At 39.9% G+C, this 72,089-nt stretch overlaps 4 protein-coding genes and 1 long non-coding RNA gene across 5 annotated transcripts; 3 read left to right on the forward strand and 2 right to left on the reverse strand.

Annotated features, from left to right (window-relative positions):
- Nucleotides 1–2,300: 2,300 nt before the first annotated feature.
- LOC118761061 (probable mannose-1-phosphate guanylyltransferase 2) lies at nt 2,301–2,804 on the reverse strand. The gene has a single exon (XM_036498710.1). It carries the CDS (start codon nt 2,802–2,804, stop codon nt 2,301–2,303), a length of 504 nt encoding a protein of 167 aa, XP_036354603.1.
- A 7,231-nt stretch (nt 2,805–10,035) lies between these two features.
- LOC115227708 (acetylcholine receptor subunit alpha-like 1) lies at nt 10,036–11,004 on the forward strand. Its single transcript, XM_029798457.1, has one exon. The coding sequence runs from the start codon at nt 10,036–10,038 to the stop codon at nt 11,002–11,004; it is 969 nt and encodes a 322-aa protein (XP_029654317.1).
- A 15,646-nt stretch (nt 11,005–26,650) lies between these two features.
- On the reverse strand, nt 26,651–29,071 carry LOC118761062. Its single transcript, XM_036498712.1, has 4 exons — nt 28,890–29,071; nt 27,852–27,935; nt 27,446–27,586; nt 26,651–27,196 (listed from the first exon to the last, which is right to left on the reverse strand). Exons 1-4 carry the CDS (start codon nt 29,069–29,071, stop codon nt 26,809–26,811), a joined length of 795 nt encoding a protein of 264 aa, XP_036354605.1. The 3' UTR covers nt 26,651–26,808.
- Nucleotides 29,072–29,345: 274 nt separating this feature from the next.
- Nucleotides 29,346–31,984, forward strand: LOC118761063. Its single transcript, XM_036498713.1, has 3 exons — nt 29,346–29,436; nt 30,952–31,193; nt 31,224–31,984. Exons 1-3 carry the CDS (start codon nt 29,346–29,348, stop codon nt 31,449–31,451), a joined length of 561 nt encoding a protein of 186 aa, XP_036354606.1. The 3' UTR covers nt 31,452–31,984.
- A 16,034-nt stretch (nt 31,985–48,018) lies between these two features.
- LOC115227709 lies at nt 48,019–49,035 on the forward strand. The gene is made up of 4 exons (XR_004997135.1): nt 48,019–48,364; nt 48,397–48,608; nt 48,653–48,909; nt 48,943–49,035. It is a non-coding gene; the product is annotated as an uncharacterized LOC115227709 (long non-coding RNA).
- The last annotated feature ends 23,054 nt before the right edge of the window (nt 49,036–72,089 follow it).

Raw genomic sequence — 72,089 nt, forward strand, 5'->3', positions numbered from 1 at the left:
CAGAAAAGCAGCCCCACGTTGAAATACGAATACAACCATGCCGACTGGGCTAACTTTACCCGCTACATTGATAAAGCACTGACAAATTTTGATTACGACTCAATTGACAATGCTGTTAAACACTTCAATGTGGATAATACTGTGGTTGCCCTAGCAATCAAGAGGTCACAATAGCAGCAGAAAAGCTGAAAAACTACCTCTACGGTTCTGAAGGTGGTTATTAATAAACCGACTATCAACAAGTCCAGGAAAGTCAATTAATACCTCCCTTACTTCAGCAAAGAGATTCGGAAAGCAAAAGTAAAGCTGTGTTTAAACGATGTGGAGATACCATTCCGAAAATTGCAAAATATTTCTGGAATAACATACGACGCCCATATGTCTGATGTGATCACAAGATGTATAAAGAAACTCAACATACTCAGAGTTTTCCTTCGAAAGTGCAGACAGTGGACTAACCTCGCCAAACCGTCTATAAGCAGTAAATGGAACCTACAATTAGCTACACCTGCCAGCGTGGGGAAATACGATCAGCTACACCAATCGGGAAAAAATTTCGAAAATTTAGTCAAAAATTTGCAAAACTCTAGAAGAACCAAACGAACACCTAAATGTTGCAACTTTTGAGAAGATCTTGCGAAGAAACGTGGGGACGACATTCGAAACGACACACCCGGCGCGCCCCTACGAAACATGTGCGGGAACAAGGGAAGAACTTCAGGGAAAAATGAGAACCCTCCTTAAAGAAGCTGGACCTGATTAGTTATTTTGGGTTTTTAGACGGTGGCCTTGGTTGAATAATAATCTAAGCGGACGGAAGTGTGAGGATACAACAGGGGGATGTTTCCAAATCCACCAGTCTGCAGTTTTTTGACCTTTCTTCCAACATGGTTGTACTTCCAATCTCTTGGCTTGCTGATACCAAAATAGGGGGAATACATATGCCTACAATCTCCGATAAGTGAGGAGTAATGTAAACAATCATAGACAATCTCTATTAATTTCAACAGCCTTGTTCCAAACACGAGCACTGACACAATACTTTTCATTTTCCATATTGTAGGACGTGTTGATGATAACCGCCTTCTTGGCTAAAACGGTGTGATCCAACTCATCGACAATCAGGTCGAGCACGTCCTCTCGCTTAATCTAATCAGTCAACTTGATAATCCCACTTTCTTTGACTTTTTGCTCACATACCCCCCGTTTAAAAACACTGAACCGGCAGTCAGTCGTTCCAGGAAATTACTAGCAGTGACCACAATAATGTACCTCCGTGATATTTTAAACAGAATGGAACCAACTAGGTCCAGGCGGGTGGAATTAGCCATCAACTCAACTCGTCTGGATGAACCAATGGGAAAGTGGGGATTATAATCCAAATCAAATTCATCCTGGAATATGTCATCTTCAGAATCGTCATCCTGCGTTGTCCCACCCACAACATTACTTTATTGTCCGTCCACAGTTTACTAGTTAGTTGGTGTGTGAAGTTGGGGATAGTTTTCAGTGAAATTGCCCGATTCATTGCATTTAATTTTCTAATTACCAAAAATTCCTGTAAAACAATTGAACAAGACCGGAGGCCTACGAAAAACATAATTTTAATTAAAATATAATTTACAAGTAATTCAAAATATTCTTAAATCACGGACAATAAATAAAAATTGAGTGATTCCAAACTAAGTCTATTCCTTTACTTTGAATACGTGCAATATTTATTAAAGTAATAAATTTTTCTTTTTCAATAATCGCCATTCAGTCTTAATAAATGAACAATATCACTCATCGCCTTGAAAGGAGCACTGACAAATGTTTTAGTTTCTTTGTTTGGTGCTGGATTTCTTAAAAATAAAGGGATGATGCCCTCTGTCATTGAGGGGACAATTCAAACACTCAACAATTTATGGAGAGAGGAAAATGAGTTATTTGAACACAGGATAGAACACTCCTTAAACCTCTGCCAGACACTGTGTGAGCACATTAAAGAACGGGTTATCGAACGGGTTATCTACATAATTATGCTGGGCGAATAGAATGAGGAAGATATTTCCTTGTTTGGGAGGATGGTGGAACCCTTAATGTATATTTCGTCGACAACTCTCACGTCCTGACCAATCACAGCATCGGGCTCAATCCGTACCTAAACATAACATCGAAAACAACCCATCGACCAATCTGCGAGCTCCACCCAACGATAGATCCGCTAATGAACGAATAGTCCCCAACAGACACGTTATTGAGAAGCACAGAGTTAAGGACGCGCACTCCAGCACCGAGAGTGACTCTCCTCCCAATGGTCACGTTTGGACCAATCTCTGACCCCGCCCCAATAACAGCCTCGTCGTCCTGGAATATGAGTGGACGATTACAATGAGGACGGGCTGATGGATGGTCACGTCGGGCCGTGTGCTGCTCACTTGGTTGTGCTCCAACCACAGCCGGGTTGCCTGGAGGAAGTCCAGTGGCTGTCCCACGTCCATCCAAAAACCTGGCAAACTGATGGTTCGACAACACCAGGAATGTGACACGCGTAGAGTTGGGATTCCTCGGCCATTTTGGGGAAGATTTCTTTCTCGATTGAGGTGGGTCTCGTCTTGAAGGACACGGACAATCACAACCTGAATTCGGTTGAGGACTCGGGGACTGAGGACGTATATTCCTGCATTGATCTTGTCGGACACAAACACGGACGGCTTCTCCACGAAACGCTCGATTTGGGTGCCGATGGGAGTCTCCACCAAATCGAGCACTCCGAACTTGGAGGGGTCCTTGACAGTCGTGACAGCCACAGTGCCCTCCATTCCGTGCTTAGCGTGAGCTTGGGCTATCAGGGCGAGCGGGTATTCGCACACAATGTCACTGTTCAACACGAAAAAGGGCTCGTCCTTTTCCCCCAAAACGTCCGCGCTGAATGCAATTGGACCGGCTTGCTTACAGACGAGGACATACCCGTGCCCAGAGGGGTTGTCTCCACACGAGTTTCTATTCGTATGCCCAGAGACTGTTGCCATGCTGTGACCTCACCATCCATCATTTCTGCCCGGTAGCCCACGGCCAGAATGACGTGGTCTACGCCTGCCTGCCATATTCGCCACGAGGGGAACTTGCCTTCACAAGAGCCTCGATCTGGTGGAGGACGAGGGGTTTATTGCAGAACTCGATCATTGGTTTAGGACATGACAAGGTTAAGGGACGGAGACGGGTGCCGTAACCTCCTACTAAAATAAGGGCCTTCATTTATGTGTCCTGTATTATTTTTTTAAATATACAACTTTAATTGAATGTTTTATTTATTATTAAATAATTAATCTAATTCTTTTTGGATGCATTCTTTATAAGAATTGTTGATCTTTTACTTAATTTTTAACGTATCTATGTTCAGGGTAATATTTTTGTAGTAATTTACTTAACGCGTGTTTATTTCCTGATAAAAATGATTGTATCCTGGGAGATAGTGAGTCCATCTCATAAGTAGTTTGTCAGGCTGTCGCTCAAGAATTAATTTTCCCAACTGAGGTGTAGACCAAAAAAATGAAAGAATTTCTTGATGATAGATCGAATATAACGTGGACATTCGATTATTTTTGATGACCTCATTTTAATCTTTAAATGTAACTCGATTTGCATTATTTTTGAACGCATGTAACTTACGTAAAATATGCCCGAACACTTTCGCTAGTTTTGAATGTTTTTTAAGATTGCCTTTCTTGGATATCATCTACCTTTACTGTTTTGTGGTTCGGATTCAAATAATAGATACCTGAGCGATCCCAAAGTTATCATCTGCTTATTTAAGAATTAATAATGAGTGACTTTCCCCGGCAGTCTTAAACTCAGTGATTCAAACTGCCTGGCAAATTGTGAAATACGATTGAATATATTTGCAAATATTCACTACGCGTAATATTCCGGAAGATAGTTTTCCATTGGAATGAATAATTAATAGAGCGTGGTTAGTATTCTCGAATAATTAGCTTTTTTGTGGAGACTTGGTTTTATGTGGGGATTTGTTTTTCTGCGGCGACTTTTTTGATACTCTTCTATTCGGAGGGATCGTTTCGGGCTTTTCCTCGGCCTCCCTGCTTTGTTCGAGTTTCATCTCTTTCAGCAAACAAATTTTCCGTCCAATCTCAGTACGTGCCTTGTCCAACTCCTTCTGCATGGCCCGAAATCCGTTTAACTGGAGAATTTTCTCGTTTTCTCGTGCCAAAATCTCTTCCTCTCTGCAGTCCTTCACAGTCTGGTGCCAGTCATTGAAAGCCCGCAAATTGTTTTCCTTTTCCTCGATTAAGCACTCAATGACCTCATCATTCAAAACAATTGGATCATCGTCCGTCTCTCTGCACGTGAACATTCAAAATAACTGTTTTAAATGGGAAAGGTCAACTTCCACGAGGACTTGTTTGGCTTGCTTTATACAGTTTTGCAAAACTTGGTCAACTCTGTCGTCAGTCTCTGAATTGGTGTCGATATTCTGCGACTTGTAATACTCGAGACGAGAATTCATCGACTAGTTTGTATAAAGTGGCAATACTTTGGCATACCGCCCAGGCTCGGCATCCTCCCACGCCTTTTTGACCGCCTTTAGTCTTTCGTTGTTGTTGATGCTTTTGACGACTTCAATGTCATCCTGGCAGGTTAAATGACCAGCCATACGTATCGACTCGAACAACTGACGATTTTCAGAATCCAATGGGGTTTCGAATTGTCAAAATACTCCACTGGGGATTCACTTTTTTGCTTTTCCTTCTTTTTGAGTAGTTTTTTGTCAACGTTGACAGGAATGGTTTCTCTTTGTGTGTGTACTGGACATAAATGTCAACTGAATGTCAACTGTTTAGTTCGTTGGCGTCAAGAACGCGGAGAGTTTCGACGAATTCTTGTTCGGTCGGCGACATTGGCCAGTCGTAGCTGAGGGAACTTACAGTGAGGGACATTTTCCCTCTGAATTCGACCACAGGAAATATAGCAGAGCCTATCCCACGTGCTGATTGAACCAAGTTATCCGAGTCGAATAATTCCATGAGAATGGGAATCTCCGGATGAGACGTCTCCACACGCACAGTGGCCGCGTGATTCTCAAAGGCGTGCACGTGGTAACTGCAATTTGTAGTTCAACAAACTTGGCAAAAATAGCAGTTTCCAGGGGGACGTAGTAGTCCATTATTTCTCGGACATAAAAGTTGTGGGTGACTTCGTTTTTCTCAGGAGTGGGGAGGGCGCTGTGTTCTCCCACTAGACGCAGTTTCCACTTCCCTCCGGGTAGCGGGGTGCCTTTTGTCACTCCCTCCGCAAAAAAAGTATACCCGTTCTAAGCCATATAAGAAGCGGAGACTTGATTTGGTTTGTAGACCGCGGGAGCTACTCGGTCAAATACACGGGAGAATTCTTGTCCTGAATCGTTGTCAATTACTCTGAGACGACAACTGGAGAAACTCGCAAACACTTTTGGAGCCAAGAGAATTTCCTTGGTCGCGTGGAAAACTCCCCGGAAGAGAAGAAACCACGTATTTGCTGGCTGGTCGGCGTATGCGCCAACGTAGTCGCAGAACACCACGTGATTCCACTCGCCGGCGTTGAACGGGAAAAATCGACTGAGAGACGGGAACTGGGACAAAAGTGACCTGGAATAATTAAAAGTGAAAACCGAAAAATATTGAGAGAAAAACGTTCAATGTTCGACTCCAACTGGGCCCCGAGGTCAGACAATTTTTTAGCATATTCTTCAAATTTAATATTATTTGTATTGACGCGCCCTTGCAGTACTTTCCTTATGAAGTGGCAGCGGAAGAATGATTGCAGTTTGACGATCGCTACTAATTCGTCCGGAGTCCAACTGAAGTAAATGACAACAAATACATTTGCTGGGACTGATGGGACATTCCTATCATTTCATAAACAAATATTAAATACTTTTTGAGTGCCTTTCGGTCCCCTTTTCAGTTTTGGTGCCTTTCAATGACTTAATAAGACCTACTTTTTTTAGGATGTTTGGTTTTTATTTCCGACGAATCTGAAAATGTTTTCTACTCAAATGTACTTGAATTAGCAGAGCCTTTGGAGGTCTTCCGATAGTGCAGTGTAGTAAAGTCCAAAATAAGTGAGCGAAGATGAGGCTTGAAGTTGTCCATGTTGTTTTCCCCTATTGTGGCCGCGATTTCATTGAGGAGAATCTTGTTGAACGCCTTAAATTAAAAAACATATTTATACTTCAAAATAACCTTCCAGGGACGCCTGTTTCAACGTGACATAAGGACAGTGCAATTTGTGAAAGGCTCGCCACTGTTCTTGCAGTCCAGCCTGGTCATTCCACATATTCAGACAATTGATGAACTGCCGTCCAAAATTAATGGCGTTCTCCACATAGCAGGCCGAGTCCTGTGGAATGTGCAAGACAGAGTACCTTGCCAAGACGTCCCATTAACCCATCTTCGTCAAGGACGTGGAAGGCCGTGTTCGACAATAATTGTGCGTGATATCCCCAGGTGGATGTTGCCATGCAGCGTAGTACATGTCGACTATTTTAGTTTAGTTGATTGGACCCTTTCGGCAAAATCAACATCTCCGATCGGGAGCCAGTTGTTTTAAGTGCGAGCAAAGGGCAGGAACCAAATTCTACTTGTCTCCAGGTGTGTTGTTCTACAATAAACTGAACGTGGGAGTCCAGGCGTTTTGATTCCATCGTCGTTTGATTCCAAATTTCCGAATCTTGCTCACTCACTGGCGTCGGTGTCTGAAGAAGTGATCCGTCATTAAACGAGAGGGCAGTAATGGAGATCAGCAACTCGATCTGGTCGGCCGAGTCCGTCAAAATGAACATTGGCAACTTCTCGTCTGGTTGGAGTGTCTTTTTTTCTGAACTGAGTAGAAAAACCTGTGTTTGACTTGATTTCTTATCTTTGTTAGTGATCTGTGCTAACCGAATATATGTATGCTTGTGATTGTAGAGGTAAGCCGGAGGTCGGTGGTATATGCACAAATATCTGTTAATGCTTCCATTGGACATTACCGAAAACACGTGAAAAAATCGGAGAAATCAACCCACAGTGTATTCAATAGAGTTTTAGACCAGTCTTTGTTGATGTCCTCGTCCTCCCTTTGCCTGGTTTTCTTTTCTATCAGTCTATTGTCGATTTTAAACCCGATTGTTTTAGTTCGTCGTTAGACGGTCTCTTTCCACGTTCTTTGCTTTCTTTTTGATATGAATCAGATGAATTTATCCTGGTTGTCTTTGACACTTTCAGAGACACCTATTTTGTAACAGACAAGGTGACAACTTTCGAACTTCGAGGATTCGGCGTGTCTGCTTGGAGTTTCGTCGTCTAAACTAAAACTGAATTACAAACACTGTCCAATCGTAGTTTATTATCTTCGTTAATGTCGTCTTCAGTACTCAACTCACTTTGTTGTTTCAAATCTTTTTTCCTATAAACAAAGCAGTTAGCAGGTCAGCCCAGACATTGCTGAATGTATTCGAAAGTTTGTGTAGGGAGTTGAAATCTGGAGGCATTTGTATTCCTCGGGTGGAATCACTACAAATATTGATTGCCCACACCAATATTTGTCTTCTTGCGTGGCCGGATCAGTTTCCAGGGCGGGTCTTCGGGTTCAACTGGCGGAGGAATTAAAGAAATGTCCCTGGTTTGCTGGAGGAGAACTGGGTGGGGATTCGACTGACTGAACCCAATTTCCCTCATTTTTATACTCACATCAGCCTGGAAATTTAGTATACTGGACACACCATTTGCTGCAAATCTGTCATGTTGAATGGGTAGTTGGGATGCTTATACTGAGCAGTGACTATGACTGCAGGGAGCTCTGCAAAAACATCTTCCTCGATGGGAGATTCCCTCTCTGGCTCAATTAATCACAATGACAATAACTTGTTGACACTTTTTCTCGTTTTTTGTCGTCCTTTTCTAAATTTTAGATAATCTATCTGTTTTTCGCAACTTTTATTTTTCACGGCCGATTCCTTCATGTCTGAATTGATTTCCTATAGTCTTTCAGCAATTGACAAACCGGTTGATTCGAGCATATTTCCAGAGCGTCCTCCCTGTGCTCGTCACTTTCCCACTTGTAGGTTTTTAGAAATCGTTTCAAAAGTTCCCAAACAGTGTTGTACTCCGTGTGCCACATTGGAATCGCCTCAGGCAACCACCCTGTGAGGCATTGAATTACGGAAAAGTCGCCAATCTTGCCGTCCTTCATACTGGATGTATAATATTGAGAACATACTCGAGCATCGCCACTTTCAGCAGTGCCTTGGTCAGGAGGAGAGACCACAGTTCGTTGGGAATGGAGGAAGACACAAAGAGGGGCAAATTATGTTCATTTAAAGGAATGAAATCGTCAATAGTGACCTTTCTCCAACACCCCATCCAGTATAGTTTGACACAGTATTTTCCATATTGGTTGTACGGGCTTATGTTGGGTCCTTTGCTGACTTTGTTCAATGCAAAAATGTGTTCCCACGGACGCCACGCGCGGAAGGATCCGTCGGGCATGACATAGCACTGCAAGGCGGGATCTATCACCCCGGGATTTCGGACGTGGTTCATTGTCCAGAGGAAAGTGATTTCACATATTATATACCGGATTAGCTGGGTAGGGAAAGGCCGGGTACCTCAAACTGGTAGATGTGGTCATTGCACGCAGTCAGATCGAAATCCCAGAAAGAAGAAGGGTCAACGACAACCGGAACTTTTTCAATAAATTCGGCTGGTTTGTTCCAGGAGATGATGGCCTGCTTCATTGGTTCCGGAACGATTGTTTTTTCGGGATCTTCAAAATATAGGCATGACTAAAAGCACATTAAAATCTATTTACAAACTGGACGGGATTTGTCCTTCTCCTTTGGTTTTCCTTGAGAGTCCTTGATAGTTAATCGCACTAAAAACCCATTTTTCGTTGTTTATATCATTGTCATTCCATTCTGGCCAAATGTTGACCCGCAGTTGTTTTGAACCGAGTGACATGCGCCTGTTTGAGACGTCTGTCCTTTGCTGATTATATTGTATTTAAATACTTTAAAGGGGGTTTACTGCTGGTAGTTGATTGAATTCTGTTCACTTTTTTGGTGGATTTCATCGTCTCGTTGCTATGAATACTTGAAATATTGAAATCTTAATTAATAATGTTAATTAAATATTTCTTATTTTATTTTCATTATTCAGAGTCTTTACAACCAGTCTACTTAGTAAATTCATTTTGCAAAGAATTCATTGCAGTTCAGATTTATCACAATGTCGTTCTTATCCCTGACATTTTCTTCATGTAACTCCACATTTTAAATGCATAAGCGTCAAGACTATTTGATGACCAGATCAAATAAAAACTCCTATATTTGTTTTAATCACATTATGTTCCATCCGAAGAATATTCTCTCCGAAATGTGTAATCGAAATGGTTTGATTGTGAAAATGGCTTATTTTATTTAGGCTCACATTTCCTTGACATCTTTTCTCGAGTTTATTATTTGTTAATTGCTCCTGAATAAAGGTTTCATCTAAGAAAATGCTTTGATAATATTAACCTCTAAAAGAAATTCATTTTATTTTTCCTTTGTTGCAATCCATCTCATTTTTTCTATTTTTAATGGTTATTTAATTAATGTCAATGTCAAGACATGTTATTGATGTATTTCCATTATATATATTTGAGAAACCAATTTTTACTTGATGGGGAAAAGCTTTAAGGCAGTTATATTAACAATTTTCATGCTCATCCAACTAAAATGTGACGAATATTCCGTAAAATTATACGAAAAACTTTTATCCGACGACAAATACAGTCGCTATAGTCGCCCACTGGGTATCAATTCGACGAAACTTACCGTGAGACTGAGTTTAGGTTTAGTTCAAATTCTAGAAATTGTAATGGTGATAATTATATTCGCTTAGAACGAGAAAAATCAAGTAATCACGACGAATGTTTGGCTGCTGCAGGCTTGAACTTATCTAACATTTAAGAAATGGGTAGACGAACGGCTAAAATGGAACGTCTCGGAGTTTGGGGGAATTGAGCACATTTATGTCCCGACCAACCTCATTTGGCTGCCCGACATTGTACTATACAACAAGTGGTGTCGTTAACCCGATTATTAGTGCTGAGGGGAATTACGAAATAACCACGGCCACCAAAGCGATTGTGTTTCATGACGGGTTGGTGGTATGGGAACCTCCGGCGATATATAAAAGCTCATGCCCGATAAATGTACAGCATTTCCCCCTGGACCATCAGGAATGCTTCTTGAAGTTTGGATCGTGGACTTATAATGGAGATGAGGTGGATCTGCAACACATTTCCGCCGAGAACAATGAGATGATCGTAAATGGGATAAATTTAAACAAATTTTATCAGAATATTCAATGGGAAGTGTTGTCAGTGCCCGCGAAACGATACGAAAATTATTTTTCTTGCTGCCCTGAGCCATACCCTTGGATTCTGTTCAAGCTAAACTTGCGAAGGAAAACAATGTTCTACACCATAAATATGATCATTCCCTGTGTTTCCATTTCCTTCCTCACTGCACTTGTATTCTATCTCCCGTCAGACAGCGGAGAGAAAATAACACTCAGTGTTTCCATACTGCTGAGTTTGACCGTGTTCATATTGCAATTCACCGAAATAATCCCGCCCACCTCAATTGTAGTCCCACTGATCGGGAAATACGTCCTTTTCACCATGTTTTTAGTGACCCTTTCCGTCGTTATGACAATTGCTGTCCTGAACCTTAATTTTCGATCACCGAGCACACACAACATTTCTTTATGGGCTCGGAAATTTTTTTTGGAGTTTTTGCCACCCTACTTGTTCATGAATAAACCCCACTTTGATAGTTGTCACAAGTCACCTGTACAAAATGACAGACTGTCTAAAATTATTTCCCAAGAGAGGAAGAACGACGGAAATGATTCAGGTCTCCATCGAGGTTCACGATACGTCAACTCGATAGCCAATTGGTTCCGTGACCGAGACGCGCATGCACAAGTTGGGTGATGATGAACAGTATTTTAGAATAACGAAGAATGGAAATTCATTGCAATGGTGATAGATAGAATTCTTCTCTGGATTTTCACAATTTCGTGCATTATTGGAACTATAACAATACTTACATCCAGCTCAAAAACGCACCAATGGGAATCATTCGATTAGGCCTATTAATACACAAATTAACTCTTATAATTATTTAGCTATTCCTCTAATACCATATCTTTATTAAATTCCTCGCCGAGGACGACAAGGTTGGAAAACAAAACATTTAATAGCAGAATCAAACAAAACAAATTATAGGAACTTTAATGGCAGACCGTACAAAACTGGTGCGGCCCCCACCAGAAAAGGCATTTTACAACGTTTTCGTCCCGCGGAAACGGCGTCGGAGAGGTACTCGACTCTGTGTTTAAAGCCGACCTGAAGAAATCCTTCAAGAAATCGGTCAATGTCCTTATCAGTGACATCCCACAAATTGGATATTACCACTGGACTAAAAATGAGATATAAATACGACCATCCGGAAATGAGATAGTCAAAGATAGGTCCATACGACTCGTAGACGCTGTCATTGTTGGCATTAATGTCCCTGACATTAGAATGCCCTCCTCGCTTCTCGGAACCATTTTGCAACAGTCCCGAGCTGCAGCCCAACAGAAGTACGGCAGATCGACAGTCTGTCTTGCGCACTTTCCATCCGGGGATATATCGACTGCCACTTCCATGCCCGCAATATATTAACAAGTCCATGCAGGACAGGTTTTCAGCTATTTGGTGAGGTGTGGGTGGCTTGTCACACTCCCCTTTCCAATTAGGATAACTACCATTCTAATACAACCACAACCTTTGAAATCTTTCCTTCCAAAATTTACTAGTATCCACCAGATCGCTGGACGGGTTGAGAATGTAATACACTTTGGACAAATCAAGTCCCGAATTATAGATCGAGTTGGTCGATGAACGGTGGAGGCGAAGAGTATACAAGAGTGATCGATACGAGGGCATTCTGTACACCGAACGACCTCGGAGGGAGGGCATAGATTCCCATGGCAGTTGATGCAAATCCTGTTCATACAAAACAATATCCAACCCCGTCCAAAATTAGGATCAAATGCCGCTTTTTAATCCAGTCGCCAACATGGACGCCAGCTAAAACTGTATTCTCGAGGTTATAGACAATTTTCTAGCACATGACTATCACAAATAAACCGCCACAGATTTATCCAATTGGTATCTCTTTGTCCACCACTTTGTTTGGTCAGTTACTGTGGTGGTTGCATCAGAGTCCTTCAATACAAGTTTCATGTAAGTTAGTGCGTCGTCCACCTATGGGTTGAGCATGTCGACAAACGTGAGTGCTCTTCAGGAGATTGAACTTTGGAGGAGAATCTGCCCGCAATACACTCACAAACAGATAGCCCGCTCTTGCATTCGAAGATACAACTGAGGGAAATGCAGGGAATCGTGCAATCTGGACAACAGTCCAATCTAGGACATAACTGAATGATCATCACTCGATGGAAGTTCTTTCAATGTCTCGTCGAATTTGTCGTAGTCGATGCGGTCTTGTAGAATTCCAATGCAGGTGTCGGAAGACTTTTTTCTTAGAAGAGAATGTATATGCAGATGAGTGAGAGTACAGCCAGTCCCCATTGCCAAATAATACGCGGCCAATTTTTCATTTCCGGACAAAATGTGCATTAGTGTCAAAAAACGGGTCATGTCTTTAAATACTGGCTGTGGCTTAATTGATTGACAATCCTGCAGCAATTGGCACAACTGAGAAATCTCTGTGCAATGAAAAAAAGAGTTTACCTTTGCTACAATCTTTCGCCTCATCAGAGTGCAGATGATCGTTCAAATTGAATTCATGTCGATTATCAATGAGGGGAACCAAGTTGTTATCAATCTCGACCAGCCCAGGCACTGTGAATTACAATAAGACTCATACGGGAGTATACACTTGGTTTAAGGACATTTTTCTTAAGGGGGGCCATGCATGTGCCTCGCTGGACGGGAGGAGAGGGGGGAGGTGACGGGGCAGTCTTTATAAGCATGAATGCATCTTGGCATGGAAAATGTTGAGAGAATTCGGCCAAATAGAGAGCGAATAGCAACTCGAGGTGATTCTCCAATGAAATACAACTGTGAGTTAGGAGGGACGTCCTCGTCTGAGACAGATATGACAGCACTCTCTTTGCATTGGCTGGAGAGTGCACTAAATAGAACTTGAGTCTCTCAAATCCAAGCTGAAGCTTATGTCGGCGAATAACATTTTTGGTATACGAATGATTGGATCTTTCAATATTTTCTGTGGTCTCCAACAGAGAATATTTCGAGTAGAATTTTGCTAGCTTGTCTTTGATCACTTTTACGGAGTGGAGATTTTTCAAAGCATTGAAGCGGTCATTCGCAGTAGCAAACAACAGACGGTTGCGCTGTCCTGGAGACAAACGGTAACTTTCTTGGTCCCTCAATTCCAGAAATTCGAGTACAAGGTGAAGCAACGGCAAATCGGCACAGACAGCACATTTACAGTTATTTTCGTGAGATATTCAAGGACTTTAATGTCGTCGTTGACTACGGCCATTTTGGCATCGAAAGGAGTTTGTGAGTGGACAATCGAACTGAATGTATCATCGCATAATGAAAAGTTCATGTCGAGTATGGAATCCTGCAATATTTCATCCTCATCTGTGGACACATTCATGGGCTGAGCTGCCAACTAAATGAACACAACCGACCAGAAAGGCACAATAGTCTCAAATAGTCGTTATTGGGTTTATCCTCACAAGTCAGCAGAATGAAATAATAAGAAATGTGTACACCCGACTGAATATAGTCTCCTGCTTTGATCTCGAGTGAGGAAAGGCGGCCGAGGAATGTAATAGTCCTAATATGAGTAAGATGGCCTACCGTCTCGTAATCTGCAATTGACTGGCCAGACGAAGTCCCTCGCGATAAAATAATCTCGAATTGGATGGCGACCCAACCAACAATAAAGCATCCCCCATCATCATAATTTCGTCCAACAACAGATCAATGACAGTGTACTTGTCCAGATGAGTGCATCCTTAACATGATTACACTTGTCAAACCGGTCACATTCTCTACCCCACTTATTTCCAGGATTTGTTCGACCATTTTCCTGATGAGAGAAAGGGATTTGCCTGAATGTAAGCAAACATAAGCCAAACTGGCTGCATCAAGGAAATAAGACCCGTCACACTCGCCATTCGTGCCTCTCTTCATGTCGACAAATGCAGATATATAGGACAGTCGAATAGAAATAGTGACATTCTCGATTAGGGAGGGAGATCGGTATTCCTTGTCCTTCAGTGAATTGCATAGAGCGTGGGCATCCTCAATCTGCGTCTCACTCACACATGCAACCATATTTCGAGAAAGGAAATACTCTGCACGGACTAGGCCACATCTGACCAAACAAAGGCTGTTTAGGGATTTCATGTTGTCTACAATACTTGCACATATCTACCGAGAGAACTAAGGACCATCCTTGCATCGTCGTACAACTCACATCGCAGCAATACTCGAACCAGTGAGCAGATTGCATCCACCGTATCTTCAATGTCAGTACTGATTCTAAGCAGGAGCAGCAACGATGAGATTTCCCGATCATACTAGAAATGGTACTATTAGACAACCATTTGATAATATCGGTAGATGGAGACTATGAGCAAGATGTTCGTGCGCGTGTCTTGATCACAATTCGTTTCGTTTTCCAAGACGGTGGAATATAATTCATAGGCCTTGTCCAGGTCTTCTAAATACTCTCGTTCGTATTTTATGTTGACGCGGCAGGAGTTGACCTGAATTCGGCCTTCCACCTCTTCCTCCCCTGCCTTTCCTTCTTTTTTGGGAGTCCCGTTGAGAAGTATGTTCGTCTCCTGTTTGTATGACAACCACAACTAACATGTTGAACGAGGACCGTATAACACTCTTTGTAGATGAACAGACGCAAATGTGCATTCGCCAACTCAGTAGTTAGGCACCTCACTGAAGACTTGATTTTCGTAGACTCTTTTAAAATACACAGCGCCTCATTTTGATAGGTGAATGCCAGTTTGAGCAGCCTAGGATTAAACATAGGTAGTCGAACGAATCTTGCTTGTTGCTACAACGCCAGTAGTAGTTGGCGAGTTGTGTCTTGAGGACATACATGTCATACTCACTGACACTCCCCATTCTAATTTTCTGCAAAACGAGGTCAGCCAGTGGATGGGTGGAAGGAATGCTGCAAATTAGTATAACCACAATTACATGTCCTCCCTGTTCAATGCAACAAGGCGGGAAACCACCCCATTCCAACAGTCAGTCAACAGAGGGAATAAATGGGGATTGTTGTTGTACAATTCAACGAGACACGCGAAGACTGCAGAAGGATTGTCATTAAACTCGGAATCGAGAACAATGTATTTCCGAAACAGATTGTGGTAGAGCGTCTATAATATAGAAATGGACGGACAGTGTTGGAGTGTGCAAGAATAGTATCCACTCCGAGTGCATTTACAATCACGGACAAATGGGCGTGGGATACTGCCTTGAGTGACTCGTTCTGATATCTCAACATAACGCACGACCACGTCGACTGCGATTATTACCCAGCGCATACCAATTTGTTCTACAAGATCAGTAGAGTCATCACGCAATAAACAAATGACATCCCCGAGAATGTTGTTTATACATAAACTCGGAGGTTCTGCAGAGTTGATGCACAGAATATACTCAGGTTGGAGTAGGGGGAACCATAAAGCACTGAAAACAACTTCTTAACGCCATCCACAATACACTTGGGGACATAACCCACGAGTGAACAAAGACTCTTCGGGAAAGAGCGATGAATGTGTGTCAGGGAATGGATGTAGACTGTAAAACACGCGTAAAGGAAATCGGAGACAGTTTCGAAAACAGCGGGTGATTGGTCGGTGAGTTGTTTAAGAATGGAGTCGGATGCATAGATTATGCAATATAACACATCTGACAGTGGCTTCAGATTTATGTAATTTTCTTCACACCCAAACAATTCGAATGCCCCATTTAAAATCTCCTTGTAGCGTGCAAAATTGTGGATAACAGGCGACCTATCGATTATTACCTCCACGTACAGCATATCCGAGGACTCTAATATGGCCAGTGCAAAGTCACCGACGGCCACCAATGTGTCGATCTTGAGTCGAGAGGCCTCTTTTATTTCCAGAGAATCAGTGAGAGAAATGAAATTTTGGACAAAGGCGGCGCAGGAAAATTTAAGAGAGATGAGTGTCCGCACACTCAACCCGTACACAAACAAAGCAGTGCAGACAGGAATGTCATCTGCCACTGCGACCTGAGTTGAGAAATTGCCACAAGAAAGTGCCTGGGCAATAAATTTGTTCAAGTTTTCCACAATGAGAGGAGCGAATTGCCCAGCCCCACGAAGCTTGTCTCCCATATTTTTGAACAGGTGACAAGCTTTTTCGGCGGTGAAGCCGTAGAACAGAAAGGACTTGTCGGGAGTTATGTCGGCAATCTCCAAATATTTGGTCCGTAGGTTGAATGATTCCAGGAGAATGTCGACGTGTTCATTCAGTGGCAAATTCTTGTCCGCCAGTTTGTCCAATGCTATTGCCTTGTTCCATATTTTATTGGCGCCGGCGTTCAAAATCTGCATGTCAACATTTTCCAAGTTTTTAACACAGCTTGCAAACATGGAGGATGCCAACAAGAAATCACACCTCTACAAATGGAGTGATTAACTGACCTCTTGGAGTAATACGTGCTTGAGGGATAGGTACATCAGCTTTGATGATTCGACGGATCTAAACAGGCTTCTGTTCTCTAAGCTCCATTTTAACAATTCCTCGAGAGTTTGATTTATTTCTTCCTTCTTAGTGGACTTGGTCAGTTGTTGGCAAAGATTTTTATAGATATCCATGCCACCACAAAAACAATAAATTAGTTCGCAGAAATTATGTAATATATTAAGTTAACTGGTAAACCAAAAATAATTAATAAAGTATATGAAAAATAAACAATATTAATATTTTATATTCCTTCTCATAAATTTTATACCTACATTTATTGGGAATTCAAAACTTCTTATAAACAAAGTTACAGTAATGGAAGTTTTCTCTGTGGAAAATGGCTCATCTACGCACAATCCTCAAACCGGGAAAACCAAACAATTCGAGCTCCTACAGACCAGTTTCCCTACTCTGCTCCATGTCGAAACTGCTGGAAAAACTTTTCCCTGGAATATCAAGGGCTATCTCCCTGACAAGCTCTTCCAACACGGATTTAAAGAAGGAAGTTCTACTCTGACACATTTATCCTTTTTGACCAGCTTTATTCACAAGGATTCTCACAAATGCCCGGTCACCAAAAGACCTTTTTTTGTACTATTGACCTAAAAAAGGCCTTCGATTCAGTGTCGATAAAAATCTTTATCCAGAAGATAATTATATCACAAATCCCAGCCAATCTCAAACTGTGGATATCAAACTTTTTCAATAGTCGTAGAAGCCGTGTTTGCATTGGACAATCGAGTTCAAGATCAAACTCCTCCCAAACGGAGTTCCGCAAGATTTCCTCACCAACTTGCCCAGAAAAGTCAGCGACCTCCCTCTTCACCTCAGACAAAAGACTCGGAAAGAAGTCAGTAGTTCTTACCCCGGACAACAACGAAATTCCGTTTTGCCTAACTCAGAAGATCCTAGGAGTTACGTCCGATGCGCAAATGTGCTTCTCTCCACACATGGACAACGTCTTGACAAAACGCGAAAGAAAGACCAACGTATTGAAGTGTCTCTCTGGAAGTTTGGAAAGCACCCTGTACTTGGATGCCTATACAACTAGTACATCGTGTCTTGTTTTTCGAATGCATGCAAGGTATGGGGAAACTCCATTTCCTGGTCCAGTAAACGGAACATTGAGGCGAGCCTGAAAAGAACTCTAGCACTCACGTTGGACAAAAGGTAGAATTGAACAAAAGGCAGTAATGGAAGTTAAAAATGCATTCATACACCTCAAAAGCAATTAGTCCGCTGGTATGAGGTATACTGGTGGGTTACTAAAACATGCTCCGCTTAATGTTGGAATATAATCACCGAGATATTGAACAAGTTATTGGAACTTCACTGTTCTCTCCTGTTGGGACATGGAATTTCAATCCCAATACACAAACCTGAAAAAAAAGAAGGATCACTGGGTGGACTAAGGCAGATTATCCTACTGTTAACTATCAGAAAAACCTTAGCGATTATAAAGCTTAACCGTATACGAAGGTTAGTGGAAAATACCTCTCCCGAAGCCAAAGTATGTTTAGAAGCGGAAGGTTTACCTCAGATTTTGTACGGAGTCATAGATGGCGTATTTCAATATGTTTAAAATGGTCAAAAGTATTCCACATTCTAAGAATCGATCTTTACAAAGATATTTGACAGTTTTAACAGAGAAAAAATCACGAATATACTAAAGGAACTGCTTGATGAGGACTGCCTGAAACTATGCCATGGCTAAGGAAAATTAAAAAAACTATGCAATCTATGTAGTTTTAGATTAATCAGGTTAAAAGTGACATTTTCAAGATGGAGGCTATTTGGACATATTCTTAGACGACATCCAAATACACCGTGAAACCGAATGATGGAAAATTATTTTTACACTGGAGGTAATAGATTCTGAGAAAGAAAGAACCCTACTCCCAACTTGTTAAAAAGTAGACTACGCAAAAATCTGACGAAAATTGCTGACGGCAGAGGATCTAAACGATGTTCAAATGAGAGGCAAAAACAGGGCAGTGTAGGCAAAAATAGCAGAGAGAATGGCCAAAACGCATGGCTCAAGCAAAACTCGCTTAACTAACTAAACTCTCATAAATTTTCAAAGTGTTTTCCTATCATCAGAGATTTCCTAATATAAAGTTGTTATAGTCTATTTAGAATTCAATCAGTTTGTTTCGTGTTATCATCGAGATTGATCATCACAAAAGGCCTTCAAAATGATATCAAATAACAATTATAATACCTTATCCGCTAATCCACTCTGAGTTAGAATCTGACAGCTCATTTGCTCTCACAAATGAAATAACAAAACAATTATTTACCACTTATTTTCTGCCATCCTTTAACAGAAAGCATAAAATATCACAAAATAACATGGAAACCACCCTAACTCATCAGAACTATTATTTTTAACAGCAAGAAATAATAAATGTATGAAAACCAACATTAAACAGTCAGGCGTCTATATCATAGACAGCAAGGACAGATCTATCAGGGAAGCCCAGTTCCCCCACAGTGAGATAGTCAGGCCCGTCCGATAATTCGCAGGGAATTCTCCTGAGAGGGTGAACGAGTGAAATAGTCATTCTGTAAGGAGCGTCCTCATGCAAATACGCGAATCGGTAAATGTCCTACTCTCTCACACAGCCGACATACACGACAAGAGTCAGTTCCCATAAACTTCCTATCGATGGTCCGACCAGTGGGGAAGCGGATTCTTAGTTTGAACACACCACTCCCCGACTCGGAGGTCTCGGATGCCAACTCTTGTCTATACTCTTCCTTCAGATTATTCCAATCCTGACAATTACGCCACAAAGAGACCTGTTCGTTCACCTCCAAAGGCTCTTCCTGCATTTCGAGAGGTTCGTCGATGATCTGCTGCTGAAAATTAAAGAAAGCAGTCAAACGTCGTTAATAAGGGCTGTTTGATATTCCTGCTGTTGTTGGGCCATGATATGTCTCGACTCCATCCTTAAACATGTCACCCACTCGAATACAGGAGAGCTTCGACTAGTGCCTTGTTCGCTAATTTGCCATCCACACTTGTCAGGTTTTGGATCAAACCCCGCGCGTCTAATATAGAAAGACCAGCAGTACTCCTTATGTTGCCGATTTGGTAGACCACCGTGTTATTATTTGAGAAAGTGATGACAAAAACAGCAGGGAATGAATTTGTGGCAATCCGGGACTGCACTGCAAATACATTTACGACACAAACAGTCGAGTGGGAGATTGTCTGACTCGGAGACTGCCCAGAGAATCATGGGAAATGAATTGACGGCGTTGATTACCCTCCAATCAAACAACACGTCACTGCACTCAAATACAAGTCGAACCGCTGGAAATGTAAGCACTGGGCGTTCTGACGGTAGAGATAGAGCAGTGCAGGTCTTTTCATCTCAAAACTGAATCTGCGGGCCTGCGCTCTCAAATGCTGCATGACTTACCGTCTGATAATCGCGGGTAAAGTATTCAAAGAGCTCGTAGTCCGGGGCCTCGGAAATGTCGCTGATGACTGGAGTCACAAAAAATGACTCTGCAACTAAGATGGAGCAAATACTCAGAAATTCAAAGACTGTCTGAAGGATGCTGATAAATGGGCGGAACAGCCAATTATTCCAAATGAGAGAGAACAGACTATCCACAAATAAACACAAAATATCAACGAATTGGCGGGGACGGGGTCGTCTTGCTCGTTTAACTCGTCTGCTTCGTCTTGTTCCTGGTTAGCGACTATTTCTTCCACAGAAAGAGGCCTGACTACAGGATCCCCCTGGATGTAGGAACTAGCAGCCTATAAAGAATCACGGTGTGGGGTAACTTGGGGATTCCATTCAGACACTTCTAGGAGATTGATGCACATTTCGATGTCTGTGAGCTTTGACTGATTCTATAAATGTTGGAATATGTATAGACCATGAAGTGTGAGAGAATACTCCGTTCTTCCTCCGTGAGGGCGTCCATTGCTGTTAAACATTAATATAATAACACCCAACATCAAAATATTTTTAAAACGAATTCCGATTGTAATAATTCACGGTATAAAGTTTATATACAGAATTAAATAATTTAGTGTAAACGTATTACATACAACTTACATATATTGTCCAATAATGAGTCGTGTATTTAATCCCGATCAAAAAGCCGTTAAATCAGTGCTGTGTCCTTTAAAGCAAAAACTCTGATGTTTTTGTGCCGCAATCACGCTTGTTTTGAACTCAGTGACTGAATTTTCCAAGTTGATAATAAATTGTGTGTCTATTTGTTGTACTGAATATATTTTGCTCAAATCGAATTAGCAGAAAGACTGAGTAATCATGGATGAAGATGATGGCGGAGTCAATTTTTAGTGGATGATTGGGTCTCAATTGACAGAATTCCAATAAGAATTCTCCCTTTATGTAAAACTACTTATTTTTAATAAATACTGCCCCTTTTTTGTTTAATACGAATTATTTATTATCTCATATCAAGTTTTTTTAGTTTCAACCGCGTAATATTTTTTAAATATTTCATACAACTTTAATTTGTTCAGACTATAAAACTTGAAAAGAGTTTTACAGTCTATATAAAATGCTGATTTGTTGTTTTTATGTGTGTTCCATAAATGCAATCTTACTTGTATATTGTTGTTACTTCAATGAATACACAATAACCGAAAAATAGAATAAGAACTATAACTGTCAAATAAGTAAATAAAAAAGGTAGAAGTTCAGGAATTTTAATTTGCAATTCTGATAACAATTATGATAAGACTCAATGAATGATTTCCCATAGCATTCTTAACAATATTTCACTTAAACCGGCAAAGTAAAAAAGCATCTGAATTTTTATTAAAGATTTGATTTAATTCCTGATTAAGATAAAATCGATACTAGGAGGTCCCTGAAATTTTTTAAAGCACTTTGGGGGTTCCCGTTAAAAAAAGATGGAGAAACGGTGTTGTAGGCCGACAGACATATCTCGATATTTATTTCATTCTCAAATAAATCAAAGAGCTCATAAATTATAAAAACATTTTAAATGTAAACTGAAATAAATAATTAATCCTACAAATTCCTGACAATCAACATTTGACTTGATTAAAAATCGAATATCATGTCATCTTTACATTTATGATTAATCAATACTAAAAATAATGCCACATGTGTTGATTTAAAATTTAAAACGAAGAATATTAATTAGTGCGGTCTCGGAGTTAAACCAAATAGTTAATGAGTCGTGCGGTTTGGTCGATTAACAAAACCTATAATGCACTTTAGTATCGTGCTATCAAAACAATTCGATAAAAGATAAATCAACGTTAATTCGATCATTCTCACTCAGCTTAACAGCATGCTGCTAATTATGTGGATAGTTGCCTCTTCAGTTTCAACCGCGAGACTGGTCTCCTTGGCAAATTACGTCATTAAAAAAGGGCCCGAAAAAAGTGATTTTGGTCATAGCATAGTCGTTCCAAGAGACAGTATTAATAAAAAGTTAGGCTACAATCTCAAATCACAGAGTGTATGTGGGATCCCCCAACCAGGCTGGAGTGTTCTACACGTGCAACTTATCGAAGTCTGAAACTTGCGAGAGAATCGAATTGGCAATTAAAAGTAATTTATAATCATCCATGAACTCAGCCTCTTACCCTGAGTATGAAATTATCATGTCAAGCAGTCACTTTGGAGCCACACTCGACTATTTCAATAAAACACTGCTGGTATGGCCCAGTTCATTCTATTCAGGTCTGTGCTCCGAATTTGAAGGTAAAAATTTGGCAATCTTACGGAATGCCCGGAGGCTGCATTTTATACCCAAATATACTAAACATGTCCGATGTCAAATACTCTATTCCTTGCTTCGACGATAAATACCCGACTAGTTTTAATGCGCTGTACAGTTCCTGTGTTTCTGGGTTCAGTGCAAAACTTACGAATGTACTACTTGTAATTACATTCCACAAGTCAGGGGAAGTATTGTTTGGAAGTCCAAACTTCGCGTTAGGTCTCGGGGGAATTATTGCAAAATCGAATTTAGTGTATACTGGGAAGAAAGACAAATATTTCGGTTATTATATTATTTGAAAATTCTAGGGTTCTCTGTAGCATATTGGAAGAATATGAATGGATACGATTATATTTACACTTCTGCTCTTAAAGGGTCTTCGAAATTTGGAGGGGCGGTTTACTTAATTGAACTTAACGGAACATATTTTCACATTAAATGGAAATACGAGGACTCCCACTTTGGTTCCTTATTTGGACATTTAGCAAAAATCGGTGATACAAATAATGATGGGTAATTTGCTATATGTTGAACTGCTTTTAAGGTTTTCTGAGCTGTTTGTATCCGCGCCATTTTACTATGCCACTAAAACAGATGGAAAGAAATATTCAGGTGCAATATTCCACTATTCCGAAAATAACAAAGTTTATTGACGACATATATCTGCAGGACATAAATAACGCAACTGTCCCGACTCTCATTTTGCATTCGCACAATTTATCAGATGTGGTGCATTCCAACTTTGGTTACTCCTTTGAGCTTGTCGACATTAATAACGACAGTTTCGAAGGTTGGGTATTTAAGAGTGTTTCAGATCTTATTGTGGGGGAACCAAACCATGGGAATGGGCGAGTCTATATTTACTTGGGAAACAAAAATGGACTTTCGAGCATTCCCGATCAGGTCCTCTTAATGCAGGGATGTAATTCATAGATTATAAAGGCTGAAGAACTAAACTATTCCTTAAAACAATTTGGTTTTTCGATTAAAAAAGCGGGAGATCTTGACAAGAACGGATATCAGGATATTGTAGTTGGAGCAAAAACATCAAATATGGTTTGCACCATTAATTCCTAATTATTAGATCGCCATGCTTTTTTCAGTTTCTAACGTATATTTAACTTATTCCACAATCTTTTCTCCTTTATTTGTGTCTGGAACACCTCGTAACTCATGTGTTGTCAGGGGAATTAGTGGAATCTGCATCAATAGTCAGATTACTGTCACGAGCAGTGTAATCATAAGGTTAAAAGTTATCTGCTATTCCAGGAAGGAAATTGACATTAAATACAAATTGAAAATTTCCAGCAACATAAACAATCCACTAACTTTATTTTACGAAACTGGAACTTTCGAGATTGAAAAGAAAATAAAATTCAAACCAAATTCTAAACGATTAGTAGTTTCGAATTTGATTTTTGTCACGGTACAGTTATACTTCTGAATTATAAAAGACTTACTTTTATCAGTGGGATAAATCAATTATTCTCGACGTCTGGTTTTATTCGCCATCTCAAGATTCTTCATATTTCGATGATGGTTTAAAACCTGTCAAAACTCAAATTATTGTCCCAGAAATATTCACTAAAAAATATTTTGTAATGAATTGATCATATTTCTCAGATACCCTTCAACAATCGTACTCAGTCGGGCACACCAAAAATCTTCATTACGAGCGATTTGCCGGATCTGTTGTTTTTTAATCATAATTTAAGGAAATTAATTAATGAATCTTCAATTTTCCCAGTGGCAAATACATTCAGGATAAGTTATACTATTGAAAACAGTGGAAATCTAGTTGAAAATGCAGTGTTCCATGTGGATAGCACATATCCTCTTACAATCTACCACAAAAATGACAAAGTTCGTTTCGAATATTTTTACTGATTAGATCAAATGTGATAACAATATTCATGGTTTGATATTCAACTGCACTTTTAATGGAAATTCGATTGGATTTAACGAGATGATTTATTTTGAACTTTTTTTCAAATTTTCAGGGACAATAAAATCATTTTTTCTTCCTGCTTTGAAGTCATATATCACATCGTTTAATGTCTTTTGTCATTTAGATTTAGTTCTCATGAAGAAAACATTTCCAACGACGATTGGGCGGCCAACAACTCTACAGTGCTCCAGACATTTCACAGTATCACCGGGTTATTCATAGGCTTATTTATTTTTCAGAATTTCGACTTTTTCGTCAATAAAATTAAAATCCAACGAGGTACTGACCGAGATTATTCACCAATATAATGTTTTAAATGACAATTAATCGAGACAGGTTACTAAAGAAGGGGACTTGAATCATCCAATTCAGTTGACTATATGGTGGCCGTTATTTATTGAGGACGGACTTTTACTATACCTCACGCACCTTCCACAAGTTTGGACATGTCCATATAACAAAGGTTGTGGGTGGAAACTGCTCAGTTGATGAAAAGTATACAAATCCTGTTGGGTTTCAGGTATTGTGTGTGATGACTATACATGCTAGGAAAACAAAGACTATAATTACCGGGATAAGAATATAAATAAAACAGTAGATAACAGTATTTAGCTTATACAGGACTGTGGATATGTCAAACTGGGCGACAATATTCCCATAAACTGTACTCTCAGGCCGGAAGAGTCGTCCAAAAAGTCAACAATCACGATTACGTCAAAGTTCATATTATCTGATGAGGTCGGTAAGCATTGAGATTATTTTAGTCAATAAAATCCAAGTTTGATTCTTTGGAAGCCATCAAGTCAATTGGATGTTTGTCTCAAGAAAAAAATGTTTTGAACTTTGGGCAGACTAGGGAAACGGTATAGTTTTAAACATTACTATAGGTAACCACACTGGTTAAGCCGCGAACAAATACTTCCAAAACTGAAATGTGGCCGTTGTATATTGCCATTGCAGTTGGATTCACTATATTCTTGCTGATGGTTATTATTTCCAAGGTTGTTGTCCTACAAATTTCATTCATTAGAAGACCAAGTTTGGAGTGGTCAAAATATTCTAATTACAGAATAAGAAAACTTTTGTACTTTAAATGAGTTTATAAAATAAAGTGTAATGTGTTTAACAGAGTTTGAAACATAAATGAAAAAAGCTTTCATTAACTTGGTAAAGGATCTTATTAAGGGAGTTTCAGATAAAGACCACAAAAATTTTTAGAATAAATAAGAGCACATGTTATTTGTTCAAATTATTACTGACCGTTCAACAGAGAGTAGTTGGAAATTAAAACGTAAATAAGATTTAAATATGTTGGAGTATTAAATGTTTGAGACTTTCCGTTTAAGTTTTTAGTCCGACTTCTGTACACGAACTTGGGATTTTCAAACAGATGAGAAAATTGATGACTTTATGAGAAAGGTCAGTAAGAAATTATTTGGAAAAAATCAAAATTAAAAGACCAAACAAATTATTTCTTCCTTATGACACCGACAGTGCGACCCTTCCTGCCAGTTGTCCTGGTTTGCTGACCACGCATTCGGAGTCTAGAGAGTGAGGAGAGCAGAGGGACCCAAAACGGTGACGGAAGGATCGATGACAGCCCGACCTCCTCATAACCTCACAATCCTCCCGGAATTTGATTTCCAGCTTATCGGCCAACGCCTGGCTTGTGGTGCCGTCCTTGGGGTCTTTCCTCCGATTGCACATCCATTCGGGGAGGCCATACTTCACGGGGTCACTCAGAATGTCGGCTATGTTCTTGAGCTACGGAATCAGCCAGTTCGGGGACCTCGTCGGGATTCATTTCCCCTGCACGCTTAGTCATGTCCACTTTGGCCAGTCTACAGACTGCGTAGGCAATTCTACGTCCGACTCCCTGGGAGTGAGTGGTTGGGGTACTTTTATTCCGATTAGGGCGTGGACGATCTTCCTCTTTCCTTGGATGTTTGAGTTGCACAAACGAATTATGTGCTGGAAGTCTTCTGTGATTACTAGGGACTATAATTATATATTAACATCAACAAGCAACCATAACAGAACACGTGAATAATAATAGATTTTAATTAGAATTTAAACCCAGTATAAAAATAAATGAGAAAGACATGTATCATTAATTATTATTTTTAGATCGTTTAGGGAGGGAGGAATTTTGAGTAGTCAACCCCCAAATATTGCTCATTTTACGCCACTGATTGTCCAACTTTTGTTTTTCGTTCTTCTTGGCTGCTTTGAAGTCCTTGTTACTTCTATATTTGCCACCCGACTCATTGTGTGTCCCCTTCCTGGGTCGCCCCTCCTCGTCACTACTCACCAGGACATCCACAGTCTCGTAATATCTGCAATACGGAAAGGAACGTACGCAGGGTAGCACTCGGCGTAGTTACTCTGCTCAGAATGTGCAGTGACCGGTCGGGGGTCCTTCAGGTGTTTGAACAGATTAACGGGGGCCTCCTTCATTTCCTCAGGCCGGTCGAAATATGACCTCGACTTCTTGGCCACGACTACTCCCCGGGCAGTGCTGTCGTACTCCCCGCAGTCGTCGAATATACACTCACCTGACTTGGTCTCCACCACAGGAGGACACTCCTTCTGGGGCGACTCCACTTTCCCCGTGTTTCTGGGCCGACGAGTTCCTTCCCGCAGTTCCTTGAGAATTTGGACGAGTTTAGTGATGACAATCTGGCTGGAATTAGTCCTCTACTGGTGACACAGACATGCCACCTCCCTGGAGGACCCCACCCTACTCCTGGTGAGGGTGACGGGGATGTCCGGACACCCCACCTCCATGTCGAAGTAGTAGGAGACGAGTGAGGGGACAATCACGTCCACTTTGGGAGGGGGACACTTCCCGAGGGCCATCTGGGTGAGTGAGAGGACTAGGCATGTGGGAGGGCACAAGGACATCTCCTCTTCCTCAGCACTAAACAGTCAGAATGTCGGCCACCTCGGGGACTCGTCTTTGTGGAATATTTCCGACCGGACTTTCTCCAAAAAGGCATAATCGAGTCCTTTCACGAGATGTGTGTGCTCCATGTCCCCACCCAGCAACTTGGAGTCCTCAATCAACTGCCTTCGTCCCCCCTCTCTATCAACTCACCACAATCTGTCTACTCGGCCATATTCTGTGGTTGCCCCTCTCTTCTTTCCTTGGCCTGCAAGTCAGTCTCAGCCCATATCTACTCGGTCTCGGTAGTTGTCCGGAATTTTGAACTCCTCTTCCTCCACTTCCTGTCTGACAGATCTCGGGACGTACCTTTTAGGTGACTGTGCTTTTATTTACTTTTTCCTTTTAAAATAATTGCTTTTGGGTTTCTTGGTTGGGCTAGATTACTAATATAATATTTACAAACGCAGGGGTTTTCTTTGTGGGGACAGTCGACCCAGGTCTCGGAGTCATTGCAATTTGGCGGAAGTCAGCGTTGGATAGGCTTGGTCTATTGTGGTTGTGAGGGGATTACTAGCCTTGTGTCATTGGTTATTCCTGGAGGGGCAATTGGGTTGGAATAACAGTCATCACTCATTTTGACCGTCAATGTAACTACAACTTGCAAAACTAAATTAATATATTATTTAGTTTTCGAAAATAATTATTAAAAAAGTACAAAGTGAGGTCTTGACAAATCAAGAAGAGGTACGACTCTCATCATTTTTTATATTGTAATTTACTATATTATTATTAACCCCCAAGCTTGCTTAGCATAGCAAAACCCGGCACAAACAGTCATAGCTAACTAATCGAATGATGAAGCCAAGGAAGAAGGAACTGTCCGTGCTGATCAACATTAGCCTCCAAATCTTCAATACAGCTTTCCGGATTCAAAGAGAGGTGGTAAATATCTGGTTCGCCCAGTTTTCCCATTTGTCACCCTCCTATCGTCGCTCACTGCACGTCATTTGTTTCCGGAAGGGTTTCACATATTGAAGATTTTTCATTGGTAAGTGATCAAGGGAGGTTATATTAATGCCTGGGTCGCATATTCCCTGCACGTCAACTTTTTGGTTGATCAAGGTTTTGTCTGTTTGATGAAAAGTAAATTAGGATAGAGACTAAACAAACCATTCTGCACATATCCTTTATTTGCAAAATTCGTGTGATTAACGAATTCTAAGTGCATCATGTTCTGAAAGCTTCCGGACACGGATGTTTTTTGAAAATACAAAACCTAAAAGTGTCTGATTAAAACTAAGAGTCAAAGCCCGAAACAATCAGAACTATAATTTTCTGCAGGATAAGCATCAATACTCAAAACTAGAAAAGTACAAATCAAAATTTAGATCGGCAATAAATGACAATCTGATTGAGCACATCTCGATTGGTGGTACACGAAGAATGGAGAGCAAAAGTGACGACACAATTATCACAAACACGACGAACAGAACACACAAACCTAATGAGAGGAGGACCATCCTGACACACTCTCTTGGAAGTCTGAACTACATCCAGCCTGTCCGACCGTCTGCGATGAAGCCAGGTGGCCTCACGTGCCTCGAGGGTGAGCACAACCATCGAGTTATCCTCCACACACTCCTCGCTCACTTCCACCTCAACTCCAAACAACCAACCAACCATCTTTAGTTCTCGAAAACACAATCGGAGTTGTTCCACTAATTGGACAACCGACTTGCCAGATATGCTGGTTGTGAATGGTTTGGGACACTTCCTGGGCTTCCCACCCGTCTCCAAATTGGTCTCCCCAAACGTCCAGGCGACTCCCCACCTCATCACATTCCCCTGACAGAAGGTGGTGGTGGCATGGCGTATCTACAGTACTGCCCGCTGGACTCACACCGCCCTCCCTCGGAGAAGAGTGCAGAGTCGGTCGAGGTCGCACTTCCGTCCAACCATGGAAGTGTACACCCTCAATGTCAGTGTGGTGGGCAAACGAGATCTTGCAGCCCAATTGGAGGCTGGACTCGACAATGCGGGACACAAAGGCCAGTTCTCCCCCACTCGTGTTCCTCTCAGTCTTCCACCCCCTCAGTCCATTGAATGACGCCTCGTCGGCCACGTCGAAGAAGGGGGGATTGCACATGCAAAAGTCGATGGGCGGACTGTCCCGCACTACCTGCAGTGGGTCGTCAGAGGGGTCCACCAAGTGTACTGGCAATCACACACAGCCCTAACCTTGGATGGACTGTTCGAGAGAGTTCTGTCTGACATTCCTGCAGGCACTCTCGTAGTTCACTTTGTCAGTCTCAGTGGCAATAAACTGCCAGGCATTACAGCGAGCCCCGAGGAGAGGGTAAATGCAACTGCCGCCCGTCCCAATGTCGAGACCGAGCAGGTGCCTTCTCGATTCGAACAGGTCCTCGATCCAAAGAATGTAATTCACTCGCAGAGGCAGTCGGGGGATTAGTCTGTTCTGAAACAAGTCGACCTTCAGTCCGAAATCTCGCAAAAGAAGGGCGGAGGTGACTGCTCGTAGTGAATCCGGTTCGTGGAAATTTTTGATCCATTCTGACTTGTGTGTGTAGATGTGTGAGGCAAATTGGGGGAATTGTTGAGCCAAGTTTACGAAATCAATTTTGCTGTTTTTGTATATGTTACGCTCGTGCATTAAATGCCCAAACTTTGACATTGCCGAGCCGACACAAGAAAAAGTGAAATTAGTTATTAAATGTTAGCATTAAAATAAACTAAATTCTTTATTGGTTCTTGACATTGATTTTACAAATCTGAAATAATAATTAAATAGCACTTGGTCATTTCGCTGTCCTTGTGTACTGCTCGTCTAATCCGGGTCCAGGGATAGACTTCCGATAGTGGCTGGTCCCGGTAGAAATCGCCATACTCCTGAGCCTCAGTGATTGGAGTGCTGTTGGTCTGGAACGGGTCCTTAGTCCTTCGTCTGCTCCTGTATTTATCGTCGTTTAGTTTAGCCACTGAGTTTTCTAACTGACTTGGTGTGATTGCGTAGTGTTCGAATACGTTTTGGAGTCCCAACTGAGTCAAACCAAAAAAGGCCATTCTACCAGTCTCCAATAACAACAGTGCTCCTATTTTAATTACCCATCACAAATGGAATCAACAGTGCTCTGTCGTGAAGAATTTGGACAACTTATGAAAATATTCTTAATTGTGATGAAACATCCTCGTTTGTTGAAATTTCCTTCAAAATTCAATTTAAAATTATAGAAACATATCAGTACAAAATTCTCCTTGGCTAAGACACTTGTTATTGAAGAATGTTTATGAAAGTTTGCTTAATTATATTTTACATTGAAAATTTAGATATGCGACAGATTATTATGAGTTTAGATTCTAACTTATTATGAGTTTAGTTGCACTCATCGAAAAGTATTTATTTAAAAAAAACTTTTAATGTTGTATTTGTTGGCAATCTTCATTAATTGTAATAATTTTCTTAGTAATCTCATGTTTTATTCTTCATCATTTTATTAAAAAAATTTCAAAAAAATATTTGACACAAAAATATGCTCGGCGTAAAGCTTCAACACCCAAACACAGCGTACTCAATAAAGGAGAAAATAGGAGCTGGTTCATATGGAAGCGTCTTCAAGGTAAGTCCTCATTTCACTCAGGCCTTTCGAATGGCCGACGGGGTGACCTGCGCCCTCAAGTCAATGTCAGTCAAAAACAGCGGCGACTTGCTGTTGATCCGACAAGAAATCAACACGATGATCAGGTGCAGGCATGTGAACGTGGTCGAGTTCTACGAAGTGTTCTTGTGGTAAATACCTCAGAATTATAATGTATTTAGGAGAAAACAATTGTGGATTTCTATGGAATTCTGCGGTGGGGGACCTTTCAACGAGATTGTGAATTGCCTGGGACCACTCGACGAATCAGAAATAGCTTATTCCATCAAATGTGTCGTGGAGGGCTTGAACTACATTCACCAGCAAAAAAACGTCCACCGAGACATCAAAGTAAGTTGACTAATATTCCAGGGGGCCAATATATTGTTGACCACAGACGGAACGGTTAAAATAGGTATCCGACCGTTCTAATGACAAGCCGACTTTGGAATTGCCGCCAAATTGGTGGGGACACTGGACAAGCGGAAATCCATAATCGGGTCTCCCTACTGGTGGTGGGTGTTCTCATTGACAGGATGGCTCCGGAGGTGATCACGGCAAAGATGTCGATGGGGTACGACTACTTGTGCGATGTGTGGAGTGTGGGAATCCTTGCCATCGAGTTGGCAGAGACCGTCCCTCCACTCTACAAAATGCACCCAATGGACGCCTTGACAGTAATCGGGAAGAGTAGTTACACCAGTCCTACTTTGAGAGACCAGTCTAGATGGTACTGCACGTTTAAGTACGGACAGGTCTTCGTCCTTTCACTTGTTTGTCTGCAAAAGTTTGACCAAGAATGCCAAGAAGAGGCCGTCTGCAGCTGATTGCCTTGCTGTATATTTCTGTTGTCTAAAAGAGATGCCCTTCTTGACCAACTCCACACTGACCAAAAAACTTGGTTTGCGAATAGTAAAAAAATATTTTTTCAAAAAATACGCAAAGGAACACCCCGAGAGCGTATTGTTAATAATTATAGACATGTAGGATGGTAGTCACTCCATCGTAGACGGTGAGGAGACAATCAAGGAGGTTTCAGTTGCTGATTTCTACTCTGACAGGTTTCTTCCAAAGAAAAGATTCGTGTTCAAAATGATACTTCAGATCAAGGTGAAACAGTAAGTGGTCACTCATTCAACTATTAGATAAAAGCTTGCGGTTAGAATAGCATTGTCTAAAGATTCTTTAGCAGCAAAATCGGAAAAGTCTTCAGACAGGAGTTGTGAAGATAAATCAGACAACTTGGATAATAAGAAGGGCGATGGGGCAGAAATCTCTGATTGGCGCAAATATAAAGTTGCAGTGTACAATAATAAGAATAGACAGACAGTTCTTCATTGGGGATCCAGAATCTCTCACTGGTTGGTCATCCTGTTGTAAAGTGTGGCAGATGGGGGTCCAACTTGTCAACATATGCTCGAATATACAACTTGGTCGGATTTATGCAACTGACTACTGGATTGACCCGCGAACGAGACGTATTTTTTAACATCATTTCAGACCAAAAAATATTATTTGCAACTGAAAACGGTATTTACTTCAAGGATTTAACTGAGTCGATCGACAGGAGTCCCGAATTGGTATTTGTGTCCTCGAAACTGTCCGTAGATAGTTCCTTGCAAAACAGTGTGGCTGTATGTGAACATGCACGACATTGTGGTGATACTTGCGTGTCTCGAAGGTGTGTACCCCCTTGACCTCACTTAGGTCGGGAACTCACTGTATTCCAGCTGGATTTGAAGGTTTTCTTTTTCAGTAAGGACAGCGAAATGAACCCTAAAAAGTTTTTATGTTTATCATTTGATAGAAATGACCAACTTTGGCGTCGATTTATAACAAAGTTGACTGTTCTTGGTCAGGCCAACATCCAGAAGTGTGTGGCCTTCTACGCAGTGAGGAATCCTTTCCATCCTTCAAAACGCCTTTTTTCCGATTTTCTCGTGGTCAAGACCGCCGAGAGAGTAATCCTGTTTCGCTGGTACACTGAATGGAGACAGTATGTCTTTGTTAAGGTTTACTGCCTTCTCAGACTGTAATAGGAACTGAGCTCTCCATACTCGCAGATACCGGTGGTGTCCCCGATTGTTCGAGGGGCTGACCCATATCCCTTCATTTGCTTTGGGGCCAAAATCAAGTTGAGTTTCATATTGTTTTCATAGTGATGTCGACTCTGACCAAATCAACTTCAAGGGAATTGACTTTAATTCGTCAAGTAACTGGTTTGCGTCATTTATTGGTGCGTTTGTTTTGTTATTGCAGATGAATGTAAACAAAATTCTTTGCAGATCAAATTCCTTCACCAAATCAACCAAGATAAGATTGTCCTTGGATTTCACAGTTAAAAAAGTGAGTAATCCTGATTAGACTACATTTTAATCTCCAACGCCGATGGGGTACTGGACAGTAACATGAAGGTCACTTTTCCTTACTACGCCGATGATTACTGTGACCCGTCTTGTAGTTAATTGGTAGGTGTGGTTGAAAATGAAATATTAATTGTTCACAAAAACGGAGTCATTACAAAAACATTTGATAATCAGGTTTGCAGTACACGAATATATTTAGGTCACCAATGATATATTTTATTCCTCAAAAACGTTTCGCCTGTTGGGATCGAATGGGTTTTGTTGGTGAATTATTTAAGAATGGTCGTCTTCGAAGTCACCTCTGACACGAATGTAACAGACATTTGTGTCCTCATTGGCAAATGATATTATTTCTAACCAATTATCAGCCATTTAGGGCCAAATTATAATATTTAAATTAACCTTTTTGTATCTCTCTAGTTTAAAAAATGTAACTTGTGTAAATAATTGATACATTTCTTTTTCCGAATAATGAGCATGATTTGTGGAACACCGAGTTATATGCTACCTCATATAGTACAGGTTATCAGAATTGGCCTCCAATCTAGAGTACTATGACACAAGACAGTGATAAAAAGATATTGAACAAATCTAACTTCGGAAGGGTTTGACAGGGGGTGGCGCAGTTCGTCACAATTTAAAAATACAACTTGAAAGTTTTTTGACGAATCATGTTTTTCTCTAATACTGAGTTCATAATTTCGGACTTGTGATATTTGTATAAGAGAAGTGATATTCCTAGGGTGGGTGAGCTTTAATTGGTTTCAACCAAGAGTTTCTAAGTATTCAGTAATGTTAACTGTGTTACGGGACGTTTTCTTTATATGTCTATCCCTGTGCGGGTCATGCCGTATAGTCGAAAATCGAGCAAAGGAAGAAAATCTAGATCAGAAACACCAATTTATCCAAGTGATAAATTTGTACGTAATGAACCCATACGCAATGTTTTCAATTCGGGCGATTAGGCACTCATATAAATTAGTATATTTTATTATGGCAGTTGATGAGTAAAAACATCAATATCTACGACAGCGGATCCTCGATCCCGGAATTGCGGAATTTGGAGAAAACACGGTGGGACCCTTTTTTAATTAAAAGAAAAATCCCCGGGATAAAATTGAAGGATTTCTCCAAGACCATTGTGAGCTCCCTGAACGACCCCGAATACCGGGAAGCCTTTAAGCTTTTGGCGAGCGTCAAAAAGGAAGAAGACTTCAACACAATAATGGGGATGGTCCTGGGTAAGGTCAACAAAACCCCCCGAACCCCGTCTGAAAAATCCAAAAATAATGATTTCCAAATCAGACCGTTTCACCGTAAATCTTGGTCATCGGAGTACAACGCCGACAAACTGCTGGCATCCCACGTAGATTCGCCTCTCAACACGGAAAGTCACCGACAGATAAATCGGAGACTTCAGGAGAAGTCGATATATAAAGAGAACTTGGTTTTGTTGATGAATAATAATACATTAGAACATTTTCCGTCGCCTGAACTCGCCTTTACTGAAACGGCAGTGAGGCATTATCTTATAATATTTTAGAAAGACTTAATATTAATAAGCTAATTTTAAAATAAACAATCGTGGTTATTATGCTGCGTTCTCTATTGTCGATAGGCAGGGCATGCGAGCGGGGGATCCACAGGGGATTACGTAATCCCAGCAAGCAGTCCTCCGAGGAAGAGTTATTTGTCACTCTAACCACCGCAGATGGGCGGGCACAGAAAAACGGCCTCTTCGCAAATTCGACAATCGTCGTGACAGAATTTATTACAAGAATATTAAAAAGCATATTAAATCAAAAAATGTGAGAATATAATTCATCAAAAATAGATAATTGAGTCAGTCCATCAGTTCGAATTGCTGAAACAAGACCGAATCATCCCCTCGTCCTACATTTACTGTTCAGTCATCCAGTTACTGGCCAGTCACGGACTAGCGAGGAGGTGCTTCTCCTACTACAACGAGGTCTCAGTGCAAGGACTACTCCCAGATGCTAAAACAGGACATTAAAACAGACTCCCAGACATACTCCGCTTTATTCACTGCCTTTGCCAGGGCAGAAAACACTCAATTCGCTCTAAAAGCTGCTGCCTCCGTGTTCTACGACGTGGCCCAGAACAAGAATCCGGAAATATCCTCAAATCTGCTGATCAAACAGTCCTACATTTGGGTTGGTCGCCTAGTTGACTGTCAAGTGCCTAATGCGACTCAAGCAGACAGGCAAGGCATTGTCCCTCTGTGACTCCCTCCACAGTGCCGAAAAAGAATCCCTCAACACATGTTTCTACAACAATCTACTCTATCTGGAAGGCCAATGTCCCCATTCCTCCTTCCTGTATACCCTAAAGGTGTCATTTGTCCCCCACTGGCAGTGCTGGCGTCTCATGGCCGACAGTCGAGTGAAGCCTGATGAGATGAGCATTGTGTACCTCCTCAAGTCCATCATCAAACCACAACACGTCCTTCCCCAGGCACTGAGTGAATTGGCAAAGACAAGGGCGAGTCCTTCACTGATTGAGTCCGGTGACCTCATCACTGAGGAATCATGTGAGTCATTGGCACGGAGGTTTGAGACTCCGAAGGGAAGATTCGAGTTTGTTGGGGGGCAGAAGGGAATTCTGTCATTGACTGAGCACTACGGAGTTGTTCCGAACATAATCATATTGACAATCCTCATTGAAGTTATCTCTCGTTCTGGAATTGGGAATGTCGACCAGATATGGAGTCTGGTAGAGAAACATGGCTTGCAGGTGGACTGTGGCTTCATCAGTGCCCACGCCAGATATCTACTCTTTTCGGAAAAGAGGAATCCGGGTCATGTTCTTCGAGTATTCGTTGTATTACATGGACAGAACTCGCTGGATTTGATGGAGAGTTGCCAAGTGTTACCAGACGAGCATTTCTTTGCTATTTTCGCCCGATTTTGCAATTTGCTGGCCGATTTCGACGGTCTGTGTGCAGTCATGCAGGTCGGTTGGTGTTCCCTAGTTTTAGAAGAAGGGTGTCCCCTTAGGCCAGTTTGTTATTCGGGCAGTGCTTCTCCGCAGTTCAGATCTCGACATTGGCCGGGCTGTGTTATGTCGGATGAGTGGGGAGAATATGCTCGTGAATGGCCACATCAGGTACGCCTTCGAACGCTTTTTCGCCAATGTCTCAAGGAGGAAACATGTTTGTGGGTTTGTCTTACTTATATTTTGGCAGGACGGGAATAGGGAGGCTGAAGAAAGAGTACGAGTCGTACGCGGCGGATAGAAGGGCGTTTGGAGGGGTGGAGTTGAAATTCAATAATCTTATTAAAGACAAATTCTCATTTTTATAAATTAAATTATTCTGAACATGACTTCTTTTTTACTTTAATAAGAAAAGGAAAAGTAATTTATTGGACTAGTCGAGACAACCAGCTTGTATTTCTAATTATTATTTTTTCTAATTTTTATCAGTGAAAATGAATTGCGTCGTCGTTGTATTTTCACTTATAAACTCAGCATAGTGACTTAATCCGATTAGTAAGAGTTCGCGTGAGGTTTCACAAAAGAAAATGACCGCACTGGAAAATCAAGCTCGTTCTCCTTCAATGACTCGTTGCAGTGACAGGAACTCAATATTGGCCGGATACTTACAAATCTGGATTGCAGTTAAAGACCATAAACAATTATCCATTCTGGCTTTCTTGGTCGTTCTAAGATGAGAAGGTGGTGTCTAAAGTCGACAGAGCAAATCTCTGTGCTCCGATTTTAGTCTTCTCATTGGTTAATTTGTCAATGTAATTAGATACATGTTCTGTCTGATTTTGAATTTTGGGCATTTTTTTGTACATCTCATTTATTTGAACAAAGTGTTTCCAGGCCAAGACCAAATCCAGTATTACAAAATAAATCAAATATATTCAAGACAAAAATTACATTCATGTCTCGGCCAATGTTTAGGCCAGAATTAATACTGACGTGAATGTGCCTGACAGGATACCTCCAATTCTGGTTATGATCTCTAAGATTAAACATTTTCTCATATTTTTTATTAAAGTAGTCTCAATTACCAACTGGGTGGGTTAGAGTTTCTCGGCATTTCTAATTCTCAATTTCCTGCACAATTTTAAGTGCAAGCATTTAACAGCATGTTTGTTTATTCTGAAATAAAAATTATTGAGCATTCTCCGACATCCCGCGTAAAGGTGGTCAACTGTCTTCTTTCTTGAAGAAGAGTTATTTCCAACTTTTATTAGATCTTGTTCCTTAAAACCATGCATAAATTTCAGACTGTCGTATGATTTTAAAAAATCATATAATGACATTTTGACCAAAATCTCTCAGATAATCAATAATCCCATTGTTGATTTTTCTGGAAATATGTGAATTTATCTTCAAAAGAGTAGATTAAATTTCCTGTAGGAGAGAGATTTGTTTTAGTGAAATTAGATAGGAACAGAAAATAAAAACAGAAATTTTAGTTTATTGGAAAATTGTCTAAAAAATAAGTGCTTTTTGCAACTCATCAAAGGTCGGATGTGTGTGTTTGTTGTTTGTATCATTCTTAAAAAATTGACTTTTTATAAGACCTAAAACTCAAATTTTATGTGAATAAATTAAATATTAATTATTTTGGGATCCAGGAGTACAACGTAATCACGAGTATTCATTCTATTTTCTTGTGGTATTATTAATACTTATCACATCAAAAATACACAACATAAAATGCACGAGAAAACAGTTATTCCCGAAAACGGTAGTCACATAAATTATTGTCAGAATTTAACACCAGTCAATTTGTGGCGGCCAGAGCTCCCGAATTGACATTTTTTGTATCAAAATGCAAAGCAAAAGCCAAAACGAGCATGCAATTTCTGCCGAAGCATCTTCGCCGAAGAGCAGCGAGCAGTCACCCCCGACGAGTCCCCGCTGCATTTCGTTTCTACAACTCACAAACAAAAAAGACAAAAAATATTAAAAAACACAATTCCCGTGCTCTCGAATACGAGAAGCGCTCAAAACGCTGCACGTATTTATAAAACTCAGTCTCAGGTGGCTGGAAACACACATTTGGCACAGCAAACGGTTTCACGTGGAGGACAAATGGGGATGGCGGATCCCCACAAAACACACTGATAAGATTCTGCGACCAGGAATCAAAACACTGCAAGAGAAATGTACAATTCAAGACATTTCTTTTCATTCCTGGCGAGAATTGGCCGGGGATTACACTCTTCTTGTCTCAAGACTCGGATGGTTGGAAAACAAGTCAAATGGTCGAGTTTTGGTCCCCTGATTACGAAGGACTCACATTCGGGGCCAAGTGCTATTCGAAGGGGGACTCCGCCGGCAGTCTGTTTGTTTATTCGAAGGAAGGAGTCCCAATAGGCCCAGTGACCTTCCTTTGGAGTCCTTCCTTGGAGAATTCTGGGGACCGTGTCATATGGCTGATTTGTCATCCCCTGATGTCTCAATCTCTCAAAAGCGCCTTGGATTCAGTATTGGCTGACACAGACATCAGAAATGAGGACATCACCGGCCAAATAAACCGATTTAGACTGACGGGTGTCCAGTCATCCGCGATACTGCACTCGTTTTATAAAGACGCGGTATCCTCAGTGGTTTATGACCAAACAGATACAAAAGTGTTACTCGACCACATTTACTCAAAACATTCTCGACTTGAACGACGTCGTCACATTAAAAGTGGGGGATCCTCGATCTGTTCTTCCCAAATTAAGACGTGAGACTCAAAAACACGATTCATGCAGTGCTTCGGACTGTAGTCGTGTTCCCAGTCGGAGTTTTCCCTCATTTTCGAGACTGTGGGACCCTAATTATAGACTAGAACAAGACCCCAGACGACCAAATCGTTTTTCCAACAGTTCCTCTGATGATAGAGTGGATGACATTGAAGTCATTTTGTTCAGAGATACTGCTTTCCAGAGGAATTCTGCATTCCCGGTGATTGATAGTTGGAGCATGTTGATTCCCCGTGGCTGGGGAGTTCCATTTTGGCTCAATTCTGTGTTCCGAGGGGCTCGGTCTATTGGCCTGGATGAGTGGCACTCTCTGTGTATCGAGTTCTGCTGGGTTTCCGAAATTCCCTCTCTTTGGCCCGACACTGTTGCCTCTGGGCTATATCAGACCGAACAGACCCTGCAGCTGAGAGAGGCACACAAAAAGTAGGCCGAAATCTCTAGTTTCCAGGCGTCCTCCGTCAAAGAGGATAAATTATTCGAAGATTGGATTCACTTCCGACCCATTTTCGATTGATTGGTCTCAGTTTGGGAGCGAGGTCTCTGAGCAACCGTATTCCGTGGCTAGAAGTCTCTCAGAGCTTGATTTCACTGCTTTTGGGACTGGTTTTCGGTCGAAAGTCGTCGTGAACTGTAAATTGTTTCGGAAGATGGAGAATTCGTTCGAGGAGGTGGAGAAAAGCATTGTTTTAGTGAGGGTTGAGTGCGTGGGCAAAGGAATGGTGGACAAATATTCTCAGATTGTGTTGCCTGGAATTGAGGACATTGAATGTCACAGTGATGGGGTCGAGGGTGGAGGGAGGCCCGTGATAGGTCGAGTTGTCGAGGGAATGTACAGCAGAAGACTGGGTCGGTCCATTGGAATAGGATTTTGTCTGACTGGACGATTCAGAGAATTATGTTCTTCTATTTCCCCTCCAATGGCGCTCATTCGGACTCCTTCTAGTCAGGGGGTTTATAGGAAGGTGTGGCTGACTTTTTTGATTTCTTAGTTTTATTGTCTGTTTTGTAGTTTAATCTGTGCTCATTCAAAATGAGTGTATATCGAGATTGCATATGAGTGGCAGTAATTCTGTGTATATTTTAAGGACTTGTTTTATTATTATTAAGCAAAATAGAATGAGAGGTGACAGCAAACCGTTTAGGAAACTACAAATCATGCGGCAAACAAATCTAAAGAATATTAAACTTTTCCCTCAGTCTTCAGAGTTCCTGTCCTTTTCTGACATTTAGTCAACGAGGATTGCTGGAGTGCATCTTTTCGGAGTTCGACACTTTCAATTGATAAACAAACATTCAGTCCAAAGTTGTCTTTTGGAAGGAGAAAAACATCTTTTGTACAATACGGCGTGTATCACAGAACTAATGGAGTTCTTATATTTGCGAGTGTCACATGGGTATATAGAGAAAAGAAGGAGTGGCCTCTAAGACATTTCTCCCTGCAATGTGTTCATGGCATTTAGAGGCGAACAAGTGTTCATTGGAAGAAATCTGGGTTGGGCCAGTTTAATAAATAATTATACCGTTGAAACAAAATCCCCACCTCATAAAACTTGTTGATTTGGGGTTGTGTATGAGCACCTGAATAAATTGACCAAACTTATACGATATACCTCCATACAATTTGGTTATCGATCATTTTGTATTTATTAGGTAAATAATTTTTTGGTGACCAGTCAACTGGCAGTCTTGGGGATTATTTCAGAAGGATGACCTAATAGTGCGACAACTATTGAATATCGAATGGTTGCTAGAATGTCGTGAACATTAAATTGGGTGTCTCCTTGAACAGGATAAATTCCATAAAATTAGTTATCAATGATAATTATTCTAAAACAACTTTTACAAACATCGCCAGACTATTCAAAGTACTGTAATGAGGAGAACCTAAAAAGTATGCGGGTCGAGTACAGAAATGGGTGGATTGACAAAGATTTGGTGATTGTAGAAAAACACTCTAAAACAGCGTTTCCCAGCCTTTTTCGCCTGCGGTGCTTAAAAACAGGTTTTTTTCCTGCGGCACATATTACTTAGAATTGTTAAGGAGGCCCAGAGGTCATCTTCAATTGACAACAACCTGTTTGTGTTTTTGTCGATGAGACAAGAGAAAGCTTGTCCACACTTAATCACGTTGAGAACTGAAGCAATTTTTTTTCTTTTTTACAAATTGAAGGATAAGAATCTTTTATGGAAATCGGGAACATATCTGTCGACAATTCAGCAATATTATTTTTTAATGCTCTTCCTGTCAATATATATTAGTTCGTGTTCAAATTAGAAAGCATTGTCAAAAATTTGATAACAAAAGTATTGTGCGTATACTTACTCTGGCTAAATCAATTCTAAAGAGTTTACCCCACAGCGAATATTCTTGTTGTGATTTTCCTCTTTTTACACGTAGCGAAGTATATATCGTCAGGCTGCTTCGTGAAAACAGCACAAAATGATAATACAACCTTCATTGTTCTCGGCATAATCTTCAGCTGCATTCTGGCCTACCAGGTACTATTAACTTTGTGTGTATATTCTACATTAAATGGATTGAATACACTTTTGATAATTAATTCATATTTGGTAATAACGATATGCGTATAAATAGATCTTCTTAAAGTTTCGGAATACTACGACTACTCAACCAATCGCGCATATTATGATATAAAAGGACTACATTTTTATGATGACAAGGCAAATAAAAAAATAAAAGGATGGAGGAAAATAGATATAAATCTATTATAGAAATGACTGAACCGAAAATTAGCCAAAAAGATTATTTGTTACTTTCACGCTGTCAGGCATCCTTTGCCTAAAAGTTGAGACCGACAAGAGAAAACAAAAACTGTCTCGTAGAGTTATCAGTCCTTAAAAAAGTTGATTTAGTCAGTTAATTAAAAAAATATTTGAATATTTTAGATTTTTGGTGAGATTCAAAAGAAAGAAAAGCTGTAAAAATAGTTTACCTCTTTATTAGGAAAGTTTACTAAACAAAAACACGGAGACTCAGATAAGGGATGGAAAGCAGCCACACTTTATCCGCTCTATTTCCTCAAAAATTGGACTGGAAAAAAGGCAGAACTGGGACTATAAATGTTTATTTTGTCTTCATATTTAGCCTGTAAGAAGTTTGTTGTACGTAGCAATTGATCGTATTTTCTGCCGGGATTTCCTTGGAATATACAAAAATGACCTCACCTTTTACAAATTAAAGAATTAATTTTTATGAATGTTAGAAGTAAAAATATAATTACTTTATAATATTATTTATCGAAATAATAACACAATTATTTTCAAATGGCATCATTTCGAGGTGGTGTAAACAAAAGTAAACATTTAACAAACAATAACTCCTTATTTATAGGCAAAATGGCTAGAAAGTTCGATTTAGAAGAAATGTTTAGAAAAGCACTGGAAAATACTCCTCAAAACAGTAATATTAAACATACACTAAGTAAGTATCCGAGGCAGATGAACCAGTGACAGAAACTGTCGAAAATGATGAAATTTACGATGACAAAAGCGACGAAAATTCCGAAGAAGACGCAGAATCGACGTTCTTTAATGTGCCAAGTTCGTCATTCGCCGAGATTTGGCACGCTGACAAGAAAGTGGGCTAAAACTAACAATTCAGGTCACCGCGATGAGCATCGACTCCTCGGGCTCGAGAATGGCGACTGGCGGCTACGACTCGGAACTCAAACTGTGGGACTTTGCTGGAATGAACGCGGGACTGAAATCCTTTCGGACCTGCGAGTTGTTTGAGAGGTATCCACACTTGGCACGTGAAGGCAAAACATTGGGCAAATTCGGCACAGCAGTGGGGGAGAGCTGATTCTGGTGACAGGGGCAGCCCACATCTGCCACGTCCTCGACAGGGACGGGGAAATTGCCTACACGACAGCCAAGGGATTCCAGTACATCATGGACGTCAAGCAGACCAAGGTTTATGAGTGTGGCCATGTCAAAGGGACACATTTCAGTGCTGAATGACTGCTGTTGGAATCCTCTGAACAGGGACGAGTTTATGACCTCGGCCAATGACGGGTTGTGGGAATATCACCAGGCAGGTCGGTGAGGGTGTGGAGACTCGACACTGTGGCGGAGAAATACCACAAGTGCATTAAGATCTGTCGGGGAAAGAGGACGTGTGCCATGGCCATTGCTTATTCCAACGACGGGAAACTCATTTTCACGGGGACGGACGACGGAATGGTGCAGGCGTGGGACACTGCCTCCATCCTCGTCGTTTCCCTGTGTTATGTTGACAGATTACTCCCAAAATGTGCATGCCCAAAGCCCACTCGGGGAATGTGACTGGCGTGGCTGTATCGACTGACGGGGTGACCATTGCGACCAGATCGGGTATTGTGTGTGTATTACGGAAAGGGGACGACACTCTCAAAGTATTCGACATTAGGAAGTTTGGAGAGCCGTTGGGGAGTTGTTCGTCTCTGTGCAATATATGTCCTTCGTATGGGTTGTGTTGATTAGGCAGAACGGATGTCCTTTTTTCCCCCAATGATAAAATGGTGGTGACTGTCACGCAGACTCCCCACAAGTCGACAATTCCCTCACAAATCGTGTGTGTCGACAAGCAGACATGCCAAGTGGTGAAGCGGGTCGACCTCCCCTCAGTAGTCAGTCCACTAATCCATTAGCCTGCCACTCGGGTGTTGTGGAATGCCCGACTCAACCAGATTGCTACTGCTGGATTCGACGGGGCAGTCCGAATCCACTTTGACGACAAAACCTCGAATAAGGGAGTGCTGCTATCGCTGAGCAAGCCGACCAAGTGTTCGAGAGTGGGGCATTTCATTCACAACAAACAAGTGATGACACGTCAGTCGTGTGTATCATTCACATAGCACTGGCACTTCCATTGTTCGAGGAAGAGAAGGAGCGCAGTCGAGTGATCCGTGAGATTAAGGCGAGGAAGAATCCCGAATTGACTTGCAGGCCGGATGTCCCCATTGACGGTCCTGGTTTGAATGGACGGTTGGGGACGCCCGGGTCGACGTTGGTCCACTATTTGTTGCAGCAGATGGCCGTCAAGGTCAAGGATCCCGACGATTATGACATAAGAGCTGCTATTCTCAAGAAGGCCGAGGAAGCCGAAAAAAATCCAATGTTTATTGAGCCAGCCTACAAGAGACCCAAATTGGAGTAATTAGAAAAGATTTTTTGTCTTAAATTTAAAATCCTAATTTTGTGTCTTTACTATAATTATGAGATTATGAAAGGTGCGATTTCAAAGTAGAATATTCCGAAATGATTTTAGCTATTTGGACATTCTGCTGAGATTTTGAATAAAACTAAGGGGACTACAAGTCAGCAAAATTGTCTAATGCTTTCTTACTCAAGAACAGAAGTTGAGACTTTTCAAAAGTTGTGATATGTTGATAAAGCAGAATAGACAGGTCACTCGAACAAAATTTAATCATTCCAAAAACAAACAGCTTAACAGCTGACACAACTATTTGTGGTCCTCCCGAGGTCGTTTTTGACGACTTCCGGATTATCCTCTCATCCCTCTCGGCCATTGGCCTATCTATTAACGCAAATAAATTTGAAATTGTGAATATCGACCTTCAACAAAGTTTATTCTCTGCCGCCTCCTCTGTTTGCCGCAATATTCTTCCAGACGTTCGTATTACCGAAAAGTCTAATCTATCCATCCTTGGGGCTCCCATGGGTCTCTCCGCTCTAGAAACTTCATTTTCGGTAAAAATATCGAATTTCTCTAAAATGATCGAGAGGCTTAAAAACATCGAGCCTCACGTCGCATTTTTCATCCTGCGAAATCACTTTTCCGCCCCCAAGGTCCTTTATACGCTAAGATGTGCACTCTGTTTCCACAGAAGTGACCTCCTATCTGATTTCGATTACATCCTTAAGCTCGGTATGAGCTCCCTATGCAATCTTCTTTTGATGATTCTGGCTGGTCTCAGGAGACCTTACCTGTGCACAGGGGCGGCCTTGGTCTGAGATCCTGTTCCGATTTGGCTCTTCCGGCTTATCTGTCCTCTCATTCTGCCTCCCGCACACTCTCAGACGTCGTTCTCCGAAACTTTCCCGAACGAAAAGTGTCTGCCGATTTCGTCGCGGCAGGTCTCTTATGGAAGGCCCGGTTTGACTCGAGGCGGTCTGAGTCCGAGGACTACCAGCGCCAGTGGGACGAGATTGTATGCCGTTCTTTGTACGAAGAACTCACTCCGAAACTTAACCAAAACAGGCTCGCCTGCCTCCGTCCAGGCTGTCAACCAGGCAGCGGTGCCTGGATTGATGCCTTCCCCCTCCCTTCAATTGGGAACCTCCTGGACTCCGAGTGCCTAAGAATCGCTATCTCCTTACGTGTCGGGTTCAAAATCTGTCAGGCCCATAAATGTCGCTGTGGCAGAACTGTGGACGAGTTCGGGTTACATCCCCCCTCCTGCCCCCGCAGTGCAGGCTGTGCGCCTCGCCACAGTGAACTGAACGACATCGTGGATTGTTCCCTCGAAGCTGCCGGGGTGCCGTCCGTCCTCGAACCTGTCGGTTGGACAGAGGTGACGGCAAACGTTCTGACGGCTTAACTACATTCCCCTTTGAGCAAGGAAAATCCCTTATATGGGATTCTACCTGCTGTGACATATTCTCCAACGGGAACCTAACCATGTCGGCCGTCGACCCAGGCTTTGCTTCCAATCGCGCCGAAGACCTCAAAATCCTAAAGTACGGTCACCTCTCCAATTTCGTTTTTACGCCCATCGCCGTTGAGACTTCTGAGGTCTTTGGCCGCAAGTCGCTTTGTTTCCTACGCGGTTTGGGGAGAAGAATCGCCAAAAGAGGGACGACCAGAGAGAGCCCATTGCCGTAATCCGCGGAAACTGCTTTGCAATCCGTGAAGCTGGGAACCGCGTAGTCTTCAACAATCTTTCTCCCTTTTCTAACTGTTCATAAATTAACTTGTTTTCCAACAGTTAAAAAGTGACAAATTGGAAACCGCAAATTTCAGAAATGACATGAAATAGTGCACTTTTACTAGCAAATGTACCGATTGGAATAGAACGCAATATTTCTATTTTGTACAATTCTTTCTCCTCATTTATAAAATTTATTTGAAAAAAAACTAAACTACGAGTTTCAACTGGATCATTTCTGTGTCAACTATATTGTCGTTCAGAAATTTGTTTCTTAATTTTAAACAGATCAATGCTCTAAGTTGATATCAAACCAATAAATTATGAACACGGATCAGTGAAATCAACTATAAAATCGCTTGAAAATGTCGATATCAATTTAAATGCAACACAAGCATAACTACAACATTTACTAGGAACGAATCACATATGAATAAGTCAACCAAAGAAATGAAGCGAATCTCAGTCAATGTAATAAATATGAGCGTCAATAGATAGCGAATTGAACTTCATATTTATAACTGGCCGATAGAATGTTGGGACAGTGAACGTCACTTGGGGTTGGTGAAAATGACAAAATATGCAGAATCATTAGGAATAGTCAGGTTGCATGATCATTTTTACTTTTTAAAGAGCAGAAATGGAAATGAATTTGAAAGACTTTAGAAAGATCTTGAACGAGTATGAAATTCCAACTCGTCGTTACAATTTTTTAAAAAACGTTGGCAGATCTTTCACATTGGTTGAATATTTTTTTAATGCTCATTAAGATAACTCGAGAACAGGAAATCAATTTTAAAGTCAAAAATTATGTCAATGGAACTGAATTTTCCAATGAAATCTTTTTGTTGAAACACGTCGATAAAAATGATTTGAATGCCATTCAGAGTAAGTGAATTTGAATTTTGATTTTCAAAAAATTTCAACTTATTAAATACTCTTAAAATAGCTTGCGGCACCTCCGATGAAGATGGCAGCGAGAATTCAATTGACGGAGAAATGGCATCTGCTGACAAAACTAAGGAAATGGAAATTAAAAAAATAGGTTGAAAATTATTCTAAAAGTTTAGCCAATTTGGATGAAAAGTCAGTATCTAATAAAATATTTCATAAAAAAATCCAAGATAGTTACCTGGATAGGCAAAAGTGAATACTTAGTAATCTAAAATAAGAAAAGTGGAATTTCCCCTGAAAACTACAAATAAAAGAAAAGGAGCTTTTGTGTCAAAAAGAAGCTCAAATACGAGACCCGCAACTCTCACACAGCTAACTAATAAAGAATTTAATGGAACTTCTGAAGAGACAGAGTTGTCTTATATTTCTATAAAATAGAAATTTTGAGAGTATTGTAAGTGAAAAAAAGAAAAAACGGGAAATCTTTGAAGAGAAGAAAAGCTATAAAGAAAAACCGAAAACGAAAGATAATCTAAACATGAAAACTAATATTGTTCTCAGTCGGAAGAAGTCAATAACCTATATAAAAACTGTTATAGAAATTTAGAAAACAGACCAAGACAAAAGAAATTTGAAAATGTTAACAAAACGATTATCCGGAAAAGACATAGTGTTGTAAATCCCGAACCAGAATTCTCTCAAGATTCAGAGTTAGTCATATTTAGAACTTTAAAATAAAATAGAGAATCGGAAACTTCAGAGGAACAAATCAATCACGTGCAACAAAGAAGGCAAAATACAATAGTACTGGAAAATATCGAAAAGAAAGGAAAACTAGCTTATAGGCAAGAAAAAAGCTCGGACAAGAACTTAAGGAACATTAAAAAGGCCGTAAATCAACAGATCAATGAACAGTCAGACGACACAGAGTAATTTAATTTTTGTAAATCACAGAGATTTTTGGAGTAATCAAAGCAATGCAAAAACAGGGTTTAGTGAAAAACAGCGAAATAGCAGAGAAAAATATAGAGAGTTGATGATGAATATTTAAAAACAGAGACTTAGATGACCGATCAAGATTGCAAAAAAATGAATCCGAATATCTTGACACAGATAAAACCGAAGGAATTGAGTATTCATATTTGAGATGTAAACTGAATAGAGAATCGGAAAATCTAGAAAATAATTATGACGAAGAAAGACAATCTGATGCAAAACTAATTAAAACTAAACTGAATAGAAAATCGTTAATTCAAAATGAAAAAACCCACTTTAAACAAAAAAGTTTTTTATTTAATTTAAATTTTACAAGAAAATGCAAATACCAAAAATGATACTGAATACGATTTTCCTCGTAAAAGATGTCGATTTTCAAGCGAAAAAAGTCAAGAAATGATTTTTGAAACTGAAAAGAATCCAAATATCACGAAAGACACTGATGGTTTTCATCGAAATGATTAATTTAATAAAAAGATTTTAATTCTGATATATCCGATGAATCTGACACGAATAGTTCAAGTTTAGAAAAAACGGAAGAATATCCAAAAAGTAATCAATAAAAGTCAAAATAGGCACGGAATTAGCAAATCAAACAAAATATTTACGTGAAATACAAAATCAAAATTCAATTAACAATACCAAATTAAATTTGCTTAGAGAATTCTATAAAAATTTAAAGAAAAGAGGTATTGAATTAACTAAAAATAACTAAAAATACGTAACATTGTAGCTAATCTCAATAAACATTTTCACGAAAAATTGAATAATTTGGGCTTAACCGAATTTGGTAACCTGAGAAAAATAAAAACTAAAAAATCAAATTCAAACGACGAGAATTGGAAAATATTGCACGAAAAAGAACTTGTGGTAATGGAAAATCTAAAATATTACATTCGTCGATTAAACGACCAATTCGTAGCATACGACTCACAAAAAAATAAACTCAAAATAAAATTTGGGTCGAATTTGTGTCCTCCGTCAAATAAAGTTCCAATTTTTAGCATTTTTACTTTATTCCAGATGAATTATAGGATTTCAATCAACGTCTTGAAAGATGAAATTGACGATCTAAAAAGTCGAATTAGGAAAATAAAAATTATGCTCGACGAAGAGATAATTGTAAATCTCTTGATATATGGTGATATAGAAAAGAACAGGAAATGAAATCGTTCTGAACCATTTGAGGCGAATTATGAACAACACAGCAGCCGAATTGGCCAAATCCAGGAAAGCATTGCCGAAGACGCAAATGCATGCAGAATACAGCAGACATCAACTAAAATCTCATATATTCAAAAATAACTTAAACTTTTAGTATTTTGGTTTAATCCGAATAATATTTTCGATTAAGACTGTTTAAATGTTTAATTTTTATGAAAGACAAAACGCTAAAAGAATTAACAAAGCAGAAATGCCAGCAATATTTTTTTAAAGAATTAAAAGATTTCTCTTGGTTGTTGCTTTTTCATTCAAGACAACAAGACCATTTTTCGTGACTCGAGAACTCCACAGAAACAGTTGCGAGATAAAACGATCCGGCAGTCCTCTATACTCTTCCCCCTTTGTTCAGGATTTTATGTAGAATAGATTTCCCTCTTAACCAGGTAAACGTTTCTCGTCTCCATTTAGTTAAATTTTGTACCAAAAAATGACTGAAAATGTCAAATTAGGTGATTTTAAATCAAAATATGATTAGTTATGAGTTAATATACTGAAGAAACAAACCGTCCTGTCTCTGTGGAAGCTGTGGATAGCAAACACCCCAGCCAGCAAGTCGTCCGTAGCGATAAAGAGGTATCATAGTTGAGAGACCAATGGCAAGACATGTCCCCACAAGCCTCGACTGGTAGAATTTCCCAACCAATCCCCCGGCAACCAATCCCGCAGGAACAAGACATCCAACACTGTCACTTCCAGTCAAATTCTGAACGACAGCCGCCGTCACCACAAATGCGACAGTTCCGGCTATGGCATATCCCACATTCAGAAAGATATGTGAAACTATGGCAAAGTGAGTCCTTAGCTTAAGTGTCCCGATTGCTTCGGCAGTCCCCACTGCGAAGGCTAGAAGGTAATTACCCTATTCATACCAAAACGAGATGTTATTGTAGAGAGGGAGTACACTTTATTTAATACATGCTCATTTGTGGGGGTGTCGAAATAATTATATTTCATAAATTTTTTTACATCTTCCCTTTGGAGGAAAAAATACAGCTTCTGCTGTATAAAGTGACCAAGATGCATCAACAAGGAAAATTTTAAATAAATATTTTAATTTTTTACACTATTCAAATTAGTAAATTAATTAAGGTGGAGAAATATTTTATCATGATAACTTCTTTTTGCTACCGATCCGCTTTCTTCTGCCAGGCTAATGGGCCGGGATTCAGCGTACATGTACTCAACAGGTTCCTCTGATGTCTCGTAGTAGCTACTTCCCCTACTCAGTCATTCATTGATTGCCCCAACATCCATACTTGTTACAGTATTTGCCGACGTAGCTAAGAGTTTGTATTCCGGACGTATGTTCTTGAATGTCTTTTTAATCACGATCCTCTGGACATATGCACGAATTGAATCCTCGACTTTTAGAGAGTTTTGGTGCTTGTAAAATTTGGATGTTATTCCATCCCATGTGAGAACCAGTGGTACGACGTTCACATTTGCATTGTGGATTAACTTCAATTCGTGTGCCAAAAGATCGTATTTATATAATTTCTCGACTGGCACGTGCATCGAAGGTTGTTGAGAAGTAATCCCAACTTCGATTAGGTCAAAATTTAGTGACTGCTAAAAATTCAATATTGTAAAGTTGTATAGAAAAAGTGCAAAAATTATTTATTCATTTGATATTCAAATTTGTCTAAGAACGTCAAGCCTTAGCTGTCAAATATATACATAGAATTGAAAAATAATTGGGTAGTCCGGAACATTTGCACGCTACTGTATTTACAACTTCTAATCAACTACTATGAATAAAACTGACTCCCACGTGAAGCAAAGATTACCACAACCTCCACCAAAACTACTTTTTCGATGAATAATTACTGTCAGACTACCTCAAAAGATTTTTCTGAAAGTGTAGCCGATTGTATTTTAATTAAATTCTATGCACAAAAGTCTTATGTCTCTCCTGATTAAAGTCATATGAGAACTTTAAAACCTATAATACATCAATCCAAGTTTCTGATAATCAGACATTCCGTTCATGCATTTCGGTCTGATAGATTGTGAGATTTTTGTTAAAAACTGTTCTTTTATTAATTGAATGAATAAACTGACCAAGACGACCTCATCTAATGAGGATTTAACACTTATTCTCTCTGCTCAGTCTATTTATTCAGAGCGTTGTGATTTCACTTTAAGGCAGTCAATCGCCCGAGTTATAAAACACATTTTAAATAAATTACTAATCATTTATTTACGATGATGGTTTCCTTGAATGATAAAAGAATTCATTTTATTATTCAATCATTAATTTTTTTAAACTGTTGCATTGATTTACAAACTGAGCTGAGATAAATCTATTTGTTTTATGTTCGTAAGATTTTGTTTTAATGAGAATTTCGTCTTCTGCGGCCTCTTGGTTTACTCTAACTTGATCACATTTGCAAGTTTTTATTATTTCATTATTAATTTCTGTTTGGTGACGAATACTATTATGTTTTTCAGTGTAATATCTTACTTGAGTGCTTCGTCCTGTTTTTTGAGGAGACAAATTGCTTTTGTTGTTTGAATCTGACTTTTATGTAATTTATATTCTTCAAATAAGTTTGACTTTTTTAGTCTATCGGTTAAATCCTTTTTATATGTAAAACAGCGAAAGAAACTCTTTCTGCGGTTATTTTGGTTATTTCATATTTTTTGCTTGTTTTGTAAATTTTTGGTGGAGGCAATTTGAAATTGCTGCAATTTGGTAGCTTTTTCATCGGAGTAAGCTTATTTTCCATGCATTTGTGAATATTCAGATGCGATTCTCTCGTGTGCTTAGCAAGTTTACATTTCTACTTTTATTGGATAAGATTAATAAACCTCTTGAGCGATAATGTCGGAATATTTCAGTTTCATTTCTTCTTTATGCAAAGGGAAAAGTTGGGTCTTTTTCTAATAATTATTTGTTGAATCTAAACAAGAAAATAATTTTTGGCCAATTCTTCACATATTCTCAAAGGGTTTTCAAATTCCTCAACTCTTTTGCGTATGACGGGCACATCCTAATATCTATACAAATTGGAATTTAAATACAATAAAGACGTCCTTAAATTGGGATATTTGAAATGATTTGTTATCCTCATTTGTATCTACCTTTGTCTAATTTATAATTAGATCAGGAAACATGTTTTGTGTATCTGAATGCGTACTTCTCTTGAATTTTTTTTCTCGCAAAATATCCTCGCAACACTCTTTGAATGATGTGGATGGGCGAATAATTTGCAATAATTTTATTGACAGAATTAAGAATTCGGAGATATTCCTTCATCAGACATTTTCTGTCGACCTCCTACAACACAAGTCAACGAATACTTGAGGATGTAAGTAAAGGCACGTGCGAAAGTTGTTGGTTAAAGATGAGAATTTTTCTGGAATCTGAAAACTTTGAATAATTTCGTTATCAGCGATGACGTGTTGGTCAAGGGCTTTGAGTGTCTGGATATAATTGACCACGACTATTCTGTACTGAGGGCGAAGAGAGAGTGGGGTGTTGAATAACGTGAGAACTTCAAGTGAAAGTGCCCCGTCTCCTAGAAAACGGACGTCTTTGAAGGAATTTATCGGATTTTTGTGCAAATATAAAATTTTTAATTTTCGGAATGTTTTCCAAAATGTATGGTCGGGCAAGTTCTCTATCTATATACAAATCTTACATTGGAAGATTAACCATATTACTGCTTAGATCAAGAACGAATAGATTTGCGCATTTGATAAGATTAGTGATGCTTGTAAGTCGATTGGATGACAAAATACAAATTTTTATATTTTCAAACAATGGTATTGACTTAATAGTCGATAGATTTAAAGATGATGCAACTAGTGTATCAGAATTTTCGTCCTTTCTCATTCAAAGTTTTACGTTGCTATGGAATTTAAAATCAAAGTTTTTAAATACTCAGTCTTTATCTTTTTAACAAACAGAAACAAATTAAATCATGCAAAAATGAATCCTTATTTACATCTAAATTCAACAGTTGCCGACAAATTGATTCATCGACTTTTTTCATTGTGAATAAAACTTAGCCCTTGCCAGCATATACCACAATACTTTTTGACCTGTTCGAATAGTCGATCTGTTCCATCGAGGTGTCGGCAATTTATAATACTTGTTCACACTTTACGACCTTACTTATAATTATATTTTCAAAATACAATATAAAGAACACATACAACGATGTCCTTTTTTGCAAAATTTATAACAAACGAAAATTAATAAAACAATTAAACCAGACAATAATAACGAGAGGAATTAGACAAAGTGAACTTCGGTGTTAAATGGAATTCCTTCCACAGCGTCCCGATTCATATACTTGAGCAAATCCTGAGGCAAGGAAGCGAGACTAGTCCGCGTCCACGAATACAGTTCCAGGCCAAAATCTTCAAAATCAGGATATAACTAAACTAATAAAACCAACCCACAAAACCGAAAAAACAACATTCTGACCAAGGAAGAAGAAAAATCCTCTAATCTGTGAACCAGCCGGGGAATAATAGACTTGCACTACACCAAAGTAGTATTTGCAGAGTGGCTCGGTCGCACTCATAAACCCTACAAATATATCAACGAATGACCAGTCTTGACAAGGTTTCTGACCATATAGTCCTTATTTGGCAGATCCTCCGGGAAGTTGTAAACACACTCGTATATGGAGTAGTGCTCCTCGTCGAAATTATCCTCAAGTACGAAATGAGACTCGACAGTTTATCCTCCGGCGAACCAGCCTTGTCGACCACTCCGACATAATGACGTTTAAAATTCTCCAAATTGAACTTGTCACTGAAACGTGACGGACTCAACAACCAACCCACGGGGAGCCTTTTTGAGGGGATCCTCCATTTTTGGCTCCTCCTCCTTCACTGGAGCCTTTTCTGCTTTTTGAGTTTCTTTCGGCTTTTTCTCCTTTGGGTGCAATTCAGCATATTTTTTGGCTAAAACATGACCCATCAAAGCCACCATCAAACTGAGCCATCTTCTCACACAACACGACCTCCCCGACAACCTCCTTCACGTTGGGCTGGTTAATCATTGTGGTAAACCACCGATTCACGTTCACGAAGGGCGCTCTATATTCGGGCTCAAACACCTAAAAGTATTAAAAATGTAAAAAGGAACCATTTTATAGGCCATGAGGAGTGTACATGTCATACTAATGTCAGCCAAGGTCACCGATTGGCCAACAAAGTATGTTCGAGTACTCAAATATGTATCCACAATCCCCAACAGTCTTCTAACCTCATCTTTGGCCTTTTCCGTCTCCTTTCAATCATTAATAGTATATAACTTTCTTATTGTAGGGAAGAAACCCCAAACATGGAAGAATCCAAGTCATTAGGTGTGGAATGAACTCATTTTCGGCCATTAGAGCCCACTGGTGAATATGTGCTGCATCAATCGGTGTGGTCCCCTTCAGTCGTTCATCACTCACTGCAATGAGGTGAGGACATACAGTAATAGGCAATTGCGATTGTCTCGGTTAGGAAATGTCCGTCGGCTGTTTCGAGTGCCGGGATCTGAAATGTGGGGAATGAGGAGTACTTTCCCGAGGGGGAATTTGGAGAGGAATTCGACTGATTTGTTTGTGACACCCATTTGAAACTCGGTCGAGTCGGTGACATGGAGGGGGATGTTGGAGTACTTGGCTGCTATGATTCCTTTTTGGGCACGAATGCCGTCTTTGTAGGTGTAGAGAGTCTGTTTAATGAAATAATTTAAAAAGCCACATTCATAGAGACCGAGTGCACGTTAGAATATTTTATTGTTGATTTGGTTTAACTAGTTTTTTATTTTTGCAAATTTAATTATAAATATTACTAATTTTTAAATCATTTAGGATATTTAATAATAGAGTATAGAGAAATTTCTTTCCAAACTGTCATAGATAAATTTATATTAAATAAATATGATTTTTTTTGATATTACTTAAATACAAATTAGATAATTTAATATTATCTAATTATTAATAATAGTCGTTAAACACACGTTTTCTTGTGGTTCGGCTTATTTACTACTCATCACATCCTAGTTATGGCAGAAGTTATTGAGGAGATTCCAATCATCGAAACAACCGCAACCAACATCGAAAATATAACCGAATCTCTTCAAGACATCAATGTTACCGAAGATTCGCCAGAAAATAGAGATACCAAACCTCCATGCCCCCTCTCGAAGACATGACTCAGTCACAACAAAAATTACCCCGAAAAAATGAGAAAAAAATGCGCAAAGCAATGGCCTCCTTTGGTTGTTTTCCATCCCAAACACCGACAGGACTCAAGCCCTCACCCGGAGTGGTCAAAGTAGTCATGAAAGGTCCCAGCGGTAACTTCTACGTCTCCAATCCCGACGTCTACCGATGTCCCACCAGCAACATGTTTGTCTTCTTTGGGGATCTTAAGGTAATTCCTCAGCTTTATAAAATAGACGGAGGCTCAGGAACAACAGGCTCAGTTGGCGGCCGCACAGAAGTTTCAGACTGCACCTCGGGCTGCTGTCCCTACTAGCACTGTGGTGGAGGAGGAAGATGAGGACGTGGGTGTTGGTTGATAGTCGTAGTTGAATGCGGATGGGCTGAATGAGGAGGATATTCTCCTTGTTATGAGTCAGTGTGGAGTGTCCAGGAATAAAGCAATCAAATCTATCAGAGAGGCTGGCAACGATTTTGTCGCTGCCATCATGGTATTGCCTTCTTTCTATTTTCCAGAATCTCAATTAGTTATCAGATTTGTCTAATTGGCTCGTTTATTCTTTTTATGATTTCCTTGTTATTTATTAGTCATCTTTCGCCATTTATGTCGAGAACTTTTTTATGTTATAGCCCGGTGTCGATTGACTATCATGCTTTGGGTTTTGGCTATTTTATAAAAAGCAATATGGTTTGCAGGGTGTTGTTAATTCGACCAATCGTGTAATGTCGAGGAAGGGACTAATTGGCCTTGTTTTAGTAGCAATCGAGTGTTGTCAGGTTGAATGTTCTTTATACGACTGAATTGATGCAATGAAATATAAAGAGTTATAACCATGTTATTAGTATTGTTAAGTTTAGTTGGATGATTTATATCCAACTGCAGCAGCCACTGCCGCTCCTTTTCCACTGCCATCTGATGAAAGAATAGTTTTAAACTGCACACGTTATGTAAACCAAGAACTGCCTTTTTCCCCGTTTTGACAAATTGAGAAATCATTGACTCCATCTTTTTCGAAAAGAATGCATGAAACCGATAAAGAGACCCGTCAATGGCTATGACGATATAATCAGAGTCCACTCTATCAATGAGGACTCCGAGGCCTTATGTCAATTTTATGAACACCAACCACATGCGACTAAAGCTGCAGCTCTTTCGCTAACTATCCGACAAACGTACTGTATTAAAGTCATAAAAGGAAGACTCGGATTCTCAAACCCCAAACCTTCAAAAATCGCCCTTGTTTTTGCGAATTTGTCAGTGTCACTGAATAATCGTGCAAAAATAGTACTTTGCTATTTCAGAGATATATTTGGTCGGAAAACACTGTTTTTCATTCAAAACAGCGGACAGTTTAACTTTGGAAGAAACAAGACATTTTTCTTTCTCCAACTGCAGAATAACCAGCCGCACAATTTCCCCCAAGTAGTAGCCTGATATCATTTTTTCGAAACTTGGATAAATCACAAACAATATACATTTGTTCGCCTTTATTTATAGAACTCTGATCAATCAATTTGTCAAATTCTGTCGAAATAAACGTCAGTTCCCCGTTTCCGCCAAATGCACCCCACTCGGTGTTGATTATCTGCAATTGTGACTGTTATGTTTAAACCATTTTGCCATCTTTGTCCGAATCACCGCCCAGTGTTTCCACATTAACAGTATTTTCAATATATGCTGCATTTGTGCCAGTTCCTGACATTTTAACTAACAAATATACCAATAATTAGGCCAATTGAAGTCTGACTGTTTTCGAGAGCGCATGCGAGCAAAGTCCCTACCGTGTCATTGACGACAGCAAAACAGCGGACGTTCATATCCTTAGACTGACATTACAATTTGGACTTTTTTTCCGATCGACTTGTGAAGTAATTCGACAATATTTTTCCCGACAACTCCCTCACAATTAAAATCTTTAGTCCAACGAATTAGCACTGCATGGTCAAGTCCAGATTGGACACACGGAAATGAGAATGTGAACCCTAATGGAATCGGACGGGGATTTGATTGTTTGGTCACGTCGATTTTATAAATGGATAAAAATAATTCCATGCAATCCGCAATGTGGTCAAAAAGCTAAATTACGGAGAGGGTGTGTACTGTTTCCGCAGTCCCATATCGACAATCGTATGGAATTTCAAATACTTTGTTATGCATTTTAATATTCCCCGACCCAATTAATTCAATCATTAATACTCGAAAATTAGTTCCGCCTAAATCGAGAGCTATAAATTTTCCCTTTTCTAGCAAACATAATTAGAGCAAACTACCATCACGGGGGAGATCGGTGACATATGAGGGAATCATTTTTAAGGATGAAATGTTGCTATTCTGAATTGAAAGGCCAGCTTTTACTGATTCCTCTAATTTGTCACGCACTTGTAACAATTGGGTTTGGCTGATGATTAAAGGAGAAACAATTTCATTTATCTACTAAATAAATTTGGCACACCCTCCTTTATTCTAATTTCATCAGAGAATAGGCCGCATAGCTCCATTTATTAAAAATTTTATTTCTTTAATCAATTCATTATCAAAATTGATTATCAAAATATATTATAATTAAGCAGAAAACTTGAATTTGCCTACCGGAAGATTCCCACTGAGGGTTTTCCCATACTTATATTCATTTTCACTTTTATATCTGGCAGACAAATTATGTTTCTAAAGAAATCCAATTCCCTTAATGAAGTAATTGTTATGCAGAGAAATAAGAGGAGTAAGCATTACAAAAATTGTTTAATACCGGAATTACTTTGAAATTCCACAGAAAAACTACGGTCAATAATATGCGTGGCGTCCTCACTTTATCAACTCATTAATATATCAACCCTCAGGAGACTGCACCTGAATCTGAAAACAAATATTTTTTATTTTTCATCTTTTTCAATCCTCTATTTGATCGAAAGCGTCTGGAAAATGGAGGCTACTCGTTAAAGAGTATCATTTAAGATCAACCTGAGTGATCATATTCCCCACTGGGCTGATCGAAAAGTGCCTACTTTGGAAGAAGATATCTGAAAGTCAAATCAGTTTTATCTAAAAAGGACTCAGGTGAAGGGAGAATACGTTACTGGATAGTTTTTCCAGGCAAAATATGTAAAAAGAAGACCGTCTTTTAAAGTTATTTTTTTATGAGCTTCCAGTGGATTTTCTCCATTTTCAATTTTTTTCTAACATAAACTCAAATTTAAGTTTATTAAAATGTCCTTTGAAGGATCTAATGATTCCTTGATTCATTGGTTGTAGAATTGTTGTAGTCTTCGAAGGTAGGTAAAGAACTTCAATTGACTGTAAATCAGCGTAAAGTTTATGGGATGGGCATCGATCCACAACTAAAAGAATTTTTCGTTTTTTAGATGCCTATCTTATGTTAGAAGCCATTCGTTAAAAATTTTACTTGTCATCCATGCTTTTGGTGAATGACAGTAATCGACAAAATTTTCGACTTTAAAATTTTTAAAGCAGCGAGGTTTCTGGAACTTTCCAATCATAAGTGGAATTTTTTTGTCTGTCCCAGTCATATTGAGCATAGCAACAAAGAAAATCTAAAAAATAAATAAAAATTAAACCGTTCTTTAAGGATTTTATGTCCATGTCGAACCTTCTGACAACACTTTTTGAAGGGATAGATTTGTAAAAAATCCCAGTTTCATCAGCGTTATAAATGTTTTCAGCATTATATTGTTGAATCTTTGCAGAGATCAAAGAAGTAAATGCATCAATTTCTTGTTTCTGATCAACTGCTCAACTGCTATACGGTCCATCGTGAGACTTTTGTTCTCCTCCATATACGCAAGAATGCGACGTTTTCCATTAAAAGACAATCTTTAGCACTTACGCATGTTAAATTCAGCCTGGTTGAAATATTTTATATAAAAAATAGTTTAACCAAAAAAAATATTTTTAAAAATTAATGGCGAGATTTAGAAAATGGCGAGCAATAGAATATTTATCAAAATTTACTAGAAATTTTTAATTTTTGAAAAATATGTGGCGAGCAATAGAGGTGGCGAGTAACAGAGGTGGCGAGCACCAGAGGTTTTACTGTATAAACTTACGACTAAATATGTAAACAGTAATCTCTGCGATTTTGTAGATATTATCTACTTACGAACACTGAAATAAATGCTTGGGCTGATCCGAGGCGCCCCCGTACATTCGAAACACAAATTGGTACTCCATCAGGCGACTCCTTATTTCCAATATTGTTATTTACCCCAGGCTGCCCTCAAAAACCTAAGAGCAGAAATTGGGCCGAGTTCAATCACGTATTTGTTCTGCCTACACTGCATTACAACTCTGGAACGTGGTGCCTAAACGAGACATCCACAGTGGACCTTACAACACTAAAATGCAACTAAAAAATGCGAAAGACCTTTCCAGGGGATTGTGGAGTTTGGTAAGAAAAGTGGAGCACAAGCGACCTCCGGGTGCGGCACAAACGACGATAAAAACTTACGTTCCTCGTCAATAATAATCTAATTTTTATTGATGTTTGCAAATATCTGCAAAGTCAGAAATTTGGTATTAGAAGAGGGCGAAGTACTCAATGGACTTGAGGAATGTAAATGTTTTGGTGTGCTTAAAAAATCTTCTAACCAAATCTAAAAATCGGCCTTTGCACGTGTGCTCTTACAGTTCGAGGGATGACAGAAAAATTGTCTAATTAATGAGATGGATGGCGCTGTTTATCAATCAAATAGATTTTCAAATTTTTTCGCGTACCTCCTACTGAATCTTACGTACCCAGTTTGAGAACCACAGCATTATGTAGTTATTCTAAGCATTTTACTGTGTTAGGAATGGTGAGAATTTGTCAGATAATCATTACTAGAATACTTGTATGTTGTGCATTAATACTTTGAAAAATAATCTATTTCTCTTCAATATGAAAATTTTAATCTTTGATTGAATTCTCTGTCGTCAGAAAATTGGTCTCTGAAAAACATTCACACGTAATTAATGCACATTGCCAGATTGGTTATTTACAATTTAAATAAATATATACAGTAAAACCTCTGGTGCTCGCCACCTCTGTTACTCGCCACCTCTATTGCTCGCCACATATTTTTCAAAAAATTAAAAATTTCTAGTAAATTTTGATAAATATTCTATTGCTCGCCATTTTCTAAATCTCGCCATTAATTTTTAAAAATATTTTTTTTGGTTAAACTATTTTTTATATAAAATATTTCAACCAGGCTGAATTTAACATGCGTAAGTGCTAAAGATTGTCTTTTAATGGAAAACGTCGCATTCTTGCGTATATGGAGGAGAACAAAAGTCTCACGATGGACCGTATAGCAGTTGAGCAGTTGATCAGAAACAAGAAATTGATGCATTTACTTCTTTGATCTCTGCAAAGATTCAACAATATAATGCTGAAAACATTTATAACGCTGATGAAACTGGGATTTTTTACAAATCTATCCCTTCAAAAAGTGTTTGTCAGAAGGTTCGACATGGACATAAAATCCTTAAAGAACGGTTTAATTTTTATTTATTTTTTAGATTTTCTTTGTTGCTATGCTCAAATATGACTGGGACAGACAAAAAAATTCCACTTATGATTGGAAAGTTCCAGAAACCTCGCTGCTTTAAAAATTTTAAAGTCGAAAATTTTGTCGATTACTGTCATTCACCAAAAGCATGGATGACAAGTAAAATTTTTAACGAATGGCTTCTAACATAAGATAGGCATCTAAAAAACGAAAAATTCTTTTAGTTGTGGATCGATGCCCATCCCATAAACTTTACGCTGATTTACAGTCAATTGAAGTTCTTTACCTACCTTCGAAGACTACAACAATTCTACAACCAATGAATCAAGGAATCATTAGATCCTTCAAAGGACATTTTAATAAACTTAAATTTGAGTTTATGTTAGAAAAAATTGAAAATGGAGAAAATCCACTGGAAGCTCATAAAAAATAACTTTAAAAGACGGTCTTCTTTTTACATATTTTGCCTGGAAAAAAGTAACGACCAAAAACAATTACAAATTGTTTCGGACATTCAAAATGGATCGAATGTGAAAATCAATTCGAAAGACCAACTGTTGAAATTGATAATTATGATCAAATGGTAAATATCTTGAAAATATTGGACCCGGTGGATAAAGATGATTTTATTAATCATGAATTTACCGAAATAGATGAAATTGAAGATTACCTTAATATTGCTGGAGATTCTTTTCCACACAAATATGACGATGAAGATACTCATAATGACGAATCTCATGTGACTTCAGAAGAGGCTTTGAAAATGTTGAAAAGAATAAAGTCATTCTTTTATCAAAATGAAAATTTTGATATAAATTCGTTGGAACTAATCGAAACCGTTATTAAAAATATGGCTGAATTAAAAAAAATTATTAAAGATTTTTTTAGTTAATTTTTTCCTTTTAATTTCTTTCGATTCTCTTTGTTTCTTTGCTCAAATATGACTTGGAAGGCTCACTTATGATCGGAAAGTATCGAAAACGGAGATGTTTTCAAAATTTCAATGTCAACAAATTTATTGATTATTTCTATTGCTCGCCAAATTCTATTGCTCGCCATTTTTTCTTCGGTCCCGAAAATGGCGAGCACCAGAGGTTTTACTGTATGTCAAAATAAATAGGAATGAAGTCACACAATCCTTATCAGTTTCCAACAAACAAATGACCAAAATTTCATTGCAGAAAAATAATATACTCCGATTTCAAAAAATAAAGTCATGAATATTATTATTGCTCATAAAACTTAAAATAGAATAGATTAGCTATTCATTGGAGTCGAGCTGACGAAACTCGGGAATATAATCGACACGGCAATGATATTGGTGATGAGATACACAATAAAAAATAGCCTGTCAAGAACAAGAGCACACGTTCGCCACTCAATAAGCATTTTCTCATTCTTTTCCTTGTCTTTTTGGCGAATTAAATATCCACGAATGTTATCGCGAATTTCTCGGACGTCACTTTCGACGCTCGCGGAAATTTCCCCCGAATGACTGAGTGGAAGACGTTCTTGTTTGTCCGTAAGATGAATCCGACTTTGATATGGGGATGTTTCCAAATCTGTCCATTCTTGGATTTCCACACCAAAGCCCTCCTTAATAAATTCTTGTTCTTGTTCATCTGTCGGATCGACAGATCTGAATTGTTTAAGCTTCAGCTCTTTCTCCATCCAGAGCAATCGTCCCAAAATTATTATCACCTAATAGGTACACATTCATTTTGCGACCTTCTTAACTCGAAGAGGAACTGGGTTTCGTTTTTCTCCGCGCATGTAGAAATTAACGACGACTGCTGCAAGAAAAGTAGAGAGAGTGATCAGAATCATGTTAAGGACGAAATAGGCACCTTAAAGAATTGTAAATTTTTGTAGAAACCGAGAAGTGGGACTGTCGAAGCCGCCTTCGGAGTGGATTCAGCCAGCAATAACAAAAGCACAAAAAAGGCCACATAAATGTTCATTCCAAGCAGCATCTTTGAAGGGGACTCGGGTGGGATCCAAAAAATGGCAAGAGTAAGCATAGAAAGCAAGACACAGGGGAGCACAAGGATGTAATGATAGAACCCTCCCTTTCGCTGTAGTTTCAAATAAAAGGTTATGTCGACGAAATATTCCTCGCAACAAACATATTTTTTGACATTTCGGACAGCATTCGACTCCAAAATACGCCACTCATTACTTTCAACGTAATCCGCGAGTTCAAATCCTTCGACGTCTTTGTAAAAGGCCAAGTCGAGGTCCAATCCGTTGTAACTCCAGGATCCGAACTTCATTATACATTTTTGTGTGTCGAATGGAAAGTAGGTGATGTCAATGGGACACGAAGATTTAAAAATAGTTTGTGGCATCCACAAAACATTTCCGTTGGAAGAAATCACTAGTAGTGCATCTCTTTTCTCTTCTAATCTCATGTCGGCACTAAACTGTGTCAGAAAACGCAGGACTAACTAATTATATAACTTGATGTCAGGCGTCCAGGCAAAACTACTTGGAACTCGAATCACGTCGACGTTGTCATATTCGGAGCTGTTCCATGCCAATAAATGATCATTCCAGGACTTAAGAATGTATCAAAGTAATACGTATGTGCACCACACGTTGGTAGAAAGGACTTGGTTTTTTTCGTCAAGGTTAAGGATCTGAATCAGGGAAAGTCCAAATTGGATTATAATGACTTCGGAAGTAGATTTTACTGGTCTTCCGAGGACGCCCGAATCGCGATAAGAATTCATCAACTCCTTTATTAATAATTTTTCGGATGACAAATTGTCAGAACCTACACGTCGGTAAATGATTATAAACTTGTTGACTTAGAGCCAAAAAATAAAAAGGCGGTCAAGTAAAGAAGGAAACCTTTCTCTGTCATTTCATGCAGATAATCCTAGGTCTCGTATGCGCCACTAAAACTAATTCTAATATACGGGATTTTTGAGCCGCATTAATTATTTGTTACCGGAGATACAGATGATTTTCTTAATGCAATTAGCGACATTTTACTAGAATAACAATAATTTCAATTAATGTCATTTTATTTGGAAATCAATATTCATTCATTAACTATTTTACTTCATTAGCAGAAATTCACTTTCTTGAAAATATAAATTGACAATTTTCTCTTTCTAATTCATTTAATTATTTTAGGAATTTCTTGAAAATCTATTTTCCAATAAAACAGCAATTTTGCTATACTCACAGCATTTTTCGATACAATTACTATTCAAGACACGTCACATTGAAGTACGTAGTTGGATCCATTTTTGTGAAAGCTTTAGAAAATAATTAAGAATATTTAAGAATGAAATTCACTAAAAATTGACTAAAAATAAATCCGAAAAACATTTAATACAAAAACAAGATAACCTTGAGTTATTGTCAATTCAAATAGAACAACGGTGATAGAAAGGAAGTAACACAGAAAATACACAAAAAACTACAAAATCGATATGTATTGATCTTTTTTTACTTTTCCATAAACAGCTAATTTTGGATAATCTTTATATTTTCAGACCTCAAACTTATGCGAGTGAAGGTCAAAACCTTCAGTTTGCATGCCCTGATCTTGAGCAGAATGTGCGCTGTGCATGCCTTATGATAATTCGCAAAGACCTTACGGAGGCAACTCGGTAAACATGTACTTTCGTATGGAATGTAACCTGTGCGGACACCTTTGCTCTGGGGACTGTCACTCAGTCTGTGTCATGGCTTCGCGTCTCGTCAACCCGACGAAAACAAACAGAGGAAGTATGGGTCGATTCCTCTCTTCGTCCCAATCCCCACGGAGACGAGCAGCATGATTGGGCCCGAGAAGATTAGGATTCTTTCGTCGACCGGGAAGTTCATTGGAAATTAAAATAAATAGTAATGAGATCACATTCAACAGGACCACCTGCCAAAAGACCAAGACCTTAACAACCAGAAGCACATCACCCTGATTCAATTCATCAAAAAAACTGCTCCCCGCCCGTCACGCACTTGAGTTGAGTCCAGAGTCCAACATCGAGAAAAACTAAGAAAGATTTTGAGGATTGTTGGAATTACCTAATTAATTAGCCTAATTAACTTTTTTTTTTTTTTTTTTTTTTTTTTTTTTAATTTATACAAACAAGACAAAAATTACAGATAGCTAAGTTAGTTAAAGGCCTCACGAGACACCCGACCAGCCGCGCGAATGGCGAAGACGTTCCCTCGGATCACAGCAATCGACAGACGTTCCAGGAGCCAAGAAAACTCTCTTGGATCGTGACTAGTCCTTGAAATCCGTCGACCGAGCGAGCGAAGGAAGCGGAGTGTCTTGGGACCGAAGATCCGGAGGACTCCAAGGCAATTGGAGTAAAGAGCAGCGAGTTGGACAGGTGGCCGTACTTGAGAATCTTTCGCTCCTCGGCCTGCCTGGAAGCGTGCCCAGGATTGGCGGCGGACAGCGCGAGATTTCCCAGCGAGAACGTGTCCGAGCAGGTAGAATCCCAAATAAGGGATTTCCCCTGCTCGTAGGGGAAGGTGGACATGCCGTCAGGGCGTTTGCCATCCCCTCTATCCAATCCAACAGGTTCAAGGATAGACGGGATGCCTGCTGAGGCGAGGGCTCTCTGTACGACTGAGTTGAGTTCACTGTGACGGGGGGCACGACCGGCACTCCGCCGGCAAGCGAGGGGATGCAAACCGTACTCGTCAACAGTTCCCCCACAACGGCATTTGTGCGACTGGCAGATTTTCAGCCCGACACGGAGGGAGATTGCAATTCTTAGGCATTCCTTGTCCAACAGGTTCCCGATGGAAGGGAGAGGGAGAGCCTTTAACCAGACACCGCTGCTTTCACAGCGACCTGCACGGAGGCAAGCGACACGGTGTTGATTGGAGACAGGAAGCAGGCCTTCGAAGATTGCCTGACAAGAGATTTCGTCCCATTGGCGCTGTACAGATTGAGAGTTGGGCAGCTTCGAACCAAACCGAGCCTCCCACCGACCACACGCTGCAGAGTAAACTTCAGACAATTTCCGTTCGGGGAGGTTTCTAAGAACGATGTCTGAGAGAGTACGAGAAGCGTGATGAGCGGATAGGAATGCCGGGAGGGCAAGATCGGAATAGGATCTCAAGCCAAGGCCACCCCAGCGCACAGGCAGGGATGCCTGAGTCCAGCCTGGATCGTCGAAAGCCAGATTGCAAAGAGAGCTCGTACCGAGCCTGAGGATATTGTCAAGGTCGGAAAGAAGGTCGCCTCTTTGAAAGCAGGGTGCACATCTTAGGGTGTAAAGGATCTTAGGGACGGAGAAGTGGTTTCGGAGGAGGAAAAAAGCCACATGAGGCTCGATGACTTTAAGCTTGTCGATCATTTTGGATAAGTGGGAAATTTTTCCAGCGAGTGAGCATTCGAGGGCAGAAGGCCCCATGGGGGCACCGAGAATCGTAAGATTTGATTTGTCCGTAATCCGGACGTCTGAGAGAATGCCTCGGCACGTGGAAATTGAAGCAGTGAAGTCACTCGGATTTAAGGCAATGTTCACGATTTCGGATTTATTGGCGTTTATAGATAGGCCGATGTCCGAGAGGGAAGGGAGGATAGAACGAAGGTCGTCGAAAACAGCGTCGGGGGGACCGCAAATGGTTGCGTCATCCAGATACCATATGTTAACTGGGGATCGAACAGAGTGAGCGATACTGTTAACGCCCAAGGCAAAAAGGACAGGACCCAGGGGATCTCCCTGTTGGACCCCGGTGGCCGAAGAGATGGGAACATCGTCAAACATGAGGATACTCGGAGAAGCGTATGAGAGATGTACAAGGGGATAAGCGAACGGAACCAGTTCGCGACAGCACTCCAGCAGGTGGTCACGTCTGATGGAGTTGAAAGCGTTTGAGACGTCTAGTTTGACCATGATAGCCGACTGGGAAGATTCGATGAGTTCACGGAGAGAATGAACGGCCGCTTCGCAGCCGTTTGGGACACCGACCCCGAGTTGGGCGGGGAGAAACACTTGAGACAAAAGGGGACAATTGCGTGGCACAGAAGTTTGGCAGAGAGCCTCCGAAAGATATTCCCAACGGCAATGGGTCTCACGCCGTTGTCCTTTTTCCCAAGGGCAGTAAGGTTGGCGGAAAAGAAAATATCACGAGCAAAATCGGGGAGGGAACCGGAGATGAAGCGGTTGCACAGGTTGGTAATTGAGCGTAGGAGTTTTCGACCAGCTTCGGCGGTAGTGGGAGACGTCAGGTCTTTCAGATGACCTGGTCTCAGACCATCTACACCACCACTGCTTCCAGGTGAAAAGTCCCTCAGGGCTTTCAGTACAAGAGTTTCCGAGACAGCAAAAGGATTGAGAGCGAGGGTGTCAGGGGACGGCTGAGGCCTGAAGTCGCTTGGCTGAGGGGGATGTTTTTCCCTGAGGGAATTCAAAACAGCAGGGGTCGTGGGCAAAAGGGGACTTGTCGAGGCAACCAGCCTAACTGCACCACGAACGTCGCCGTCCAAGAGTTTACTATTAATCTTTCTGTTGAGGTAGTCGACGTCATTCGCGTGAGAGGACACATTATGGGATGGTGAACCAGAGGGAAATTCGGAGCCTAATTAACTGTTGGTGATTCTTGGGTTAAATAAATATCGATCGGGAAGCTCATTTTTAGGAAGACGAATGACTACCCAGAAACCAGCTGGCTGTACCAGAGGGTATCCATAGCAGTATTGCGAGGTAACCCGTTCTGATTGATTTCCTTTCGACAAAATCGTTTTCCTTTCTATTTACATACTTTTAATTACCCCACATAAAATATAAATCTCTTGGTCTATTGTTCTTCCTCAAACATCGCAAAACCACAAAATAAATTTAACAACCGACCAGCATACTAACATTCCTCAATAACGCAGAAATGCCACTAATCAATACAAATCGATCACATTTCAAACTTTAATAAACAAACTCTCACAACACCCCTATTTAACTGAGCATAACTTAAAACCAAAAATTAACCCAAATCAACCAAATCATTAAACACACCAAGGCGATGTCCCTCCATAGCATAAAACTAAACATTCAACAGATAAAGCAGATACGTAAATATGTGGATGTCAATAATTGACCCAATATTCATATTCGCGGGGTTTGAACACCATAAACTCGACAATCGAAGAAAACCCAATCTTCTTGTCCTTCCCACTACTCCTTCCACTGCAATGCTCACATTTCACTCTCGCACATTCGGTGGACTGTTGACACCGACATTGCTCATCCCTCACACACTCCAGCACTCGGTTGATCGCCGAATAACAGTATTCCGCGTTTTCACCGTGGAGAAGGTAAATATCCACGTAGGAATAATATGAATTCGTGTAGTCTTCTGAGTCGGTTTTGGGAAGGCCAGTGGTCACTCTCTGGCACATGGAATTGTCGTAGGAGGGGATTATTGTGGGGTTCACATCGGAAAATACTACCACCAGCCCACTGTCGTCATCGTCCTCGTAATAATTGGTGATCAAAAGGGAGTCGGAAGAACTCCAGGAAGTAAGGTCTGTATATTCAAATGGTCCGTCGCTTGAGGAAGAGCTATTAGACATGGATATGCTTGTTCGAATGCTTTAACTTGGAATTGACACTCTATAATGTTATTTGTGTTATAAAAGGAACAAACAATGAAAGCAAACAAGGACATAAGCAATGATGAAATAATTATTTTTATTATAATATAATTAATTTCAAATTAATATATTTATAATTTTTAATGCTATTTTTCACATATTATTCTGATATGTAGAAAATGACATTAAACTGTTGAATTACCAGTACTTTCACCTGGACTTTGAGTTCTAAAGTCTGTGCAGGAAACATTATTGTAAAGCGGAAACATTAGCTTTGTGATTCTTGAAATATTTATACAAAAATATTATCGACTTGTAGAAACATATCTACTCCCTCCTAAACAGACCAGAATCATGTAATATTGGGTGGATATCGATTCAAGAAACGTCACTCCCAGCAAATAATTGGGGGAGGAATGATATTGCAATGGAGAAGGCCATTCGGGAATGAGACTCCCCTCTGCACTGCCTCACACTTGCAAACACTTGGTGGGACAACAACTAACATCAACTACACAACTCTTCGGCGACTTTTCTGGAAAATATTTTCTTGACCTGATTATTTGATAAAAAATGTTAATTATTTCAGCAGCCGAATGGAATGGAGATTCGGATGTATTCTGAGATTTTATTAATCGTATATATTTATGACTTTCCAGTTAATTGTAGTTTTGTGGATTGGAATACTCTCACTTGTGTCAAATAATGAAGAGTCTTGTGAATTCTTGTGGAGCTTAAAACGAGTCGAAGGGCAAGTGGCTATTAAAAACCACCAACTCAGTGTGGAATGATTACGCAACTTTTAACATATTTTAGAATAATGTTTTAGTTTCATTCTTTTTTTCACGATGGCTGACCCATATCCGGGTGTCTGGAATCAACACCCATCGACCACCTCCACTGCGAAACTAATCTTTTCCCGATAGAAGAACATCCAAACATGAGAGGGGCACAATTCCTATTCGTTTCGCGTAAATCCTACCACTGCCCTAAAGATACCACTCCACTGATAAATACTAATGACCGTGCACTGAAAAACACGTCCGCTAAACAATACTGATGTGAGATCGGGGTTATGCAACAACAACAAAGCACTTTATAAGGACACGCAGATATCCCTCGGCTTTGAGAAAGTGCATATGACGTCATGTGGCTATCCTATGGCACTCCCCTCAGAGAACGAGACATTTCAGTTGCGCTACATTTTAAGTCAAATATGTGAAAATAGCATTTTGACAAATCTCTGGCAATGTTGCCTCTGATAAATAAAATGAAAATAAAGATATAATAAAATATTCATTATAGAATGTAATAAAAATACTGAATTTATATCTGCACTGTGGAAATGGCCGACGTCGACCTGCAGCTCGATAAGATAAACCACATAAAACAGAACAACCAGGCACTCAATCAATCATTTAATCATTCAAGGAAAAACGCAAAACTGTCCGCGACAAAGAACTTTCCGACATTCGCAAGGACGTCCCTCAACTCACCAATTACAAACTTTCCCCACGGAAAAAACTATCAGGCCACACCGACAAGGTCTTTGGCTGTACTTGGTCCCCATTTCCGCGGTAAACTGCCGATTTGACCACAGACGTCTCCTGAGTGCTTCTTTGGATGGAAAGTTGATTGTTTGGGACACATTGACTAAGAATAAACTCCATTTTATAGTCCACAACTGCACGTGGATTCTCTGTTGCTCATTCACGCCCAAAACCGAAGACCTCATCTCCTGTGGGGGTCTGGATAATGTCGTGACAATTTATAAGTGGAGAACTTCTAATGAGTTTAGACTGGACTCGGGGACCGGTCAGTATGTGCAGGTCACCAAGTTTAAGGAACACGTCGGATATATTTCCAGTTGTACGTTTCTCAGTCAGGATCAACTGATTTCTACTTCCGGGGACAAATCCTGGTGTTTTGCTCGATTCTTTATTTTAGTATTTTATGGGATGTCCAGAAACAGACAGCCGTGACTAAATTCTACGGACACAACCAAGATGTTGTGGATATGTCTTATTTTCCTGGGTCAGACACTTTTTTGACTTCCTCTGCCGACAATTCAGTCATGGTTTGTTTGGTTTTATCAAGAAAGATGTGGGATTTGAGGACTAAACGTGCAGTCCGGAGCTTCGAGGACCACCAGTCGGACGTGAACGGAGTCAAAGTTGGATTTTGTTATCCCAATCGTAGTATTTTCCCAATGGAATGGCCTTTGGGACTGTCTCCGATGACCACACTGCAGGATTGTTCGACATTCGGGCGGATCAGAGAGTGGCCACTTATTCGATTGGCCAAGACAAGACTTTCACTTGTTTTGATTTCTCCAAGTCTGGGAGAGTTATGTTTGTTGGTGCTGATGACTGGGTTTGCTATTGTTTTGATGTTCTGCACGAGTCCTTGATTTGTTGTTTTGTGAGTTTGTACTTTAGGCTCGTTGGAAGGAGGGCATCAGGGGGCTATCAAGCGGGTGGGGGTGTCGCCCGAGGGAGACGCTCTTTTTACTTCCTCGTGTGACAAGATAGTGCGAATATGGAATTAATCGTTTTAATCGAATTTAAAATAAAAAGGAATCTGATTTACTTCATAGGCATTAATTTAGTCAGAAATGCATTCAAATACCCATAGGGATGAATTTATTGTTTTTTCTAAAAATATTGTTGGTTCAAACTATTTTGCATTCTGGGATTATTCTCTTGCTCATATATCTCTTGGAAGAGTTCCCTCGGCCGTCTGTTGTGTGTTTAGTAGGAATAACCATATTTATTGATGTTGTACCCATACCCGGTGATTATTGCAGATAATACCAGCGGCAACAGGACTGTGAGTAGAATAGGACACAGTGGAATGTCTGCACGTAGTATGACAGTAGTAAACCTGGTGGAGATTGTGCTTGTGTATAGTCTACAAGTCCTTAGGTAATTTATTACTTTTTTGGCGGAAATTAGAACAAAAAGTAAAGACAGAGACTGTATAAACATGATATACGTAATATAAATTATTTACTTTTATATTAACGTCGACTTGGCCGCAGCCAAATGAAGCATAAATTCAACAATTTTCATTTTATGCCATTATTTCGGCCAATTAGGCAGTTTTAAATAAAGCAGTAGTTCCAATTACACATTAATATCCTTGAAGAACCTGAATAATCAATCCTTTTATCACTTAATTCACATTAAATAACCTAATTCTCGAAAACTTGCAAAACGATACAGCTTGTGGCTGTAATTTCACCTTTATTGTGTTGCTTTCTCAAAAATTGAATGCTCCAGTCTTCCGTTCTGAAAATGATTTTCTGCCATCTTTTTTCCTGCTCACTCCGACCAAAAGTTGTCTTGCCCACAGTTGGCATTCCACACTTTTGAGTTGAATTTTTTTACTTTTTCAGTCAGGATTATCCAGAATCCACCCTATCTGCTGACTCAAAGCTAATTATTCCAATCCTTCTCACATGAATCGCTTTGCCTCTGTAGTTTTTTTTTGTTGGCCAAAGATTCCACTTATCGATCTTTTCCTTTACTGACTTTCTGTTTTTTGTCATAAAGGTCCTCAATTGCGGGTCCGGGTCCTCAATTTCGTCAAACGGCTTGCACGCCTTGTCGTGTAAGAAGAGTGCCGGAGAATTCCCCGTCACACTCATCTGAATGACGTTGTGAGGAGGGCTCTAGAGTCGGCTGGTTTCCCTTCCA

The sequence above is a fragment of the Octopus sinensis genome, unplaced genomic scaffold, assembly GCF_006345805.1.
Source record: "Octopus sinensis unplaced genomic scaffold, ASM634580v1 Contig07101, whole genome shotgun sequence".
In the NCBI taxonomy this organism is placed as follows: domain Eukaryota; kingdom Metazoa; phylum Mollusca; class Cephalopoda; order Octopoda; family Octopodidae; genus Octopus; species Octopus sinensis.

Coding starts and splice junctions, on each gene's coding strand:
- LOC115227708 (XM_029798457.1), top strand. CDS start 10,036: ATGTCCCGACCAACCTCATTTGGCTGCCCGACATTGTACTATACAACA.
- LOC118761063 (XM_036498713.1), top strand. CDS start 29,346: ATGGAAGTGTACACCCTCAATGTCAGTGTGGTGGGCAAACGAGATCTT. Junction 29,437..30,951: donor CGACAATGCGGGACACAAAG/GCCAGTTCTCCC, acceptor CTCGGCGTAAAG/CTTCAACACCCAAACACAGC. Junction 31,194..31,223: donor TTCTACGAAGTGTTCTTGTG/GTAAATACCTCA, acceptor TAATGTATTTAG/GAGAAAACAATTGTGGATTT.
- LOC118761062 (XM_036498712.1), bottom strand. CDS start 29,071: ATGGTTGGTTGGTTGTTTGGAGTTGAGGTGGAAGTGAGCGAGGAGTGT. Junction 27,587..27,851: donor CCCACAAAGAAAACCCCTGC/GTTTGTAAATAT, acceptor GTGAGTTGATAG/AGAGGGGGGACGAAGGCAGT. Junction 27,197..27,445: donor CACAAAGACGAGTCCCCGAG/GTGGCCGACATT, acceptor TCACCAGTAGAG/GACTAATTCCAGCCAGATTG.
- LOC118761061 (XM_036498710.1), bottom strand. CDS start 2,804: ATGGAGGGCACTGTGGCTGTCACGACTGTCAAGGACCCCTCCAAGTTC.